Below are 53,022 nucleotides of genomic sequence, written 5' to 3'. Positions count from 1 at the left end.
TTGTATAACAGGATGCAGCCTTCAAGACACGAGATGACTTCCCTCAGTTAACTGAAATGGTCAGGACAGGGATTACCAGCCCATATTCAAAGTGGGAAATTAAGGCTGGTGGCATTCCTGAAAAGTTGAATATGAAAGAGCTGACTGGTGAATGCCGCTTTTGGCATAATTTTGTGAATGCTAATATCCTGCCATCCTCTAATTTGTCAGATGTGAATATAGAGTGGGCTTCTCTGTTATACATCCTTATTGGGGAGGAGAGGTTAAACATTGCTGCAGTATTATCTGACAGGATTTGTCACATGGTGAGAGGGAGTAGAAGAAAAGAGCTTTTGGAATTTGTTTCCTCAATTAATCATTTGTGTACTATGGCATGGGTGTATATTTCTGATGATGAGGAGTTGGATGTTAAGCCTGCATCAGAGATGACTCTTACTACCTACATAGATTACTGCTCTAAATCTGAGGTTAAGTTCAGGAATAGAGCCAATACTGTTGGAATTGGTAGGTCTGCTTCTCCACGTGTACCACGTGTGCCTATTCCACCTCCTGAGCCTGCTGCTCATGCTGATCCTGATGCTCCACAAGGAACTCCTCCTGGATTTGATTTCTATGGACTGCAACAGTAGCTTTCTCGGATATCTATCCAGAATGAAGTGTTTATTATGCAGGGGGAGTATACCACATTCAGATTTATGGAGCAGGCTTATCCTGGCGTACCCTTCAGTACATTTCAGCCTGTGTATCCTGAGATTCCTCCTCCTTATGTCTATCAACAGTAGTATCCTGCTCCGCCACCAGCTGATGTTACTATGCCATCACAGCCATTCATGGATCCACAACTATATCATCCTACTACTGAATTCTCTCGTGCTGCTAGGAGGATGGTCGTCGATGAAAGTGATGACTCGGACGAGTGATATCTCCTTGCTGTTGGAGATTTATTGTATATATTTTTAGTTTACTTTTGTCTTTTATTGTTTTTAGTGGTGACCTTTAGGTTGATGTTAAGGTCACTGAGACTATATTTTGGGTTGTATATGTCCTCATACTCTGATATTGTGCTACTCTTACTATTATGCATCCTATGTTGTTTGTTCCATTGTGCAGTTGTGATAAATCTTGGGTTTAGTTATTGCTGGGGACATCAATTTTCTAAATATGCAAATGGGGAAGCATTGTCATCCAGGATAGTTGCAGGAGTGGAAATGCACTTTATATCAGGGGAGATATTTTAACCTGTTTTTATTTTTATTTTTCTTAGTATTTTGATTAGTTTTGCTCATATAAATCTAAAAAAAAAATTATGAGCAAGTCTCAGGTTTAGATATGCTTTCCCTAGTTAATTTGACTGATTTCACCATAGAAAACATGTTTTGTATGAACTTCTGGCATGATATTGCATGGACATGAGTAGAATTCATGATTGCTCGTTTGTCTGAATTTTGTGCTTGAATGATTAATGATGCCTGATGTTTCTTTTGAGAGTCTAGCTTGATACCATAGCTGGTGAGGTTTTGTGCTTAAACACGTATTTTTATTCTTGAGAGACCATACTGTAATGGCATTCTAGAACTTGTTCTGTTTCTCTGTGATACATGCATTGATTGAAATGATTAAGGCGGTTTTATTCTTATTAGCCATAGACAAATTGCCTACCTGTTTGATTTTTTCATTGTTAACCCCTTTGAGCCTGAGCCTATTTGTTCATGATTCCTGCTGATTGCTTAGCCATATTCATATTGTCTTACCTTTGTTGAGATTAAAATGTTTGATAAGAAAAGAAAATCAATTGAGGTAAGCTCCACTAAAGTTAAGTAGTATTTATCTATAAAAAAAAAATACATCAAGATAGAGAGAAAGTGTATATAGCAATGTGAAAAAGGTTGGAAAATAAAAGGGATGGATTCCTGATCTTAAAGAATAGTGGAGCTTAAATTTGTTTGAGATTTGATTGTTTTGCAAATGTATATCAGTGTTTCAATCTCAACTTATAATTTTAGCTACTTCCCATAAATTCCTACCCCTAAGCCAGGCCAAGTTACATCCATGTGAAGTCCTTTTGATCAACTGTGCATGTGTTAATGTTCTTCATCTTTAGGAACTTGAGAATATGATCAAGCTTATGGTAGTGCTATTGCTGTGATGGATTGAATGATAGTTATTCCCTCAAACACTTGAGTGTTGAGTGTTATATGTTATCTTGGTGAGGGGTGTTCAAGTTAGATTCTGACATTTTCATGAGAATAGAAGGCATTGTTAGGAGTTCTTTGCATTGATTCAGTCATGCTTAGCATAGTGATCTATTTGATTGTCTGTGTGATGTTGTGCTAGATTGTTGTTTTTGGTTTTTCTATGTTTGGATCTTGCCTGCTGCTGGAGACAACAACGTTTAAATCTGGGAATGATTTGATGTGCCTCTGGCATATGTAGTTTTCCAAGCTAGAAATGATAAGGATTAAGTCATAAAAGAGCAGTTTATTTACATATTTGCTTATTATCTTGACTTTTCCATTTCAATGATATTATCACCTATTTGTTATGTTTATATAGGGAGAAAAAAAGGAGAAAACTAAATTTTAAAAGACGGTTGGCGCAAATCTGCACGGGTGTTGATTTTGAGCTGCATCGGTTTCCCCTGAGCCACTTTCCAGAGAAGTGGCGCGGTTTCGCGCCATAGTGGCGAAATTCTGTGCCAATTTGAGAGAAAAATCACCCTGTTCTGAAGGGTAAAAGTGGAAGAAGCACGAGAAGGACTATAAAAAGGATTCTGAAAAGACAGAAAGGGGGGATGCCAACAGGATAGAACCGTCGTGCTTGAGATAGAGAGTTCTTGCGAGGAAATCGTGTTCATTCTTTCTTCTTCCAACTTCTATTTATAGTTTATGTTGAATTTTTGTATGTTAGCCATGACAATGGTTGGCTAGTACTCTTTATTGTAGTTAGGGTCACAAACCCTATGTGAACCCTTGTTACAACGGATTGATTTATAATTACTCTTTTATATATTTATATTTATCTCTATTTTGTGCGTAATTTCTATCTTCTTTGTTAGAATTGATCAATCTAATAGTTGATGATAGATTGAGGGTAAGAACCTAGATAGGAATATTGGGGTTTTTTATCTTGAAAGGGAGTAAGACAACAATTTGTATGCGTGCTAGGAGTAGACGTATATATTATTGCAGATGTTTAATTTATCGTGCTCATTGCTTAATTTCATGAGAAACATTACAAGGAATTGGGGTTTCAATTGGGGTTAAAGGGTTAACCTTGCAAGGAATTGAGGGTTAGCTATTTAATATTTTTAGATGATAAATGTAACATCCCGCATAATTAGGGACTTCTATAAATTATAATTAAGAAGGTGTAGCAAACTTGAAATTCGAATAAAACATAGGTTTAGAGTGGAATTTATTTAAGCCAGGAAATTTATTTGATTTGCATGTACGCGTGAGTGGATATATACATATATACTTTGAGAAATCAAGGCTCTAGTTAAAAGAATAGGATTAATTTAATATAGCCTATGAAAATTCTAGATAATGCTTATAAGGACTATGAAATGATAATTAATAAATGTCAGTGAGCAATGCTCATTAAGAGATGATAGTGGGACCCTTTAGTAACCTCTAACCTATCTTAAAGAAAATCTTGATTACTTGTGTAAGTATCCAAAGAAAAATCAAATCAGCCCTTGTACCATCATATACGCCTAGTAGAGGGCTGGGAAATCAGCATGTATCTGTTTGATTAGATGAAAATAATCACCTTGCATGTAATTCCATTGGTCAATGGCATGTAATCTTATTGATCTATGACAACCCTCATTTATCTTATATATCTTGTTTCCCCTCCATGTGCGCAAAGGGTAAGAAATAATTCTGATCTCCAGGCATTAGAAGCCAATGCATGTCCTTGAGGTGTGAAGCTAAATCTTTCCAATCTCTTACATGAAGGCCACCTTTCGCCCATGGCATTGCATGAATGCCACTTGTCTCATCTTTGGACACTTGGATGATTTCTCCTACATGTTTCGGCCAACTCCCTCTTGACCAAGGGATTTCATTCTATTAGTCTAAAAGTTTGATCCTCATTTAGTTTCCTCTATGCGTATGAGAGATCACCAAAGCCAAACCATCCACACATTCTGAACATAGCTAGCTAATTCCCCATTAAACCGTAAGCATAGAAAACCTACTATTGAGACATACTTCCTTTCTTCTCACTAGTCGGCCATGTACCAAGGAGTCAAGAGGTATAGTGTCCTATCCACTTCCTTGTTCATCTCCTTCTCTCAACGGTTAATAAAGATCTTCCACTGCATGCAGTTACTTTGAGCCACTCTCCATTCCTTCCCTTGTTTCGGCCGAGACCCCTCAAAGAGGTGTGGTATCCCTTCACTGCTTCTTGTTTCTTTTGCGGATCAGTTCCGAGTCAAAGTTCCATTGAATGTACTTGCTTCAGCTGTGAACGAATCAGCTTTTCCCTTGTGTGCCGTTGGAACCGTCCTCCTGAAGCATCGGAAAGGTGCAGGATTGTCTACTGTTCGAGTGGGGATTCGTTATGCACATATGAGTAGGTAAACAATTTCAAACTCTCCTTCCTTTTTCCCTCACTGTTTTGGCCGTGGCATACATATTGAGAAGAGAAAATTTTGTTTTATCATTCCTACACTTTCTGTCCGGTTAGCATAGGTTTCATAGGAGGATAAATTTCCCAACTTCCCTCATCTGTTTCTGTTGTATGAGTGTCCTAGGAAATCAAACTCTGTTATCACTACCTCTTTGTTTCTGCTCACTGTACAGCTTTGATATTAAGGCATACAAGTCTAAAAAAATGAATTATGAACTTGTAAGAGAGCATTTCCGTGCCTTAGGACCGTTTCTTTGGACCAGAATGGTAATATAGACTTGCATGTGATAAATCTGTATGGACCGTAGGTTTAAAGGCCTCCTTCTCACACCCTAGCCTTGAAGAGAAAAATATGTAATTGAAAATGTTTAAGTCACTAGTTAATAACATCAAAAACCGAATATGAATGCTAATGGAACTTTGGATTCTTCGTTGATTATAATGGAATAAATTATGTTTTGGGGAACCTTGATATGTACTAAGTCCTATATAAATTAAATAAACAGCATGATATATAGGCTTTCTTTTGCGCACCATATGAGTGGGAAGTAGAAATTGTATGATTGAAACCTTGAGAATTTTCTGTATGTAAAACTGATGCTGTTTGGGATTGGAAATCTTAGAATTATTCGCTGTTACGCGTCTGAAAAAAATTATTATGGAATCCGAATATGGTTAGGAACAGCATCCTAAAAACCGATTAGGAATTTAAGGAAAAATGGGCTAAAAACATATCCTGTATGTAGGAAATTTGTGACGTACGATTCTGACTTGAAACCTTGTTGCTTAGGTGCGCATAACTCGTGAATAGGGATTACTTCGCTGCTGTTTGGTAAATTGTTGTGGCACGCGAGGTATGTGTAGGCGGTATTACTTAATGTGACTATTGGCTAGTGTATGGAATTGTGATGTGTTGCTCACATTTGTTCTATGTATGTTATGATGATGATGAGCCAATGGTAAGAATATGAAAGAATGATATGATATATGCATGCATTTTACATCATAATACATTTTTCTGTTGGGTGCGATTGCATAACATGGCATGTATACTTGATTCATGACATATTGAATATATATATTTGTATTGAGGACATGTGACTGAGCATGCATCATATAGGCATGCCTGGTACCAGGAGAGGGGACACTTGGCTTCAGTCCGCATAGGTTCCACAGTGGGATTCACCTTCATGGGAGCCATTAGGAATACCCACTGTGATGCTACGCGCACGACGGTGCTATGAGCGTAAAGGAAAAAGGGCGTTATATACGCGTTATGATATATGATGAAAATGATTAAATGTTTGAAGTGACTATTTATGATTTTGTGCCTAGTTAATACTGTTGCATTTGGTTTTGTTGCCACACTACTGGGTTTATTCTCACCCCTTTGGGGCTGCAATTTTTAAATTGCAGGAGGACGTAAAAGCATTTGAGGACTTGAATGTTGAACTCTGTTATATTTTTGCTGCTGTCTGGATTTATTCACTGTTGACTGTTTTAAGCTTGGGATGATTGTATAATGTAGTACTTGATGATTTTTGGATGACTGTAAAACTATGACTTATTTCTGCTTTAAGTCTTTTTATGAACAACGGCTGCTTTAAGAAATCTGAAATGTTTTGCGAAAAGGGACTTTCTTAACGTTTATCAAATGCTGAATTTTTAACGATTTACGGACAACTTACGAGTTATGTTTCGAGGGGCAAATGAACTCCGATTTACTATTATTTTATATGCACGCGAAGCCCCAAGTGTCTACTTTCAGATTCTGGAACACGTACAAAAATATTTTGAAAACTCGATTTGATATTGATTTTGTACACAAACTGTTTTTGGGAAAATTCCAACTTTGCAAACAGCAAGGTTTTTACAAAGTTTTATCAAGAAAATCTTATTAGCTTTCCACTTTCATCACTCAAAGGTATTTTAAAAGAAAAAGTTCGCTACAGAATTCCGTAATTCTAATAACGATTAGCAAACGACTCTCTTGGATGTATACAAGGGAGGGTGTTACAATAAATTATCTGAATATTTATTTAGATGAGTATTGTAAATCAATCCAGAGTAAAAAGCGGGGATCATATGGTGAGTGCACTCTAGTTACAATGCTTTCTTATATTTTATAAAATCAATCTCTGTTTTATTTTTCATAACAAAATTCCAAAAATATGTTTTTATCTTTGTTCTTAATTTTACTCAAATCCACAATATTTTGTCACATCTATTTGAACTCTTTCAGTTTTAAAAGGAACGATTATTTGATATTTGATCATAATCCCTGTGGAGATGATACTTTTCTTATTACTATATTACTTGTGTGATCGGTACACTTGCTGGTGAGCATCAATGAGCACGTGTTTGTGAGACTTTCACCTGTCACCGGTGTTGGTCGGGCTCTCGGAGTGAGGAAGCTAAGCCCGAGATTCATAGGTTCGTACTAGATTCTTGGTAAGGTAGGGCCTGTTGCCTACCAGCTTGCCTTGCCTCCGAACTTGGCCAACATCCATGACGTGTTTAACGTGTCTCAGCTTCGAAGGTATATAACGGATCCTTCGCACGTGGTGCAACCGGATCATGTGGAGGTTTGGGAGAACCTAAAGACTCCCGTCGGACCACTCAAGATTCTCGATCGTGGCGAGAAGAAGCTAGGAGCAAGATCGTTCCTATGGTCAAAGTGCAATGGACAGGAAGAACTCTTTAGAAGTGTACTTGGAGCGAGAGGATGAGCTTCTCCGGCAATACCCCAAGTTTCGGGACAGGTATGTTCCTAATTTTGCGGACAAAATTCTTAAAAGGTGGGGTGAATGTAAAAACCTGCACCGTTAAATTTGATTTTTAAATAATTAATTATGAGTATATGAAATAATTCCATAATTAACGTAGAATAAATATGGAAAGAAAAATTTAGCTTCCGCATTTATTTAGCTGCGCCATTACCATTTGTATGATAATACACCGAGTGCACATGGGGTGTTACACTCCACACCATGAAAATGGTATGTTAGTGAGGAGGAAAGTGAGGGGAGCAAGTTTGGTGAAGGAAGTTTAGTGATTTGGAGAGGTTTTGGAGGTGAAATCTTAGAGAGAAGTGATAGTAAAGTTTGAGTTTCAAATTTTAGAGAGAGAGAGAAAGTGGGAGGCGCTGAAATCTGGTCTGAAATGGGAGGGGAAGGTGTCCTAATTAGGGGTGCCATGTCACTTTAGTGAGACTCGATGTAATTTTTATCTGAACCGTTGTCAAATTTTTACCCGGAAACTCTCAAGACTCTAACTGTAAGTACTTAACATTAATTTGGTCTAATTATCATGTCCATAACTTACAAATTTGATTAATAGATCGTAGATCCACTAACAGTTGTTTAATTGCACTATAGTCTTTACCGGTGTTCTTAACTGTACTCGGATTTCATAATCTTCTTAACTTTAACATTTTTGATCAAATTATGACTTGTTAGGCATATATTGGTCTTTATTTCCATTTTCTCATCTTTTTCTCGTTCCGGGATTCTACTGGCTGCTTCTGCAGCAGTACAGAATACCCGGCAAAAGTGACTTTTCAAAAATATCCCAATATGGGTATCAATCTTCAACAAATCATATACTAACCTCATTCATGATGTCTATGTCATTAGATTATCTCTTTAACTCTATTTTATTAACTTGGAGCTATTCTACTGACTGTTACTGTGTTAGCAGTCAATATTAACAGATGAAAATTCATATGTGCATAATACCCTCAATATGGGTATCAAAATTCTTAGAATTTCATCCTCATTTCATTTGTGACCATAAGGTCCTCATCATAATCCTCTAATATAAAATTCATATAATTAGGGTTATTATAATATGGTTCATCCTCTACACTATCCTATGAATCACTAGACAATCCATTGCCATCTCCAGTATCATATCCATCACCAGAGGTCCTATGATCATCTCCACTATCAAATGAATCACCATACACCTTTTCATCATCACCACTGTCATATTCTAACCCATCATTCCCTTCTACAGGTGCAGGTGCTACAATTTCAGGAATTGCAATGCAATCTTCAAAATATATATCTATCTTGTTCCCATTAGCTAAGACAGCCTTAACTATTTCATTAATATTAGAGTCCCTATAAAGAGGTCTTAAATCTACCTCTAAATCAGCCTCATTTGGCTTAAGCCACAACATCTATCTACATTTTTTATACCCATATACCTTGAACAGAGTTTCAAGGTCACGCAAGTTCATATAATCAGCATCCATCTCAAGTAAATCATCTACCATATCATTTACTTACGCAAGCACCCCTTAACATTTCTCACCAACACACCCCCATGATGATACTTTATCACTATATATTGATCCATCTGTAAAGCAAACAGACCAGATTGCCATTATTTGCACTACCATATAACCAATCAATTTAATTTGACACTATTCACATTATTAATACAACATCGACTTTCTTATATTATTGAACACTTTAAGACAAACGTACACTAAAATGTGGAAACAGACAAAAACATAATGCTTTAGGAAATGGGCATGCAATTGATTTACCCAACACTTGGGTCCACAAAACACTAAAAAATGCAAACACTTTACTCAAACGGGGACCACATACAACAGTTTTTGTAATTTTTAAACCATAACCTTAACTTTAGCAGGGACCAAACATGGGCGACCATATTCAACATAAATTACAGAACCATTGTAAGGGGGGACCACAGATAATAAACAATGTCTCATAACACGTACCTTTTTGGAACGAGTTAACACCCACAACCGTATTCTCATACTACCACCAAAAAAGCAGCCCACTTCCAAGTCACAAGGTTCACTAGTAATGTAGCTCATGAGTAAGCCTAGGGTTTTTCGCAAGTAAGCAGTAATGTGAGTGTGTCACAACAGTAAAGACCAAGGTTGTGGATGAGTAATGTTGCTCAACGACGTCGTCTGCTTGTAATACACCCATTCAAGTCATATTCAAAACGGTGTCGTGCTTTGTCCAGCATGGATTGTCACATTGTGACTCAGCAAACTAATGTTTCCCGTGTGCACCGTTACAAACGCCGTGGATGCCAACTAACAAAAAGACCAACGTGGCCTTTTTTTTTAAAATTACAAGCAACACGAGTAGCCTTTTTTTATTGCTAGGGACCAAATAGGGCATCATGAAATTTGTTAGGAATCAAAAAAGATATTTACTCTTAATAATTTATAGTTTATTATAATTAGGAGCATAATTATTATGTCCTACTACTGTTTGCGTTTATTTGTTATCATATATTGTCCATCTAAAGTCATTTAAATATGCGAAATTTATTCATCAAGATTTGATCTTTCTCTTTACACTCTCATTTTATAATCAGTCATCTCTAATTATATATTATTAGATCTTATAGCTATTTGTTATAGAAAATTTTAAATGCAATATTTAGTGACCAAATTATATTAGAAGTATAATAGCTTGTAATTGTTCAAATATACGATTTAAAAAACACATGCATAAAGAATGTACCAAAAATAAAAAAAACATGCATAAAGAAGCAAAATTTTACTTTATTCTATAATTTATCATAACTTTTATTTTTACCTTACAACTATATCATATTTTATTCCAGTCCCAAATATTTGAAAATTCGCCCAATTTTTTTACAACCACTAGCTTCGAAGTGTAATCAGTTTCTTAAAAAATTGCACATTCAAGTTAACGTGTTTTTTTTTTAAATATTCCAATCGATTCATCATTTCGCGACTAGTCTGAAAAAAATGCAAGATTATGTTGACAGAAATGCGTTACTGCATAATATGCGTCTTAGACGCAGTCCTCCAATGCAGTGGCGGACCTAGAAAAATATTTTTGTGTCTGCACACTTAGGGCAGGGTTTGGGGGGGCGCCCGCGTTTTTTTTTTAAAGATCATGATCCAATTTTTGCTTCCACTTCAAAAGTAAAGATTTGGTGAATCAATCAAAGTATTAAGGAAATAATCGAAATGATAATTAAAAAATAAATAACACCACAAAAAGACATTTGTAAAATATAGTATAATTGTAGGGGTTAATAGATCAAAACCCACATATCTATTTGATCCAAAGTTGACCACTTTTGTTTCACAAAAAATCGTGAAAAATCCTGTGTGATTCTCCTCCACTCTTTACTTTTTTCTTTTCAATCTTCCTATTTTTATTTTATTTTTACTTGGCCTGAATCACACATCTTATGTGAAAAAAAAAATTTCCCAATATTTTATATCTGCAAGTGCAGACAATGACACCTAAATGGGTCCGCCATTGCTCCAGTGTCCATAGCCGTGTTGTTGTTGAAATAAGCGAAGTCATGATGTTTGCAACATAGGCTAGCGACTTTCTCTTTCCTAGAGAAGACTACGTACTTGATGTTGAAAAAAAAAATAAAAAAAAATAAAATGTAAAGAAAATAAAATTAATAAAAACGATCAGGGAACAAGTTTTTAGTGTTTTTTTTTTGTTTGAGTAGACTTAGCAGCCCTTTTTTTGTTTAAGTGTTTTTCATATTACTCGGGTATCTCCTTCCCTATCCGGGTAAATAATTCCAGTATTTTTTCAGATTACGAACAATACTCGGGTACCCCTCCCTACCCGGATAAATAATTCAAGCATTTTTTCATATTACGAACAATACTCGGGTATCCCCTTGACTATCCGGGCAGGGTGAAATTTTCAAATTATACTCGGGTATCCCCTGCCTACCCGGGTATTTTACGTAAACAGGGGCAGATGGGTGATATGTTTTGGTTGAAGGCCGAATTAGTAATTAATTATTAAATTAAGGCTACTATAACACCCCGTGTATACTCGGAATATTAACATTACATCGTATTAAGCGGTGCTTAATTAAAAATGCGGAATATTCTTTTTCTTTTCAATTATGACGTCATTATCAATTACCAACTTGATTACTTAATCAATTTCATAAAATATCGCCTGTATGTAAATTGCAATAAGACATCTACTGAAATACCTCAATATATAGATAAAGTGTGTATCTAAATCACGGCATTACATCAAGTAATCCGGAAAATATCCTGATACATTATTACCACTCCAAAAGACTCAAGACATAATAATACTATGTGTCATGGACAATCCCATGCTCACCAAATAAACATAGTAAACAACAATCTCAACATAAAACTCCAAAATCATAACTGAAGCTATAAGCATATAAACAGCATGCAAATCCAGCATCCAATCATGGCAGCATAATATAACAGCAATCTAACTCAGCTCCGGCCTCCTGCCGCCTGAGGTCTCAACATTACCTGACCCTGAAATAAGCATTCCCCAAACGTGAGGTGAGATCTCTAAACTAGAAATCTCAGTAAGACAAGGGGTCCTCAAGGATCTTCCACTCCAAGCTCACTTACATGTGCAATATAAGTTCAAAAAGCATTTATATCATTATCAGTTCCAAAACTATGTAGTGCAACAGATATCTATGGCATGTGTGTAATCACTATCTATTGGCCAGAGAAATGTAGGAATACGTCTATTCCCTACATGTAGTACAAGGAACACCGCTTGCACCTCACCCACAGCCTCACCCTCTTGTATGTTCTACATACTCAGACTTACCGTATAGGTGGAACAGCTCCATGCATATCATCAAGGCACTAACATATAATAGCTCAACAGCATTTCCAAAACATCAAAAGCATGTAACACAGCATGCATATACCATATCCCCATGGGACATGGTGGAACCACAACATGGCTAAACCGAGGACACGAAAGCTTACCTCCAAGCTAGCTATCCAATGCCACAAGCTCAAAGTCCAATCACAGCATATCACAATCTGGTATGGACCAAATATAAATCAATAACATGTACCACATGCATACAAATTAAAGACAACGCCTTTTCATTATGTTTTCAAGTCTTAAATCTTCTAACAAAGCCACAAGCCCTTAATCCCATGATTCTAGCTTAGACTAATACATACAGAAGTTTAACTTCATCAAACTAGGGTCCACAAACCCCCAATAGCCTACTGTACACACAGCACAGCTACTGTTCTGCGAAATCCTAGAATATCCGGATATTCCTTGGGACCATGTCCGGATATGTAATATCCGGATATCTCACTGTCCATATCCGGATATGCAATATCCGGATATACAGATTCACATATCCGGATATCCAATATCCAAATATCCCAAAACCCCATATCCGGATATCACATATCCGAATATCATATCCGGATATTCCACGGGAAGATATTCAGATATTTCACGACAGAATGCAGTTTCTGCATTTTCGTGAAGATATCCCTTAAAGGTTCCCTTTTTACCGATTTGAAACACCTAATCATGCATTTCTAGGCGTGTTCAACATTACCCAACAACAAGTTATCATCTTTTAGTCAGTAGATGCATCAAGGTATCATTTTTAAGCCTTAAAACTCAAGTCAAAGGTTGGTACAACATACCAAGGCTCAAAACTCAGAATGGAGATGCTCTTGGAGCTCAACACAGCCCCTCAAGTCTGACTCAAGGAAGATGAACGAAAATGGCTTCACAAAGGTTGGTTCTTTAACACAAAGGTCACCACTTGGACCTCCAAAAACCAAAACCAAGCTTCTCTCAACCCAAAACCAACAAGTCAGCAACCAAACCTCCCTCACACAGACTTCACAACTCAGAAACAACACCACAAACCCCTTCCCAAAGTTGACTCTCCCTCACACAAGTGTCTAAGAAGAAGAAACCACAAAGAACAAGGAAGAAATGGCTCCAAGACTCTCAAGGAAGAAGAACACAACAATGGAACAGTGCCAAGGTGCACTCAGCCACCAAGTCACGTATAGAATTCTGATCCTAGGGTTTTGTGCCCATAATGGGAGTATTTATAGCCCAAACACACTTAAACCCACAGTATTAACTTTAATTGCTACGCTTAGCATTTTAATCCCAAACTTTGGATTATGAAACTACATAATTTTCTAAGATTTATCATATTTTTCTTATATTTTTCTGAGCACCTTTCCGGTACGCACTTTTCAAAGCCAGTACCAGTTTCTAGCACCAGTTCTCATTATTTGGACTTGAAACTCGTTTTACAAGTCCTACATATTATTCTAGTAATTATCATGCACTTACTTTAATTTTCCGGGATACTTTTTCGGCACTCATTTGTACCGTCTAGCAGAACCGGTATCTGCACTTTTCTTCCGAAAAGCGACTTTCAGCATTCTTAATCACTTATTATGATTATTAAGCCTCATAAATAATTATTAGGGTCAATTGTGGAATCATTTCCTATTTTTGCATAATTAATTAATTAAATACCTTAATTAACGGTGCGGGTTCTTACATCACCTCACCTTTTTAGGATTTTGACCTCAAATCAGAAATATACCTGGTCGAAACTCGGGGTACTGCCGAAGAAGCTCGTCCTCACGCTCCCAAGTACACTCCTCAGGAGTCCTTCCGATCTACTGCACCTTGACCATCGGAATGATCTTGCTCCTCAGCTGTTTCTCGCCACGATCGAGAATTCTGAGTGGTCCGACGGGAGTCTTTAGGTTCTCCCGAACCTCCACATCATCCGGTTGCACCACATGCGACGGATCTGCTTTGTACTTCCGAAGCTGAGACACGTGAAACACGTCGTGGATGTTAGCCAGGTTCGGAGGCAAGGCAAGCCGGTAGGAAACAAGTCCTACTCTACCAAGGATCTGGTATGGCCCAATATATCGCGGGCTCAGCTTCCTCACTCTGAGTGCCCGACCTACACCGGTGACAGGTGAAAGTTTCACAAACACGTGCTCACCCTCACTGAACTCCAGCGAACGATGCTTGATATTATAATAGATCTTCTGGCGATTCTGCACCTGCTTTAACTTTTCACGGATCATCTGGATCTGCAAGGTGGTATCTTGGACAAAATCCAAGCCAAAAAGCTCCTTGTCCCTAACCTCAGACCAACAAGTAGGAGTCTGACACCTCCTACCATACAGTGCTTCGTAGGGCGCCATGCCCAGGCTAGCATGAAAGCTGTTGTTGTAAGAAAACTCAACCAACGGAAGGTACCTATCCCATGTCGAGCCCTGCTCCAACGTGCAATCTCGCAACATGTCCTCCAAGTTCTGGATGGTTCTCTCAGTCTGTCCATCAGTCTGAGGGTGATATGTGGTTCTCAATCTCAACTGCGTACCAAAAGCCTCCTGTAGCGCCTCCCAGAACCGAGATGTGAACTTCGGGTCCCTATCACTAATGATACTCTTGGGCACCCCATGAAACCTCACAATCTCGCGGACATAAAGCTTGGCTAATTGCTCTGTAGTGAAGCTCACTTTCACTGGAAGAAAATGGGCAGACTTCGTCAGTCTGTCCACAACGACCCAAATAGAGTCACAACCCGCCTGAGTCTTCGGCAATCCCACCACGAAGTCCAGGGACATACCTTCCCACTTCCACTGTGGTACTTCAAGAGGTTGAAGTTCACCAGACGGTCTCTGATGCTCAATCTTCACCTTCTGGCAAACAAAACACTTGGAAACAAAGATAGCAACATCTTTCTTCATGCCCGGCCACCAGAAGTTCTTCTTCAAGTCTTGATACATCTTAGTAGCTTCAGGGTGGATAGAAAACTGACCCTTATGGCCTTCTGCCATAACCTCCTCTGTCAACGGGCCTCGAGGAACTACAATCCTCTGCTGAAACAAAAGCAATCCATCATCATTCCAAGACACACTGTCTTGGCTCTTCACATAATCCAGACACTCTCTCTGAACTTGTGCCTCTTTAATCTTTTCTAGCAGCTCGTTCACAACATCAGATGCATCCAATCCGAGAAGTACACTCTCACACGGAGCGGTCACTGCCAAGTTGCGGAACTTCTCAACTACATCGAAGTTACCAAGTAACAAACTGGATGAACTACTGGATTTCCGACTCAAAGCATCAGCTACCACATTGGCCTTGCCAGGATGATACCTTAGCTCGAAGTCGTAGTCCTTTATGAACTCCATCCATCTCCTCTGCCTCATGTTCAACTCCTTCTGGTCGAACAGGTACTTCAAACTCTTGTGGTTACTGAACACCACAAACCTAAAACCAAAAAGATAATGCCTCCAAATCTTGAAAGGAAACACAATAGCAGCCAACTCCAAGTCATGAGTAGGGTAGTTATCCTCATGAGGTTTCAACTGCCTCAAAGCATAGGCAATCACTTTGCCCAACTGCATCAACACACAACCTAGCCCCGTCCCGGAGGCGTCGGTGTAAAGCTCAATCTCAAGCGCAGGATCAGGAAGGACCAACACAGGAGCAGTAGTCAGTCTCTCCTTCAACCCCTGAAAACAGACCTCACACTCGTGAGTCAACACAAATGGAGTCTCCTTTCGAGTAAGGCGAGTCAATGGCAAAACCATGGTGGAGAATCCCTTGATGAACCTCCGATAGTAACCTGCCAAACCCAGAAAGCTCCTCACTTCCGTAACTGTCTTGGGTCTCTCCTAATCCAGTACGGCCTCAATCTTGTTCGGATCCACTGCAACTCCCTCAGCAGAAATAATATGCCCAAAGAACTTCACAGACTTGAGCCAGAACTCACATTTGGAAGGCTTCGCATACAGCTTCTTCTCCTTTAGCACTTGCAGAACAGTTCTCAAATGCCCCACATGCTCCTCCTCCGTTTTGGAGTAAATCAAAATGTCGTCAATGAAGACGATCACAAACTGATCCAGGTACGGCTGGAAAATCCGGTTCATGTAATCCATGAACACAGCGGGTGCATTGGTGAGACCGAACGGAATCACCAAGTACTCAAAATGACCATATCTCGAGCGAAATGCGGTCTTCGGGACATCCTCCGGCTTCACCCGAATCTGATGGTATCCGGACCAGAGATCAATCTTGGAATATACACAAGCACACACAAAGATAACCGGTGCTCCCAAAGGAGACACACTCGGTCTAATGAAATCTTTCGCTGAAAGATCCTCAATATGCTTCTTCAGCTCTGCCAACTCCGGTGGCAACATCCGGTATGGAGCTAAAGAAATCGGCCCCACACCAGGCAACAGATCTATGGAGAACTCTATCTCCCTCTGTGGCGGAAACTCAAGAATCTCCTCAGGAAACACCTCGAGGAACTCCCTCACCACAGGAATGCCAGTGATATCCTCTTGTGTACCACTCACCAAATCTCCCAACATGACATAACCAAATGCCCCATGCTCTCAAGGCTCTCCTAGCCTGCAACAACGAAATGTATGGCGAGGAACTGGCTGTGGAATCACACGGAGACAACACTACACGCTTGGCACAACAATCAATCATCACACAATTTCTGGACAGCCAATCCATGCCCAGAATAACCTCCAAGTTGGCCATCGGCAATCCTATCAGATCCACCGAGAAATCACGACCATCCCACTGAAACGCCACATCGCGATGAACAGTGGTAGCATCACATCTTTCTCCAGTGGCGGTAGTCACCCGTATCGGTGGAGAAAGCACATCACTGGGCAACTCAAGCCCCACAGCAATCGGGGTAGCAACAAAAGAATGCGTAGCCCCAGAGTCAAACAACACATCAATAGCTGATGAACCAATCGTAATAGTACCTCTGACAAGGTTCGGAGCTCGATCCGACTGCTGACGATCCAGAGTATAAACTCTCCCAGAAGATGGTGGCACAGCCGGTGCCGAAGTAGGTGGAAGGGGAACCATCTGAAGTGGCACTGCCTGCACTGCAGTAGCCCTCGCCGTCGCCGACGGACAGTCTCTAGAGAAGTGGCCCTCATTGCCACACTGAAAGCAAATCAACTGGTCGATAGAGCACGGCCCAAAATGAGTCTTCCCGCATCCCGAACACCTGGGAGTAGGAGGTCTCGCTGCACTCCCTTGAACAGAAGTCCTCTTGAACTGACTCGGCGCCTGCCGAGCTGCCAACTGTTTACCCTTGCCCTTGTTCCCAAACTTCCTGTCTCGCCAAGAAGTGGAACTACCAGCTGCAACCTTCGTCGCCTCAGCAACCTTGGCCTTACTCGAGCTGTAGTAATCTTCAATATCACGACACTGCTGAACCAGTGTCCCAAAATCTCTAGAAGCAGAACCAGCTAGGTAACTAGCAATATCATCACTAAGTCCCCTGCGGAACTTAGCAGCTAGAAATGTAGGAATAGGCCTCGCCATCCTGAAGTGTGCAAACTTCACCAACTGGTTGAACTTGGCCAGGTACTCGTCCACAGACAACGAGCCCTGAACCAATCTGTCAAACTCTCCCTGCTGCCTCTCCTGAGCGTCATATGGAAAGTACTGACCCAAGAAGAAGTCCTCGAACATAGGCCAAGTCATCACATGACCCTGCATCTCGTAGACATGAGAAAGGTTTGTCCACCACTCATGGGCATCGCCCTCCAGCATGTAAGTAGTGAACATCAACTTCTGCGGATCTGTGCACTGCATGATCCGAAAAATCTTGTCCAACGCCTGAAGCCAACGTGTCGTAGCAACAGGATCAAAGGATCCATCAAAGGCAGGTGGCTTATGCTTACGGAAAGCATTCAGCCGGCGATCGATCTCATCACGATCCTCAACAAAAACAGGGACGATCTGCATGGCCCCCGTAAGATGACTGCCATCTCCCATCTAACTCTGAGAGTCATCCTGCAGACTGGGTGGAGGTGGTGGTGGTGGTGGCGGTGGCGGTGGAGCATGACCAACATCGGGGCCATTCCTCATCTCCTCCAACATGACTCTAAACATCGTCATGTTCGCCAGACGGTTGGCCTCCAACACGTCCTCAGTGGCCTTCCTGTTCGCCTCTCTGACGGTGTCCAGCATGGCCTGGTTTGCATTCTCATGGCCTCCTGGTCGGCTAGTCGGGCCGCCTGCATCTCAGCTAATGCAGCCAGGACAGGATCGGGCCGATCCTCCGAAGTCTCGCGGTTTCTTATGAGTCTTACCATGACTCTGCACAAGTTACACAAATTATGAGTTGATCAGGCCCACGCAATGTGGTCACATATGCATTATCATAATAATACTCGACGGAGCAAACACCCAAAACAGACACAACCAAACATCCTAATCATTGCAATACATACATGCTTTTCCCTTGAACCGTTGTCTGATACCATAAAATGCAACACCCCGTGTATACTCGAAATATTAACATTACATCGTATTAAGCGGTGCTTAATTAAAAATACGGAATATTCTTTTTCTTTTCAATTATGACGTCATTATCAATTACCAACTTGATTACTTAATCAATTTCATAAAATATCGCCTGTATGTAAATTTCAATAAGACATCTACTGAAATACCTCAATATATAGATAAAGTGTGTATCTAAATCACTGCATTACATCAAGTAATTGGGACAATATCCTGATACATTATTACAACTCCTAAAGACTCAAGACAAAATAATACTATGTGTCATGGACAATCCCCATGCTCACCAAATAAACATAGTAAACAACAATCTCAACATAAAGCTCCAAAATCATAACTGAAGCTATAAGCATATAAACAACATGCAAATCCAGCATCCAATCATGGCAGCATAATATAACAGCAATCTAACTCAGCTCCGGCCTCCTGCCGCCTGAGGTCTCAACATTACCTGACCCTGAAATAAGCATTCCCCAAACGTGGGGTGAAATCTCTAAACTAGAAATCTCAGTAAGACAAGGGGTCCTCAAGGATCTTCCACCCCAAGCTCACTTACATGTGCAATATAAGTTCAAAAAGCATTTATATCATTATCAGTTCCAAAACTATGTAGTGCAACAGATATCTATGGCATGTGTGTAATCACTATCTACTGGCCAGAGAAATGTAGGAATACGTATATTCCCTACATGTAGTACAAGGAACACCGCTTGCACCTCACCCACAGCCTCACCCTCTTGTATGTTCTACATACTCAAGCTTAGCGTATAGGTGGAACACCTCCACGCATATCAACAAGGCACTAACATATAATAGCTCAACAGCATTTCCAAAACATCAAAAGCATGTAACACTGCATGCATATACCATATCCCCATGGGAAATGGTGGAACCACAACATGGCTAAACCGAGGACACGAAAGCTTACCTCTAAGCTAGCTATCCAATGCCACAAGCTCAAAGTCCAATCACAGCAGATCACAATCTGGTATGGACCAAATATAAATCAATAACATGTACCACATGCATACAAATTAAAGACAACGCCTTTTCATTATGTTTTCAAGTCTTAAAGCTTCTAACAAAGCCACAAGCCCTTAATCCCATGATTCTGGCTTAGACCAATACATACAGAAGTTCAACTTCATCAAACTAGGGTCCACAAACCCCCAATAGCCTACTGTACACACAACACAGCTACTGTTCTGCGAAATCCCAGAATATCCGGATATTCCTCGGGACCATAACCAGATACGCAATATTCGGATATCTCACTGTCCATATCCGGATATGCAATATCCGGATATACAGATTCACATATCCGGATATCCAATATCCAGATATCTCAAAACCCAATATCCGGATATCATATCCGGATATTCCACGGGCAGATATTCGGATATTTCACGACAGAATGCAGTTTCTTCATTTTCGTGAAGATATCCCTTAAAGGTTCCCTTTTTACCGATTTTAAACACTTAATCATGCATTTCTAGGCGTGTTCAACATTATCCAACAACAAGTTATCATCTTTTAGTCATTAGATGCATCAAGGTATCATTTTTAAGCCTTAAAACTCAAGTTAAAGGTTGGTACAACATACCAAGGCTCAAAACTCAGAATGGAGATGCTCTTGGAGCTTAACACAGCCCCTCAAGTCTGACTCAAGGAAGATGCACGAAAATGGCTTCACAAAGGTTGGTTCTTTTACACAAAGGTCACCACTTGGACCTCCAAAAACCAAAACCAAGCTTCTCTCAACCCAAAACCAACAAGTCAGCAACCAAACCTCCCTCACACAGACTTCACAACTCAGAAACAACACCACAAACCCCTTCCCAAAGGTGACTCTCCCTCACACAAGTGTTTAAGAAGAAGAAACCACAAAGAACAAGGAAGAAATGGCTCCAAGACTCTCAAGGAAGAAGAACACAGCAATGGAACAGTGCCAAGGTGCACTCAGCCACCAAGTCACGTATAGAATTCTGATCCTTGGGTTTTGTGCCCATAATGGGAGTATTTATAGCCCAAACACACTTAAACCCACAATATTAACTTTAATTTCTATGCTTAGCATTTTAATCCCAAACTTTGGATTATGAAACTACATAATTTTCTAAGATTTATCATATTTTTCTTATATTTTTCTGAGTACCTTTCCGGTACGCGCTTTTCAAAGCCAGTACCGGTTTCTAGCACCAGTTCTCATTATTTGGACTTGAAACTCGTTTTACAAGTCCTACATATTATTCTAGTAATTATCATGCACTTACTTTAATTTTCCGGGATACTTTTTCGGCACGCATTTATACTAACTTGCAGAACCGGTATCTGCACTTTTCTTCCGAAAAGCGACTTTCAGCATTCTTAATCACTTATTATGATTATTAAGCCTCATAAATAATTATTAGGGTCAATTATGGAATCATTTCCTATTTTTGCATAATTAATTAATTAAATACCTTAATTAACGGTGCAGGTTCTTACAGCTACAGTGGTTAAAAAGCCCTGATTAAGACTTTAAATTCCTCCAAAAAATAGTACTGGAAAAGATAAAAAATATACTTTTGTTCTGTCTGAAAGACAGAGATGTCCAACCGGTGGCTGGTATATTTTATGTAGGATCTAGGTGCCCTCTCTCAAGTATCTATGAATGAGATACCCTTGAGGGTAGGCTGATCATTGTGCACAATAATAATCGATATGATCAAGGCGTGGGGTGTTTGCACAGTGACAAGCTAAGAGAGAGGGTTTTGAGAGTGTCCGTACCATATTGGTTTAACCCTGTATTTATAGATGGGTTACTTGAAGGAGTGTAATTCTGGGCCTCTTAGGAATATTGAGGGCCCAAGTCCAACTGCTTAGCTGTCTGGATAGGATTGTCATCAATAGGAGATTCCCTTCCTTTTGTGCTGTCCTTTATTGGTCCTTCTAGAATACGGGCCTTTGTCAGGTCCATAACAGTTGCCCCCCAGCCCGGTAGTTTGGTTGTCCAGTCTGCCGGGATGTAATAGCAGTGATCTCTTCATTTTATTTCGCAAGTCTTTTTCTTGTCAAAAGTTGGATGTGTTGCTTTCATAGCAATAATTTTGATTTCTTCGCAAGAACTTGAGAATCTAAGGGCGTTCCCCTATCTTCCAAGATTATTTACCTCGGCTAGAACTCACAACCTTACCCGTAGGCAAGAGAGTTCAAGTACCTCGACATTGTTGGCCGGGCTAGAACTTGCAACCTTACCCGTAGGCAAGAGGGTTCAAATACCTCGACGTTGTAGGTCGGGGTAAAACTCGCAATCTTGCTCGTTTTGGCAAGACGGGTTCAAATACCCCTGCATTATTGCGAGGCTAGAACTTTCAATCTCGTCCTGTGGGCGAGACGGGTTCAAATACCCCTACATTGTTGTGAGGCTAGAACTCTCAATCTCGCCCTGTGGGTGAGATGGGTTCAAATACCCCTGCATTGTTGCGAGGCTAGAACTCTCAATCTCGCCCTGTGGGCGAGACGGGTTCAAATACCTCGTGTCTGTTTCCGTGGCTAGAACACTCAATCCTACCCTTTGGGTAGGACGGGTTCAAATTTGACAGATTTTCTTACGGGGCTAGAACACTCTATCCTGCCCTTTGGGCTGGACGGGTTCAAATACCTCGTGTCTATTTCCGCGGCTAGAACACTCAATCCTACCCTTTGGGTAGGACGGGTTCAATTCCGCCGGATTCCCTTACGGGGCTAGAACACTTTATCCTGCCCTTTGGGCTGGACGAGTTCAAATACCCCGGATTCCCTTGCAAGGCTAGAACTCTCGATCCTGCCGTCTTGGCGGGTTAGGTTCAAATACCCCGGATTTATTTTCCGTGGCCAAAACACTTAGTCCTTCCGTTTTGGCAAGACGGGTTCGGACTCCCCAAATTTGCTTTATTTTGGGTCTTTATCCCGGATTGGGGTGTGACCCTTTCTCTAGGATCCCATCTCTCCAAACCCGTCTTCATTTTTTCGCGGATTGGGGTGATTCTCTTTCTAGGACCACATTTCTCCAAACCCGTCTTCATTCTTTATAAATAAACCATTTATATTCCGGTGGGCCGGTCTTCATTTTGACTCTTTCTTCATAATCTACAAAAGTGAAATGTCAACATTTTGAGTTTAAGTTTAGGCCGGCAGTATTTGCCTTTTTTCTCGAGCCCGGCTTCTCTTGCATCGACTCTTCTTTTAGCTTGGCTTCTTTTGCCCAAGTCTTGTATTCATCCAGGTGGATTTTCTTCCTTATTTGAATGGATCTGGATCTCCTTCCTTTTTAGAAGGGATCTCCACACCACCTGTTTAATTATTCCTTACATCACAGTATAAAGAAGATAATTAGCAATAATTTTGGTTCGATCATCAATCAATAATTTTTCAGCTGCAATCAGCAATCAATTCAATTAGCAAATTATATTTGACCATCTTTTATCCTATATGATCTGATTGAGCACCCATCATAAAGCTCCATGCTCCCCCGTTTCCTTGATCTTCTGTGAACATAGGGAACGTAGCCTCATGGTGAAACCTGATGCTCTTTTTTTCATGATAATATTTAAATTATCTATCGACCTGCTTTGCCGACATATAATGCATAACAATGTTGACCATCTTTTCAAAATTATATATTTTGCATATAAGCATCGTATAAGAATTTGGTCCAGTAGGAAGTCATATCAAATCATGATAATAATTTCCGGGATATAAAAGTAAAGAACAGAATATTTCCCTGTTATTTTATAACCACCCTGCTTGCAATAGGGGACGGTTCCTGCAGTGGGAGTAAGATAAACCAGCTCGGGTCTTTTTAATTTAAGCTCATTGGCATGGTTCCAGCATGTTGCGAGGCTAGAACTCTCAATCTCGCCCTGTGGGCGAGACGGGTTCAAATACCTCGTGTCTGTTTCCGTGGCTAGAACACTCAATCCTACCCTTTGGGTAGGACGGGTTCAAATTTGACAGATTTTCTTACGGGGCTAGAACACTCTATCCTGCCCTTTGGGCTGGACGGGTTCAAATACCTCGTGTCTATTTCCGCGGCTAGAACACTCAATCCTACCCTTTGGGTAGGACGGGTTCAATTCCGCCGGATTCCCTTACGGGGCTAGAACACTTTATCCTGCCCTTTGGGCTGGACGAGTTCAAATACCCCGGATTCCCTTGCAAGGCTAGAACTCTCGATCCTGCCGTCTTGGCGGGTTAGGTTCAAATACCCCGGATTTATTTTCCGTGGCCAAAACACTTAGTCCTTCCGTTTTGGCAAGACGGGTTCGGACTCCCCAAATTTGCTTTATTTTGGGTCTTTATCCCGGATTGGGGTGTGACCCTTTCTCTAGGATCCCATCTCTCCAAACCCGTCTTCATTTTTTCGCGGATTGGGGTGATTCTCTTTCTAGGACCACATTTCTCCAAACCCGTCTTCATTCTTTATAAATAAACCATTTATATTCCGGTGGGCCGGTCTTCATTTTGACTCTTTCTTCATAATCTACAAAAGTGAAATGTCAACATTTTGAGTTTAAGTTTAGGCCGGCAGTATTTGCCTTTTTTCTCGAGCCCGGCTTCTCTTGCATCGACTCTTCTTTTAGCTTGGCTTCTTTTGCCCAAGTCTTGTATTCATCCAGGTGGATTTTCTTCCTTATTTGAATGGATCTGGATCTCCTTCCTTTTTAGAAGGGATCTCCACACCACCTGTTTAATTATTCCTTACATCACAGTATAAAGAAGATAATTAGCAATAATTTTGGTTCGATCATCAATCAATAATTTTTCAGCTGCAATCAGCAATCAATTCAATTAGCAAATTATATTTGACCATCTTTTATCCTATATGATCTGATTGAGCACCCATCATAAAGCTCCATGCTCCCCCGTTTCCTTGATCTTCTGTGAACATAGGGAACGTAGCCTCATGGTGAAACCTGATGCTCTTTTTTTCATGATAATATTTAAATTATCTATCGACCTGCTTTGCCGACATATAATGCATAACAATGTTGACCATCTTTTCAAAATTATATATTTTGCATATAAGCATCGTATAAGAATTTGGTCCAGTAGGAAGTCATATCAAATCATGATAATAATTTCCGGGATATAAAAGTAAAGAACAGAATATTTCCCTGTTATTTTATAACCACCCTGCTTGCAATAGGGGACGGTTCCTGCAGTGGGAGTAAGATAAACCAGCTCGGGTCTTTTTAATTTAAGCTCATTGGCATGGTTCCAGCATGTTATTCTTGCCTATTGAAATCTGATCTCGGCTCTGGTCTTGATGCCGAACTGCCATATTTATTGAAGTTTGATCCCAGCTTTGGTAATGACTTGGCTGAGATGTTTATTGTTGAATATTTACCGAGATGCTTATTGGAGCCGGTTTGAATTTCAACCCAACTCCTCTGTATTCTGCATATCAGATACTCATCTTTTGTTTGGGAAAATTGTTAGTGGTTACCAACAATAATATTATCTAGTTGAGTAGATTGTGCAGGTATAATATCTTGACAATTAAAGTTAAAACAAGAGAATTTATCTCCTTATCTGATTTGTGTTTCCTGGTAGACCGTTCACCATTCTGTCATTAGTCTATCACAAATGATGGCCATAGCATACATAATGAACAACTCTGCATTTCTTGCTTTTTCTTATCTTCTCCCGGTGGCTTCATGAACTAGCATGGAGCTTCCCCATGCAATGTTTTGGGTACGGTGGATGCATTGGCTGTGAACATGCTTCCCTAATGGAGGTTGCTGTCAATATTTTGACAGCTTGTTGGGTGGCTTCCCTAATGTCCCTAATGAAGTTTTGTTGTCGAAACCGAGAAGCGTATACCGGAAGCATGTTTCTACACCTACGACTTCTCACCAAAGTGTACCTGCATGCACCACATGTAATATCCCGATGGTGCAATCTCCAAATTCGACTTTGACACCACCATTCTCTAATAGTTAGCCGAATTGGAGATCAAGTAACGATGATAAATATGCCTAAGAAAAAGCTTCCATTCTCTAATAGTTTCTGCCATTTATAATGTAATTTTCTATAGCAACTTGCTTAGCAATAGAAGGATGAATAAAAACAATGAAGCCGAGTTATTGCATAATACGTTAAAGAGTTGTTTTATAGTATGTACCTCAAAGTCGAGTAGGACCGACATTGATATATTCAAATTTGAGTGGGACCGACTTACTACATTTATAGATCCTCGATCATGCATCCATGGTGACTGATCGACAAAAGAGATGGGGATGTCATGCCCACAATGCTTTTTATCTCCAAATTAAACCATGTTGACTTCGCATAGCTCAATCGTGTTTTCGTTGGCCCCAAGCATGTGATTTGTATCTGTATATGTTATACTGAAAATTCACTTGTAATTCACTTGTGGCCGAGATCCTTCACGACCGAGTTGGAAAGAACAGCTCGCGCCTTTTAGTTTCGCAGTGACCGTTTTTATCTGAGCTTGGTTTCATATCTGTGTCTATGGCACCGCGGATCAAATCCTTGGCTAGCTTTGTACTCATATACAAAGAATAATTGTAGACAAGTTATGGGAATTAGTAATATAATAATCAACAAAATAGCTGTGATCAGCAACAAACCCATGGCCAAGAGGCTGACACTACGCATATAAAAATATATTGTGATGCAATGGCCGAACATCATCCTTATTGATGTAAATCATTAAATTGCAAAAGAATTTAAACATCATTTGCTATGTCCCCAAAGTCTTGTCACTCTCTTTTAAAAAGAGCCTTTTATTTGTCAATTGACAAAACGAATTTATTGGCCTAGGCTATTGGGCTCAACATGTGTGGTCTCTGTCAAACACCAATTTACTGGCATCTCTTTGTTGGTATTGGGTTCCTTCATAAACATCCATTCTTCACAAAAATATCATTAATCCAAATAAATTAATTCAGCAAAATATACACTGCATATAGATATTGTACATATCCAAGGATGATGTCAGATATTTTCTTTCAAAGGGATGTTTATGCTTTCTTTTGCAATAAACGAATAGTTTCTCCACAAATAAAAGTCAAATCATATATCAGATTTGAAATTCTTACTTGCATCGATGGAATTTTTAATATAAAAATAATAGCCATAATTCCGGTGCGGACTTCAATTTTGGAGATTGGAAAAAATAAGAGCCATGTGAGCACCCTCTGGCCAATTCTTACAAGAATATTTTTTCAAGCTACTAATCTTTTTTCAAGCTACTGTCGAATCCTCAGCCATGAAACTTTCATTAAAAAAATAAGATGATCTGCAATCTCAAGTTAAATTATTTTATCGAAACATCAGCCATGGGTTCCACTTCCTTATTTTGAAACCTCTTTGGTTAGTTGACGCCGTGGTTCCTAAGGGTCATCTATTTCACCTGCAAAATTCTAGGATGATGAAGACAAGCTGCAGGTGCAAGATATTATACGTCGGCCTCAAAGTCCCTTGCACCTTCTTTCCTGAATTTGGAAACATTGATTAGCATCCAAATAAATGTTCGTCTTTGTGTATCATGAGTAAAAGCAAATTCCTTTGTCATATATTCTCAAAAATATATTTGCTTTGTATTTGAATCCTAGCAAAAGTGTCGGACGCTACTGAGTCATCCACAAAAAGTATATATGGGATTAATAATGCATCCTCCAAAATATAAGGGAATATTACAAATTCTTCGTTTTGTATACCCATGTGAATCAGATACCTATTCAAGATAATTCCCAAATAGTTTATTATTTTAATAATAGACTAGGGTCCACGAAAAGAATAATCAAAGGTTGTAAATTCCTTAAGCCAATAAATATTGTTTGGAAAAATCAAAATATTTCCACACTTTACGATGAATGACACGGTACATTGATGTCATTTTGCTGGTGGTCACACAGATATAATTCAATGAAAAGCAAATTGAATTCATTTTTATGACAATTTAATGAATTGCTTTTTCCTTCGGTAGTCATGTAGATAAATGTTTTGGATCCCGACCACCAAAATTTGAAGGATGTATTAAAATCATTAATTGATTTTATAATCAATTAATAATTTTAATAGTATTAAATAAGACATTATTGTAATTGCTAACATTTTAGCAATCAACAATTAATTTAGTAACTGATGCAATAAATATTATCCGTTTTTGAATTCATCTATCATGAATTCAATCAGGTCCATAACCCCCTTTTTATTTTCTACCATATATAAATCGAATAACATTTGCACCTCGGATAAAAAGTTTTTGTGTACTAGATTATGTTCTTTCAATCATATATCATATTGTAATTCATACTTATAGCCATGGGGCTTTTAAAAAATAATAATAAGGATATTATTTTGTTTCTGTGCACCGAATGATTCTGACTTCCTTGCAAAAAGCATGCTTTCCAATTAAAATCAATTAGCGATTTGGAAACAGGCTGATGCCACACGCTTATAAGATTGATAAAATCAATCAAATATTAAGATAGAAGAAATATTTCCTTATCAGAATCATGTTTTGCAAAGGTGGATCCTTTTCTTAAATAATATTAAAAATTGGATCCTTTTCTCAGATATTGATATAAAATATTAAAAAGGTGGATCATTTTCTCAAATAATATTAAAAAGAATGATCATTTTCTTCCAATATCCAGGTAAAATATTAAAAGGTGGATCCTTTTATCAAATAAGATTAAAAAGATGGATCCTTTTTTTCCTCTTTCACGTAAATTTAGAATTTTAATAGGAAGGAGACTTAGCTTTTGTTCTTTGCTTCATTAGCCCCGATCTAGGCTACGTTCTCAGTCTTGATCTCGATCTCGACCATGATCCCGACAACGGTAGTGGTCATAACTCCGATCTCAGCACCATCTCGGCTTCATCATGCTTGTTGAAACAATTACGAACTGTGATCGGCCTCGAACAGTTGATGAGTCTTATTTTTGTACTTTGCGCTCATCGTATTAGGATTTGGATGTGGCGGCGGCTGTTGCGCTTTCACCACGTGGTCGTGGGTTCGATTCCCACAGACGGGGCCAATGTTCTGTCTGAAAGACAGAGATGTCCAACCAATGTTCTCTCTGAAAGACAGAGATGTCCAACCGGTGGCTGATATATTTTATGTAGGATCTAGGTGCCCTCTCTCAAGTATCTATGAATGAGATACCCTTGAGGGTAGGCTGATCACTGTGCACAATAATAATCGATATGATCAAGGCGTGGGGTGTGTGCACAGTGACAAGCTAAGAGAGAGGGTTTTGAGAGTGTCCGTACCTTATTGGTTTAACCCTGTATTTATAGATGAGTTACTTGAAGGAGTGTAATTCTGGGCCTCTTAGGAATATTGGGGGCCCAAGTCCAACTGCTTAGTTGTCTGGATATGATTGTATCAATAGGATATTCCCTTCCTTTTGTGCTGTCCTTTATTGGTCCTTCTAGAATACGGGCCTTTGTCAGGTCCATAACAACTTTCATCCGCATCTGCTCAGCTCCTTAATATTGCGTATCACTCATATTTCGCATTTCGCATGCTGATGAGGGTCCTTGTTATCGGGATCAGCAGAAAGGCAACTAAGGTTCTGCTCCCAGGTGAGGAGGCGGGGGTCTGGGAGAGCCTTTGATTTATTGTAATTTTTTCTTTTGTTAGTAGTTTGGACTTGGGCCCATGAATAGCTGTTGTTAGGATTTTTCTAATCCTATTTATATTCTCCTTGTATCGAGTGGCGGTAAGGTAAATGTAGTACAGACAAGCTGGGAGTAGCCTAAATTAGATGGAGCAGAATAAATTACTGTGTCAATTCTCTCTTTCTCTTTTTCGTTTTGCGATTTGTATATAATTATTGATTTCCAACATCTAATGCCAATTGAACTACCATTATTTGATAAGTTAAGCTGAATTTAGATATACATAGTGTACCATATTTTCAAATTTTACTTCTCCATTTTTCATTTATACCAAAGATACATTATCATGGATGACCCTTTCAAATTTCTAATAGTAGTTAATGATCCTGCCATTTGCATTATATTCGTCACTGACATGGGTCCGGGATTCCCTAATCATGAAGTGTAATGGCTATGCAGAAGATGCTGGGAACGTTGCTTGTAGTCAAAATTCATCAACTGTACACAGTACAAAAGCAAATTAAATAGACTTCAATAGCATAAATACTTACGAGAAAAGTCTATGGTAGCTGGGATCTACAATAAATCAAAGGCTCATCTCTCAAGTTTTGAGGCCTTATTTATTTCATGCATTAATTTATTCATGTTCAATTTTTTTTTTTGAAACAAATAATTTTTGAAACAATTGCTTATATATATATATATATATATAATCGATGTAAATTCTTTTTATAATATTTTGTCAATAACTATTTAAGATGTATCAACAAATGACTGAATGATAATATAAAAAATTTGCAAGAATTTCATTTAACAAACTTAAACTATCTCTGGATAATTAATGAAATGCACTATTTTTGCTAACCATAAACCCGTCAATGAAATGCAAATTTTGCAACCAAGTTTAAATTAAAAATCAAACTCAATGTTTACCAAAAAAAAATAAAAAAAAATCAAACTCAACACCCCGAACCCACTCTTGATACGAGGAAACGTACACACACAAAAATGAAAAAAAAAATATGAAAAATCATCTTAGAAAATTGTTGTATTTGCAAATTGTTGGTGTGAAGAATCTTGAGATACACCATTCCAAAAGCTAGCTCAAAGGGTGGGAGTGTCCAAGGCCTTATAAAGGCTATATTAGTTGCTCATTCAATCAATGTGGAACTATATATCTCAACACGCCCCCTCACGCAAGAGCTCTTTGGGCTAGAAGGATGGAATTACACAGACCCATTTTTTGGTTTACTTTTTGTGCTTTTTTTATTTTTAATTCTACTTTTTAAAGCGGGGGGCGGTGAGGCTCTGATATCATGTGAAGAACCTTGGGATATACCACTTCAAAAGCTAACTCGAGGAGTGAGAGTGCTCAAGGCCTTATAAAGGCCATATTAATTGTCCATCCAATCAATGTGGACTATATATCTCAACAGCCCCGTCACGGATATATGTTATGGCTGAGTATAAGTACATGACCCACTCTTGATTCCGATTTTCCGAGTCACGAATGAAATAGTTTCCCTTTAGATAATACATATATTTAATATTTTATACTATGTTATCATGTATTTTAATAAATTCAATTATATTAATAAATATATATTTTAATAAATTCAATTATATTAATAAATATATGAGATAATATATTTATTAGATCGATACTCTGCCAAATTGCCAATACTTCATTAAATATTTTTTTTACAATAATAATTTATTAGAATTAAATTTTAATATAAGTTGCTTTATATCATTTCGTGGAGGTTTGTTTCTCCATATAAAGTTTGGAGTTTGATTTTCTCATGTTATATGAGAATTGAATTCTCATATTGTGACTCAATTAATGGTGGGCCCCACATATATTAAAAAAAGAAAAAGAAAAAAAACTTGTGCACACAAATCAAAAGATCACAACATGAGAATTGAATTCTCATGCAACATGAGAAAATATTTTTCCACAAAGTTTAGGAAATATAACTTTTATATTGCTGGAGAAAAAAATAAAAATAAAACTCCCCTGCACATCCATTGAAAAATGTGCCTATCCTATTTTTGGAAAAAACATTGTGGACCCCGTATAAACCCGTCTTCGTAAGAGATAAAACTTTTCTCCTTAGGCCCATAAAGTTTTGACACATTTCTTTTTTAATCTAAAGTTTGACGCTTTATTATATGAATTTTATTAATCTCATGTTAAAAAAGATAAGTTATCTTATGTCATAGAGATAAATTTGTGGACTCCACCGTCCGAAAAAAAAAAAAAAAAAAAGTGACACAGTTATCGAAGGATGTGTAGGAGAGAAAGTTATCACATGTAACATAAGAGTAATTTTTTCCTTATTATATTTATCTTATGTTATATTAGATAAACAAGTTTTTTACATATATAAAGTGGAGATGAGTCTGTTTACCTAAAAAAAAAAGTGAAGATGAGTCTCACATCTATTTTTCTCTCTCTTTTTACATATGGATCCTACTTGTAATTTTATTTCTATAACATGATATAACTATTTTTCTATAACATAAGTTAAATATAACTCTACTTTTATTTATAAAATATACAACAAATCATTTCTGTAACTATATTTTTTCTGCCACATACACAGAATAAAAGTAAACTCTATATTGGTGTCTCTCTCTCTTCTTTAGGCCCGTCTAAATGAGTTTTTTTTTTCAACCTGCTTTAAAACAATAAAGTACTTATCAGAAAAGGTATGTTTGAATGCCTATTTTTTAAAAGAAGCATAACTAAAAAAAAAAGTAAAATATTTTCTTTTTTTAAACTAAAAATTTTAACTTCTAAAAGAACCAAAAGTTAAAAATTTAATATTTTTAAAAATATAAATAACTTTAATTTTTGTTAAAAAAGAACTTCTGAAATAAACAATATATAAAAAAACATTTTTTTAGAAGCTCATTCAAATGGGTCCTTGATGGTTTTTCTCTCTTAGAGCCTGTTTGTATCCTCTATTTTTTAATTTAAAAGTTACTTATAAGTAGGGGTGAAAGTAGGTTGGGCTGGGGCCAAGCTTTGCCCCGAAAAGCTCATGCCTACGCAAAAAAATTTTAATTTGGCCTGACTCAAGCCTAGTACGAGTCTAACTGTTAGCCTGACTTTGCCCGTTTATAAAAAAATAAATGGCTTGGCCTAGCCCGTTAGCCTGTTCATTTTTAACTTCCAAGCAGAACCATAAATCAACTTTATAAAATACTCAAATTTTGTTGTTAAACCAAAAATCATAATTTCAACGTCCAAACAGAATCATGAATCACAACAAAACTCATACAATCTGCATTTAAGCCATTTTCAAAAGCAAAATGCTCAAACTAAATAACATATATTTCATCAGATCCAACAAATAAATCCATACTATGTAAATTAAAATAACTACATTAATCCAACAAACACATTATGATGCTTGTAGTAACTTACTACTAGTAAGTATAACATCTCCAAAAAACCTTTTAATATATTCATATACACAATCTAACATGTTGAGATGTTGGTTCCTCCTACATAAAAAATAAAGTCAGATTTCTATTAAGATATAATCGAATATAATTAAGTTATAAATAATTGTAATTGATTAAATTTATATATTTTATTTTTTCTTCAAGACATACTTACTATATTTTATTTTATTTAAAATAAATAGTACAATATAGGCCGGTATGTAGGCTTATAGGCCAGACTTTGTGAAAATGGGGCCTTTTTATTAAACAAACTTTTTCAAGGCCCAAACCCGGCCTATATTATGAAATATACTAGGTCAGTCTGGCCTGACGTAGGCCGAGCCGTAAGCCCCTGTAGGCAGGCCCGACCCAGTTTCACCCCTACTTATAAGGTAAAACTAAAAAAAAAAAGAGCTTAAAAAAAAGTTAAAAACTATTTGATAATTACATGAATTTTTTAGTTACTTAAAAGCAGTGTTATTAAATCTGGACCGAGCGGCCGGGTCGACCCAGGAACAGGTAAATCGGTCATCTAACCGGTCCGGTTGAAGCAACGGACCGGTCATGCATTAGAACCGGTGTGACCCGGCCGGTTTTCATAAAAACCGGTGACCCGGTCGGTTAACCGGTGACCCGACCCGGTCCCAAAAAAAAATTAATTTTTTTTTTCAAAAAAAAATCATAAGACATCTTTGAATATTTTTTTGTTTATTGACTTACATAAGTTATGTACCTACAACACTAATATTATCTCAATTATGTACTGTGCAGAAAATTTTGAATTAATTTATAGTTAGAGATGTTATTTTCTAAACCTAAAGTCCCGTATCACGATCATTATATTTTTGTTTGATCTTTTATTAGATAATAATATGTGATTTATTACTTTTTACATTAAAATATTTGAAACTTTTATCATTTTCTTTAGATATTTGAGTATGTTTGTAATTTTTTAAGATAAATTATAAAATTACATATAATTACCGGGTCATGCGGTTGAATCAGTGACTCACTGGTTGAACCAGTGACCCAGTATCTCGACCGGGTTAATGACCGGGCCGGTTTTAATAACATTGCTTAAAAGCACATATTTTAATAAAATTATCTCTCTCTATCTCTATAGTTTTTTCTTAAAAAAAAGCACACAATTCAAGAAAAACAAATAAAAATTTAAAAAAAATTCTTAGGAGCTTTTAGCTTTTTTGTATTATAAAAAAAAACTTTTCATTATAATTTTTTTTCTCAAAATCTATTTAGCCTAAGTAACTTCTAGTTTAAAATAAATACATCCACTTAAATATTTGTGTTCTGTGGCACATATCCAAAATGATTTTCTGTATAATATATGTAGACCATTATTATACACATGTGGACAATTTTTAGCCAGAAGCGCATGGGTTTATTATCTGACTTCATGTGGCCATAATATATTTATTTGGTCTGACTGATTGGACCACCAATTAATTGCGTTTTTGAATGTAACGGGGTCAGTCATAAATGTTCGATCAATGTTTTTTAATATGTTATCAATTTAAAATTTTAGATGCGTGACATCAAACTTTATGCTTAAATATATTTTTAACTCCTTTAAATTACATGCTTTTTTGGTTCTAGTGCTATATTTTTTAAACTTTTCAAATCAGTTGTTATAAAGTCTATTTCTTGTTAATATTTTTTTTTATTTCTTTCCGATGAATAGATTACTTAATTAATCCGGTTAGAATAGAGCAAGATTACATGGGAGACAAAGTTCTCCTTACTATGTTTTTAATACAATTGTATATCCAATATTTAAACTGGAAATCATTATTTAACAAAAAAATTATTTATCAGTTAATCCATGTGTTTTGTAATAATTATTTCTTGTTAATATATTCATTCTCTTAAATTTCTCTTGAACAAAAATATTTTCAATATCCCATTAATACTGAAAACTCAGTATATCACTTGTTAAAGTAAAAAAAAAAAATATTTTATGCCATGAATCACACTTTTTTTTTATTTTTTTACATTTAGTAATGAAATATAGTGCTCAAATATGCTCCTCTCCTCTCCAGCAAGATCTCTTTCAAGACACAGGAAAAAATAAAAAGAGCGTGGATAGTTTGAAAAATAGCGGCTAAAAAATAAAGCGTGGAACCATTTGAGTGGCTAAAGTCGTATAGCCTCTGCATTTAAGTATTTGATGCGAACATTGGCTACATGTTTTAAAGGGCTAAGTTAATTGAAAAACATAAGCTTTCAAGTGTAGAGTTGAACTCAACATACGTCTATCCAATTTAGAATCTGGCACCTTATTTGGTCTTCTTTTTTTCTGGAGAACAAAAAAAAATAAAAATAAAAATCAGATTGTTATTTGGTCTTTATTCTTAATTTTTCCTCTGCTTTGCAGTAGTGAGAAAAAATGGAACGCGAAAAGGCAAAGATTCAAGTTGTTATGTTCTTCTTTCAAATATCAATATCAAAAGAATCAGATTGTTATTGTATGGTGTGAGTATGGAGGAATGACTTTTTATATTTTGTTTCCAAACGCTTGAACACATATGATCTTGTCTTATGTATCAAATGTTTACGTAATCATTACCCAATAGTGATTGACCTGTCGGAAAAGGTAATATGGATTAAATTCGGAAAAAAATTAAAATATTATTATTTTAATAAATAATTACGAATATATAACTATTTCGAAAAATTTTACAGATTTATTGTTAGGCGTGACCATTCACGCCGAAGTTAGGCGTACTCACAAGGTATTCACGCCTAATTTAGACGTGGTTCATCTGGTGTTAACACGTTGCACAAAAAAGTCAACTTACGAACCGTAAAACTTTAGAAAGTCATAACTTTTGACCCAGGTATCTAAATCGACACCTCATTTGACATATTTTATCTCTCACAAACACAGTTCAAATTTGCAATAATGATATTATAAGAGCGTTTAAACCCAGAAGCCTCTGACTTCTGGGTTTGTAATTTAATATAAAAAAAATAAATAAAGATTTGGTTTGTGACTTAATTTTTTTTTAAAAAATCAAATTTTTTAATTTTTAATATAAAAATTTAGTTTGTGATTTAATTTAAATTAAAAAAATCTAAAAAAATATTATTAATAACGAAAACAAAATAAAGATTTAATTTGTGATTTAAACTCAAAAATGAATTTGAAAAATCTTACGATTTGATATGATTCACGATACACGTTACAGAGGCTATATGCTATATGCTTCCAACGAATCCATATTTCTGTATATTTTAAATATTTTTTATTACATTTCTGTATCTTACGATTTAATATGATTCATGATATCATATCAACTTTATAGATGGACTAATTCACTTTGATGTCATCTTTAATTTCAGACTATGATTTAAAAGATAAAGTTTCTATTCACGGTGAAATGGTAAGAATACAACTCATGGGATAAGGATGGAGAGGTTCTAGTAGGCAGAAGACTGTTTGGTGTTGATTTGAAAAAAGATCGGAGGCTTCTGGGTTCAAACGCTCTCGTATAGTACCATTGTTGTAAATTTGAATTGTGTTTGTGAGAGATAAAATATATCAAATGATATGTCATTGCGTAGATCTCAAAAAGTTATGTGAAATCAAAAAAAATTTACCTAATTCGGATATTCGAGTCAAAAGTTATGGCCTCCTGAAGTTTTACAGTTAAACTGTTAATTTAATCTGCCACGTGTCAACACCAGACCAGTCACGCCTAAATTAGGCATGAATGCCTTGTGAGTCACGCTCAACTTAGGCGTGAACTATATAGCACCGACATCGACACAGGACACGGGACACGACACGACACTCCGACATGTTAATTCTAAAAAATGTTAAATTTTGACACGTTAGGACACGTTTTGATATTATATGATAATTTTAATTTATGCAGTGTATATTATATTTAATATTCAATAATTGAATAAAAAATAAAGTTAAACTTATAATATCCATCAATTTTGCAAAGAAACATAAGATATTGCAAATATTTATATTAAACTCAATAAAATAGTAATCGTAATCTAACGAATCTAATAGTTGAAACTCAAAATGCAACGCAACGTAACATTTGAACATTTTTTTAAGTCTTTGCAACAAGTATTGGAGTGTCGAAAAGTGTCGGAGTGTCGGTGAGTGTCGAAAAATGTCGGATACGACACGTCAGAGATTTTGAAGTGTCGGTGCTTCATAGGACGTGAATGACTGACTGCAGTATGTTCGTAATTAGTTTCAAAACAACAACTTATTGATAATTATTTATTAAAACAATAATATTTTAATTTTTTTGCCCGTTCCGATTCCTTAAAGTCGTAAGGATTGATTTGAAACGTTTAAAAATATAAAAACCAGGAAAGAAAAAATAACTTAATATTTTTTTCTCTTTTAGTGACTTAAAAACGTATTTACACGCATCTTTTTATTGATAGATGTGCTTTTACAGTGCTGATAAATTTCAACTAAGTATTTTTTTCACCCCTCGAATATATTTAGGATTTTAAACTTTAAAGATGGGACAATCATTTCCTTTTATCTTTTTTTTTTTCTAATAAACCTCAATGATAAGCCAACCATAAAATTTTAAGGAAAATAATTGACAGAAAACCAAAATACAACGAGAAATAAAGGAAGATACATACATAATACAATGAGAGAATAAGAAAACAATTAGTCATTTAAATTAACACCCTTTATAAAATGTTTATGCTAACCTATTTTTCTATGTAAAAAGTAGAATGCCAATGTTAATCACATATCAATGGTGCAGGAGTCATCATTTTGACTTTGTCAAACCAAAGTAGGTGAATTTCTCGAGTCAAGAGAGTTGTTGAAGTTTGGGTAAGTTGTTTGTGGAAAACTTGCTTGTGATTTTCGTGAGTTACCACCAAAGTTTACAACTTGTAGGAGGAAGAAGAAGCAAGGCTTAATGGTCAAACTTAATGAAATTCCACAAAGCCAATGAGAGCTTTGTGAATTCATTGACCATACTTTCAAAGGCAGGTACCCCGGCACTTGCTATTAATCCCATGAACTTGCCTGTTCTTATGTGTGTATAGGCAGCCAATCCTTTTCAGATTTGTGCTGCAAGTACTCTTTCTAATAGTAATGAATGAAACATAAGCCTTTTTCTAAGTGATAGGTTTTTCCCAACACGGTTATTTTATGTTTCATGTTTACGAGATCATAATTAGCACCAAAATGATGATAAATAAAAGAGATTTTTGTTAATTAGTTCTCCAAGATTGTTAAGGAATTTTTTTTTAAAAAAGTACTTTGTAATTTTCTGTTATTTACTACTTAACATCTTTGCTTCTTCTTTTTTCTTCTTTACATTATTTTCATGGAAAATTACTCTTTAAGTTAATTAATTTCGTTTTAGCCTTTTAGGTACTATAACAGAGAAACAAACTATTTAAAAAACAAAAAAGAGGTCATATTTATGTCTGATATTATACAACAATTTAAAAAGTATATAATATAAACATATTAAATTTCATTTACTGTTTTTATCGTATATTTTGTAGTCTCTATTGTGAATATGTGTTTTGAACTCTTTATGTTGCTCACTTCTATTCCAAGACAAAACATCCTTATTTCATGTAAAGCCACCTTCCACAACGGCACATATGTGCTTGTTCCCATGATAGCCTATTGGCCACCATAATCTATACTAGCATAATCGTTTCTTGACTACAAAGTCCTAAATACTCTCACAATTACTCAGATATAAAACATTCATACTATAAGATATGAATTTTCTTGCTTTTACATTACTCCTATTCTTGTAAATATTTATTTGAACATCAAAGTATACGCAGTAAACCACGATCCCTTGTCCCTAGGCTATATTCCTATTCCACCATAACACGGAACAACCACTCATTTAAGCAACTAACTGATTCCATCATGAACTGTACATTAATCACGAGTCCATTTATCTCAAGCCAAAAAGTATCATATTCTAATTTCGCACCTATACAATATTTATGAACACCGATTATAATTTCCCACATTAATAACTCTAGATTCGAACCCCCTTGATTTGTAAACTTCACCAGTACCCCGCCAAAATCGTTTATATCCAATCAATGTTTCTTGCCTTCAGTAATAATATAGTATTATCCCCACACAATACGGCGACCGTTGGGGTGTCACCCAGTGAAACAAAATTTTAGTCCAAAAGTGCACCTTAAGTTTTCAAAAAATTTTGCTTGATGGGTCAAACAAAGAAAGATGTCATTTTCATCATCAATACACTCTGTCCTACAGTCCCATTTTTATTACAGGCAAAACTTTGACCAAAGACCACGTGCTCCATTTATATCAACCACAAATCACTACCATAGTACCATACCGTGCTATATCTAGTGTGTTTACCCTTCTCTCCCATTGTGTGTGATGTGCGAAACAAAAGCAATTGAGACAACACATAAAAACAAAGAAACAATGGCAAGGGTAAGGGAGAAGCTATACGTCACCGTTCCGAGCCCTTTTCGGTGCCCAATCTCAATGGACGTGATGAGGTCCCCTGTAAGCCTGTGCACCGGCGTCACATACGATCGCTCCAGCATCCAGCAGTGGCTTGAATCAGGTCATGACACGTGTCCAGCCACCATGCAGGTCCTTCCCTCTAAGGACTTCATCCCCAACCTCACCCTCCATCGCCTCATCCGTCTCTGGCTCCTCTCCGGCGAACCTTTCTCGCCGGAGTCCCGATCCTCCGGCGACCACCTCCGCGTTCTCCTCCGCGAAATCCAAACCGGAGCCGAAGACCTCGCCGTTTCCCTCTCCAAAATCGCCGAATTCGCCAAAATTTCCGGCGAGAATCGCCGCTTACTTGCGACTTTCCCTGGCTTCGACTCCGCGATCGTTCGTGCTCTAGCCGGAAGCAGTTCCCGGATTGACGCGTCGGAGAATGCGATCTCGATTTTGGATTCGGTTTTCCGAGCAAACGGAGATGCGGCCTCCGGCGCCGGAGAGCGAGTACGACGGTTGATTCTTGATACTCGCGAAGAATGCTTCGCTTCGATCGTTTTCGTTCTGAGAAACGGCTCTCTGAAATCGAAGATCGAAACTGTTAGGGTTTTGGAGTTTCTCGCCGGCGATGATTTCCGATCGAAGCGGTGGATCGCCGAAACGCGAGGTTTGTTGTCGTTGCTCGCGAGCTTTTTCAGCGACGGTGGCAACGAGGAGCTAAACGACGCCGTTTTGTCGCTACTAGTTGTCGTTTCGGTGACTCAGTCAGCGAAGGTGGAACTTGTCCGTTCCGGACTTGTCGAGGCGGTTTCGAAGACGCTGGTGAGCGCAGGTTCGACGACGGCGGAGAGGTGCCTGAGGATGCTGGCGGTGGTGGCGACGTGCGCGGAAGGTAGGGCGGCGATGGCAGCAGAACCGTCGTGTGCGGCGGCGGTGCTGGAGAGGCTGGCGAAGGCGCCTAATGCTGCGGCGGAAGACGCGGTGGCAGTGCTGTGGAGCCTGTGTTGTTTGTGCGGTAACGTGAAGGTGAGGGATGACGTGGCGAAGCGAAACGGCGTCGTGGTGATCCTCTTGGTTATGCAGAGGGGTTACGAGGAGCACGTGAGGAGCATGTGCGTCGATTTGATTAAGGCTCTCAAGGGTGCGTGCAAGGACGGGTTGCAATTAGCACTGGGAAGCTATGACACCAAAACCACTCATATTAAGCCTTGCTAATGTTATATTATTGTAAATGCAGTAGTACCCATTCTTTATTTTGTTGAATAGTTGAACCATCTTTTTGCATGCAACAAAAAATTGTTTCATGTTGATGTATATTTGTAGGGAGAATAATATTTGAATACAATAAAACAGAAGGAGAACACCCATTTAGATCAGTCTGTTTTTTAATTTGGGTTCGGAGTTAGTTTATTTAGAGATAGATCAAATAGCAAGTTCATTCAAATCAAGGTCATATGATTAAGTTACAAGTTTTGCGACTTAAGTATTTCGATGCACTAATTAGCAGGAGGAGAAGGTTTTGGGGTTTTGTGTTGCCTTCATTAATTGGAAATAAGGTCCTATTATTTAAATTTTTCCCGAACACGCTCACTTTGCGAATACGAGTAATGCTATCGTCACCGTTTTCAGATTTGCTTCAATGAAAAAAAAATTGTGTGCAAATGATAACATATCGAGTTTTAATAAGACAAATTTATTTAACTTTTTTTATTTTTGAAATTTCATTTATACCCCCAATCATGTAATATAGGATCCCCATTTTGTTACGTGCGTCTATATTTGAATTCAATTAATTAATTACATTTAAATTTTGGTTATAAAGTTTTTAGAAAAATTGTATGTTCTTATGTGAGTCCATATGACCTTGTTACAATTTTGTAGTTATGTATCTTTTTAATATTCTATTAAAATTTATGAATATTAAAAAAAAAACACAAAAAACATTTAAAATTTTAAAATGAGAGCATTCATTTCTAAATTTTTATGTCAATGACAAATAGTTATGACAACCATTGCTCTTGTAATGTCCTAATTTAATAATTGGATTGTTAACTACATATCGTTATAATATTCGCACAACTAGACTAAAGTAGCGAAACACTTAATAAAACTTAAAATTAACCGATGTGATTTCGCTGCATAACTTTTTTTTTTCCAATTAACTTCTACTATTTATTACAACTATCTGTACAGTCCCATACATGTACAAATTTCAAATTAAATTCCAGAAGATCATAATCAATGACCAATTTCTATCCGGATATGATAATTTATACCATTCCGTATAGAGTCTAACGGACAGCATAACGACTGTAAATCGGACTATACCAGAGATTAAATCCCACTATTTTAACTTGTTCCTGAAATACATAAAAGTCTAACCAATATATATATATATATATATATATATATATATATATATATATATATATATATATACTGGCTCCATGCCAATACAACATCAAACTACATTGCTTCATAATACACACATAGGCAAACATATGCCTCTAAAAAAGATAACAAACTATATAAATGCATGATCATATACTTTATGCACTGCAAAACATATATACACAGACATTTAAAACGGCTAAGCACCCACTTCTTTAGACTCTTTTATCCTCACTAAACTGGTCCTTTGCCCTTTGCAAATTCTCATGTTGTTGCTGTACTTGTAATTTAAATTACAGCACCACGACGGGGTTAAGAAATGAATCCAAATAAGACTCTAGGTTTATGGAGTAGTCTCCACCCAAGAGTTCACTATCTGCACGAAAGGTCAGATATAAAGCATATAATACAACATGTAATTTTATTGGTATATCCTAGTGACTTTATCTCACTGTCTATTTCGGAAGCCTTTATTCTCCCCTATAACCCACTGCATTATTTTACGGAAGATTTATACTTCCCCGCTTTTGTAATACAAAAGCTCATACTTCCATGCTTTTATAATATGAAAGATTTATTCTTCCCTGCCTTTTTATAATATGGAAGATTTATTCTTCCTGCCTTTTTATAATACGAAAGATTTATTCTTCCCTTCCTTTATTACGGAAGATTTATTCTTCCCTGCTTTTTTTACATATATTATATAACTAAGAATCCATTTCTACATCTTAATTACTCAATCACTTTCTACGTCTTAATTACTCAATCACTTCCTACGTCTTGATTTCTTGTGAATCTTAATACTATGGAAGATTTATACTTCCGCTATCCATTTTTATATTTTTACTACGAAAGATATGTAATTCTGCTATCCGTCTTTATATTTGCCTACTTACGTTATATCACATCACAATATCAGTGTACATAAATTAAACACATCATCAATGTATATGTCTATATGAATGCACATGTATGCATATATACCAAGTATCTCACTGTCAATCATATACACAATTTAACCATCATCCTTAATGGACTTTGGCGGAACAACAAAGACGGAGAAAAACTCCTAACCAAGAGCTTACCTGTCAGTGCTTTTATATCACGCTTACTTGGTATACAAGTAATTTTTCCAAAATTCACAGTATCCTGACTTGAAATCATCGTATTACCTGCTACACATTACAATACTTGTTTACTATCTCTATTTGGTAATTTCATGTCATACCACAAGTCATACTTAAATACCCACACCTTGACCTATATTTACATAATTTAAAATCTACTTCATCATATTACCAATTGAAGATTCACCATACCAATTTTACTTGATACATACTTGAAATTCATTTCTAAGTTTCATCATTAAACAACTTGATTTTTAATCCAATAAACCACTAAGTGGCCAAACATATATGTCACATAAATTTCCATTTTTTAAAGCTTAATACTTGTAACTTTAAGTGTCATTTAACTTTAATACAAACCAATAAAATCAAACATCATTTAATTACACAAAACAATCCAAAAAGCTGAATTTTTACAGCATGAATAGTCTGCACTATAAAATACACTAAAAGTAGGGCAGATTTATATGTTAAACTAGACAAGTGCGCCTTTAATTTGCATCAAATCTCACTCAGTTTGGAGTTCTACAACTCCATATATAAATTTTCGAAAATAGGGCAGATTTAAGGCCTATGGTTTTCACGAAAATTATAACTTTTCCAATTATTCAAACTTAATCCAATTAATTCCATACTCATAAAATACCACGAATACATATCAAAACACAAACATATACACATGATTTAACATCATACAAAGTCAGCCCCAATTCAAAAACCCTAAATCAAAATCCATGAAATTAAGCTTAAGAAAGGTAGTTAGTTACCTTAAACCATTCCTTTGTGCCTATTTCCTCAATTTCCCATCAACAAGACATGAAAACACCTCACTTTCCATGGATGGCAGTCATGAGGTCATAAGAAAATAGGAGAAAGGATAAACATGTAAAGCTCCTCTCAAGGATTAAAAGCGATGATTATGTTCTACTAACTACAAGGATGATTTTCTCTCAAAGTATCTATGAATTTTAGTGACTAGAAAAGCAACTTCTCAAGCTCTCAAAGCTTCTATGGAGCCACTGTTATGTAGAGGAAATAAGTACAAAATTTTTGCTCTTTAAGAAGAAGAAGAACCGCCTAGCTTTTGCAAGAGAATATCAAGCCACTTCCGTTGATTTTTAAGGCTATTTTCCTTTAATTTGTTAGCTTCCTATTGGTCCACTTTCTACACACTCTAAATCTTCTTTCCTACCCATCATGCGCTGATTTGAAGACTAAAAGAACAAGATGAGATCAGATCTTTTATTAACTAGTAACTATATAATATAGTTTAATAACTAGTTTAATTTTCAAGACTTATTTTATCTTCTTTTTTTCATTGGCTAATTAAATCCATACTCTGTAAAAATTTTAACAATTAATCTAAACATCATTAAATTAATCTAATTATACCTTGACTCAATGAAATTTATCACACAATTTAATTATATAATCTAATTCAAGTTTAAGACTAGCTTTGCTTACTTTTAAGTCACTTTGATTTATATCCATTCTTATTAGTTGATTTTCCTTAAACTCTGACTAATTTTTAATTATTAATCTAATCATCATTAGACTAATTCAAGATCATATTGAAACACTCTAAAGAATTTAATGATAACATCCAATTCAAGTTTTGACCACATCTAGTCTATTTTCCAAGTAATTCATAACTTTCTCTATAATGACATATATGTCTTGAGTTCTTTTCATACCTATATTTATATACTATATGACTTGCTTGGCATGAAATATATCCCTCTGTATCTCATTATTTCAATTTTATGATCAACAGATCATTACTTGACATAACTGATCACAAATTCTATAAACACCACCTGATCTACTGAACTCTTGCTTAATTTTCTTATTTAACCTTACTTGGTAATGAGGGTTGTTATAGCTCTAATGGGAAAAATAGCAATACTAATAATTGACTTTTTTTTATCATTTACGAGATAACACTGTTTAATCATAACAACCACTGAAAAATAGTCGTACTTTTGACTTGCTAATAATTATTAAGAAAATCATGCACGCACAAACATATTTCTCCTAAAACCTTAAGACCCATATACCTTGCAATCTTACAATTAAACATATTCCTTACAAATTCCATGAACGCTTTTGGATATGTGCCATTGTCAGCAATTGTGTTTCATTCTAACTTAATTTTTAGTCTGTAATAACAATTAGAGTAACAATATAGTTACTAGAGTATGCTAATTGAACTTTTAGTGAGGTGATAAAATCATGTATGAACCACATATGTATCCCCGAGGGGTGAGGTATGTCTCTATAGGGATGTATTTGATAACAATTGTATAGACTAAGGCTATGTAAAATTGTCCCAAACATTATGTATAACAATAGGAGGGAGGTGTTGAATAGCTACAATGGTTCTTTAGGCCAATAGAGTAACAACTCATGTAAACAGTGAATAATGTGTGTTCATGGTGGAGAGAATGGGGATATTTATAGTAAGGTTAAGCTCCACTAATGTGGGAGGGTAAGCCAAGTCAATGGATTTAGGGAGAATCATTGTAGCCTGGCCTCGCTAGGCAAGGCATCTTGCAGTTGCTATCAGTGTTGCAACAACTACTATGCAGGAAAATTGGGGGGGGGGGCATTCCAACGTAAGACATTTAGGGTGTCTTTCGTTGCGATGTTTAATGAGCCAAAACTGAGATGGCAGTGCTATCATGATAACACTAATGTTGTTGGGTTGATATAGCAAAGGTCATATGGGTTTATGATCTTGGGCCAGCGATATTGGGTGGGCCGAAATAGAACTCCCCCAACTTGGTAACAAGTGAAGTCTTGGTCCCAAGATGAATCTGCTGCTTAGTATAGTCGTTACCAATCGACATATAGAGATTGGCCGCGTTGACTGATCCTTTTCGTTGTTGAGCTTATCTTTTCAATAAAGGAGGCTTCATACCAGGTGGAATATACCTGATTGGTTAGTTAAGTAAATTTTTCACAGTCTTCATTTTCTGGGCGACCGGTTAGAGTATCTCAGCTTTACTCGTTCGAAGACTTGACCATTGAGACAATTTGTTTTGTTTAAGGTCTAAAAATTCATGCTTCTCCTGTGTTGTGTTGCGCAGTAACTTTGTTGCTTGGTGGCTGGTCGTGGCCATGTGTAAGCCATTTAATGTAGAACATTATTTACTTCCTAAAATGCATCATAACTACCTGTGGCAATTATTTCCTCATTCGTGCAAGCAATAAATGCAGTGAGATGTCTAGTAATTGTTGTGACTTGGTATTGTAGGTACTGTCTTGTCTTTAATGAGATTACAATATTGCCATTCTTCTGTGTCGTTGATTTAAACGATTACTTTAATCTAACGGCTGTCGGTTTTGACACGATGCTTCCTGATCTCTATTTAAAGGATTTTTCTTCCCTTATTTCAAAAATTTCAAAAGTTTTTTTCTTTATGCTTAGGAATGTCGAGCTTTAGGTGTTTCTTTGAAACTTCAACTTCCCTTCTCTTTCTCTGGATTTCCTTTCTTCTTTGGTGCCTTCTGAGTTATTCATCGTCTTCGAGCTCTCCGCTTCGTTTTCTTCTTTCAGCCACTGCTTTAGAGGGTTGGCTTCCATTCTTAAGAGAGGCTTTCTTCCGAGTATTTCTTTATTCTGTCATCGTCCTCGTAAATAGGTATACTTTTTTACTCTAGTTCTGGTTTTGCTTTTCCTTGGTTTCTTGTTTTTCATTTGCATTCACGTGTGTGATCGAGTTCTGGGTAGAGTTCCTTTGTTGTTTGTAAGTTGCTTGTTTGTTGTTCTAAATAATGAAAATAGAAGAGTTGGATCTAAGCCACTAGGTTTGGTCTAGTGGTGAAGGATTTGGGTAGGTTGTATTAGGTTATATGTTCAATTCTTACTTGTATCCAAAAAAAGAAGAGTTAGATCTTGATGAGGTGAGTGTATTAGGGTGAGGCATAAAGTGTTGACTAAAGGCCTATTGCACCCTGAAGGATTTGTGGGAGTTCCATAAGGAATTTGTTGTCTCGCCCCTTGGCGTTGTGGTTCTTCATGGTGGAAAATTGGTTGTTGTCGAACGACTTCATAGTTTACTGAGTAAGAAGGTGCTGGGTGAACTATATTGGCATTTAGGTGCGATTGGGCAGCCAGAAGAACAAAGGAATGTTGTTGTGGCATGGATGGTTGTTGAATTGGCACTTATTGGACTTATTGAATAGGCACGCCAAGGCCAGGATTTCTGCCTGCTCCAAGTTGTAGAGCTGCGGCAAGCGGGAGGAGGATCTGTGGCAAAATGGTAATCACTATAGGGGTCACATGGGAAAGCTGAAACACGTAAGATGGGTTCACCAAAGCGGATGAGACCATAGGGAGGATGTGAGGGGGTGGTAAGATCTGATGGTAGCTTTGCATAATAGGTTGGTTGCCGATCGGTGCTACCTGGATGACCGACATCACTGTATGGGCAATGGGTGCAGCGAGATTCTGTGGGGATGCTGCATAACGAACTTGGGACAAGGAAGGTTGCACTGGTCCAACACTCTTAGCTTGCACTTCTACATGTGGGGAAGTGGGGGTTTTGTGTAGTCTGACAGATGTACTGGATTTCTCTATGCATTCCCTCGATCAAGGCTTGAGTGGTATGGTCAATGGGCACTAGAGGGGATGTGACTGGTCCTCCTGTCTTCGAGATAGTTCTAGGAGCTGGAGGTGGTGTCAGAACATAGGAAACTGAGGAAGCTGAGTGATGGCTCGTGGTTGGTTTTTTCTCCTGGTTTGAACTATTTTGCAGGTGGCTAAACTGGGAGAAAATGAAGTTTATCTCTTTCTTAGTGTTTTCGGTAAAGAGATAGGAATCAGAGTTTACCGTTTCTCACAGACGGATCCAATGAACTGTTAGTGAGATGAGATAACCACATATGAACCATGTATGTATCCTCGAGGGGTGAGATATGTCACTATAGGGGTGTCCTTGACAGCAATCGTATAGACCAAGGCTATGCAAAAATTTCCCAAACGCTGTGTATACAAATGGGGGGAGGTGTTGAATCACTACAATGGTTCTCTAGGCCAACAGAGTAACAACTCATATAAATAATGGGTTTAGGGAGAACTATTGCAGTTTAGCCTCGCTGAGTTAGACATCTTGCAGTTGTTGTCAGTGTTGCAGCGACTGCTATACAGGAAAAGTGAGGGAGGACATTCCAATGTAAGACATTTGGGGTGTTTCACATTGGGATGTTTGATGAGCCAGCATTCGGATGAAAGTGTTATCATGACAGTATTGAAGTTGTTGGGTTGATATAACAAAGGGCATATTGGCCTGTGATCTCAGGCCAACGATATTAGGTTAGCCAATTAGGCTGGCAAAAACATTAATAATAATAGTTGTTGGAATATGTCTACGAAGTACAATGATAATGAATATGTTATTTTTAAATTTATATTTGAAATTTTAATTTTTAGGATCCAAATCAAGAATTAAAAAATATAAAATGATATATTTTTAATTACATGAAATTAGACTTAGAAATTAAATTCCATTGTACATGTCATACAATATAATTAGGATTATCCAATTCCGCAACTCAATTCTAAGTCCAATTCCATATACGTAATGTTAATTCATCCGAACTATTAGAAAAATTAAATAAAAATAAGTTACATGAGAAAAAATGTTGCATCATTTTCCTTATTGTTATGATTCTATTATTTTGGAGTTGTTCACCGTGTTATTTTATGTCAATTCAACTCTTGTAATTGCATGCAGTCATCCTTGTTTTCAGGATAGTGACCCCACTTTTATGCGTGTTAGCAATATTAATGTTTAACTTTCTATATTGCTCATAATTATGAATAATCCAAATTTACAAAGGCGTTCTCGCATTATTATATAATTAAAGTTTCTTCAGCATACTAATCTTGACCTATACTGAGCAGATAAGGGTCAAACCCATTTACGGCCAAAGAGGTCTAATAATAAAGATTTAAAGAGTAGGAAAATAAGTTCATCCCATATATATGTTATCCCGCAAACATAGAGCTAGGACAATAGCAATTCAAAGCTCATAAGCCTCTGTAACAGTCAATTACTGAAGTACTAACACATTGTTTGAAATCGACACACAAATCGAGAAAACAAAAAACAGAAAGGGAAGAGAAATTCTCATAGAGCTTTACCCTGGTTCACCCAATGTAGGCTACGTCCAGCTTGTCTATACTATATTCATCTCACCACCACTCATTACAAGTCACTCGATTTACAAGGGAATATAAATAGGATTTAGAAAATCCTACAACAGCTATTCATACAAGGGAAGAAAATCACAAAAGTTAGACGCCCACTTTTTGCTGACATCACCAACAAGAGTCCTTATCTGAAAATAAAGTATGAGTTGTTGGGTCAAAAACTTGTTGGGTGGAAAATGTATATATGCTGTAGAACGTTCCTTAGTTCGTTAAGAGAAAACACAGTTGCTCTCTTAGCTCAGCCTAAGTGCGCAACATCAAGTAATAAATAGGAGTATTATGCATAGATTATCGTTCCCACGAGGATAAAACTCTAATTAATGTCTTATACTATTTTATAAAGAATGAAAATGAAAAGAAAAGTTAGTAATTGACCTGTTTGGTCAAACGTTCCCTACTGTCTTGACAACGTTCCTCAAGAGCAGTAGGTTCAATCTGACAGCAAACAATTCATCGCTTCGTTATGTATAATATCCTTGTTGTTGAGAGAAGGATCAGCAATATTCATGATAGGTTTATAGATACTAGATTAAATAAAGAAGAAAAATACAAAAAGTAATTACAGTAATTAAGAGACAACATGGTGGATGGTTTAAAAACAGTAATAACAGAAGGAACGGATCCACTGCTCCATTCGTAAATAGTTATTTTCTTTACTCAAGATTCAACACTTTTGTATTTGTTCCAGTCTCTTTACTGCCAACTCTGATTCCTCAGCTCATGGACTAGATGGCTCACAAGTTTCCATATTCCTATAGCTCCCTTGACTCCAACAGGTACTGGGTACAGGACCTTCAAGTTAACGAGGTGGTCCCTTATTCCTAAGGCAACCAGCAGTCTTGTTTCCACAAGACTACCTTCCCCCTCTGGTTAAGCTGTCTGAAATCCCTTCCTTATGGAAGTTCCTTTCTCAGTATATGTTCAATTTCCATTGATACACAATGAATATAGCTCACTTAACCAGAGAAACACAAAAGCTGTAATACAAGAGTTTTGAAAATAATTCTTTAAGAACTTTGCAGTTTTTCCATTCCACATATAGTTTAGCCCATGGCTACTGGTTTAAACGTAATTATTCCAAACTGAAGTCCTATAGACCCGAGATTTAGTTCAGAGATAACGAATAGAAAAGAGAGAAATAACACTTGTATTTAAATGAAAACAATTTGATTACAACAAAATGAAAAGTGGAGAAGATGATTGCTGCTTGTGAGGAGTCTCAAGTGGATGATACAGAATTAAGAAGAAGTGTTGTCACTTAACTAAAGTTAAAACTATACAAATAAAAACTACAAAAATAAACTAAATGATCTCTTCTTAAGGAATTCGATGATTGTCTTCGTGCTAGAACGTCCTATTTATAGCAGAAGAGCGGATGGCAAAGTCTGTAATTCTCTTGGATTTGTTTTCTTGTCTGCGTGATAGAGGCGGTGTGAACAGTTCTTCGAAGGGTGCAAGTGGCTGGATGGGACAATTATTGTTGAGATTTTTCTTTCCTTCTGACCACCCCATGCCTTGCTTTCCTCTTTAGCCAATAGGAACCCTTTATTCTCTGTTGCACACGTTTTCTCTTGCTGAATTGCTACACCGTTTATGCTTTATGGAAACTTCTTTTCAATGTTTCCTGAAAATTGGTCAGAGAGATTGAGTGAGTGAAGCAAGTGTATTTAATGTTCTCAATCTGTTCCCTTTTTTATTTATTTTCCAAAGGATTACGTCATCATCTGTTCCCCACTGTGTTTTTGTCATAAAGATATTAAACATGTGCTTTTAGTGCTAAAGTTGCTCATCAGTGGAAGGAACGGATGGCATTTTTCCATCAAAATGAGCTTAGATGGGAACAAAATTCTGTCCCATCAATCACCCTAAAACTAAACTGTTGGTTGTCCTCAAACAACTCAGAAATAGTGGCTTAGGTTGCTCAATTTCAAAGAATAGCTCAACTTCAGAATCTTGAGCCAGTAAGTAATCATAAACTTTTCAAAGACTGGACTACTTTCCATAGGTGACAATTAAACAGAATTTGTTCCCACGTAAGTGAAGGTTGCTGATCTTTTGTCTCACTATCACTCAAGGCTTAGTGTTTCTCTGTCCATTCCTGAATGTGATTCTTCAAACTTGCTTATCTGCTACTTTCCTAAGAAGTGCAGGTGTCTTCCATATCAAGGATCTGTGTGAAAATGATTGATTGAAGTTTTAGAAATGAAATGGTTTACAGGTATTGAGTCAAGGAACAGTTCTTTCTGTTTCAGAGCTGGACTTTTCTGTTTAAGGGAACACCTTGTCTTTTTGTACCTTCTTTTCTTCCTTTGGAGGAATCTTTTCTAGTATCCTCTTATAAATTCTTTTAAATGGTTGTTCCCATTTTTCTTTGTTTTCTTTCTTCTTGTCCTTTTTGCTCGGTTTGGATTTGTTCTTGCTCCTTTTAGTTGACCTGGGAATGAGTGTGAATGCGTAGGGTTGAGTTATGGTGTGAATGGGAATATAAGTGTTTGGTTGATTGTGAGGGGGTGAGTGTTTGGAGGTTGATCCTTGTTAGTGAAATTCACCTATTCTTCAGCAGTGCTTACAACATCAAGGCAAGTTTAGAAGTTTCATTGTGGTGACACCTCAGAAACGCTCTCATGAGTGAGTGTTTTGCATTTTTCTTTCCTCACCAGCTTTAGCTCTCACAGATCAGTATCCTTCAAAAATCTGAAGATTAAATTCATTTCACCCTTCCTATCTCAAGCATTCAGAGTAAGAATATGAATAATTATTTATTAACTTTGTGCTTCATGCCATTGGTTATTCAAATTTTCACAGCCACAGTACTATTATAAATGAGATGTATGCTCCAAACAGTTTGAACAAAAAGATTTTTCTATTTCAAAAAGAAAAAGTACACTAAGGAACGGAAAAGAAAACAAAAGGGAAATAAAAGAAAGCAATAAAAGGGAAATAAACAAAAGTAAGAGGGTCTTTCTCCTTTTCAATGTGGACATCTCTTGTTCAACTCAAAATTCTTTTCAGCTTCTAGTTCCTCCTGTGTGGGTGGTCTCCTGCTGAGCTGTTCTCTTAATCTTCTTACTTCAGCTTTAGGGAGCCACTTCTCAGCATCCTTCAGTAGATACATGATCACAGCAGTGAGGTGCACAATGGTGGATCTCATCATTATCCTACCATTATGAATGTGCACAAGCTGCCCTTCAACATCCAACATTCTCATCTCCAGCTGATAAATTCTCCCCTCCAGGTACGTTCCAAAGGCCTTGAGAGATTCCTTGGTTTCTTTTCATTCCTCAAAACTTTTGAGGAGGAGTTTCTTAAGTTGTAGTTTAGTTCTAGCATTATGTAGGGAGTGAGCAAGTGTCAGGGAATAAGATGTTTTTCTGATTTTGTCCCTGACAGCTTGCAAAGTTGGTGCAGAAGGGGCAGCACTGATGTCTTTGATGCTGGCTTTGATAGTGATGAGAAGTTGTTCTCTTTCTGTTTTCTGTTGTTCCTGGAAGGTGGTGAAGGTAGAAGAGATTTGCTCCATTCCGTTCCTTAGAGCCTTTAGCTCTTCATTTGTGCTGGCCATGTCCAGATAAGGATCGGATGGGGTTTCAGGTAACAGTTTCTCCATCTTCTTCCCCATCATTTCAAAAATCTCAACAATCCCCATCTGAGATTTTCTTCTTGATCCAATGAGGATTGCTGGAATGGGGGAAGTTGGTTTCTTTGTTTTCTGGTTGTTGTTGCTGCCAGAAGCTGGAGGTCCTTTAGGTGTTTGCCTGACTGCAACCTCCTGTATTTTTTAGGAAGAGGGGGTTGTTGTAGTTTGTTCCTTCATCAGAGGAGGAACTTTCAAGCCCTCATCTTTTGCCAGAGCCCTAGCAATAGCCTCGTCCCCAGAAGTATCGGGACAGAATATGGGGTAAGAGAGGGGCCCTCCCAGATTGATTTGCCTGG

The 53,022-nt window shown here is 37.2% G+C and overlaps 1 protein-coding gene across 1 annotated transcript; it reads left to right on the top strand.

The window, feature by feature from the left end:
- Positions 1–39,161: 39,161 nt before the first annotated feature.
- Positions 39,162–40,676, top strand: LOC133316101 (U-box domain-containing protein 28-like). The gene has a single exon (XM_061517799.1). The coding sequence runs from the start codon at positions 39,277–39,279 to the stop codon at positions 40,567–40,569; it is 1,293 nt and encodes a 430-aa protein (XP_061373783.1). The 5' UTR covers positions 39,162–39,276; the 3' UTR covers positions 40,570–40,676.
- Positions 40,677–53,022: the final 12,346 nt, after the last annotated feature.

The sequence above is a fragment of the Gastrolobium bilobum genome, unplaced genomic scaffold, assembly GCF_033153095.1.
Source record: "Gastrolobium bilobum isolate Gb01-03AN ecotype WA unplaced genomic scaffold, APGP_CSIRO_Gbil_v1 utg177724, whole genome shotgun sequence".
In the NCBI taxonomy this organism is placed as follows: domain Eukaryota; kingdom Viridiplantae; phylum Streptophyta; class Magnoliopsida; order Fabales; family Fabaceae; genus Gastrolobium; species Gastrolobium bilobum.
This window is presented reverse-complemented; position numbering and strand designations above follow the sequence as displayed.

Excerpts from the sequence above, each read along its gene's own strand:
- LOC133316101 (XM_061517799.1), top strand. The coding sequence starts at position 39,277 with ATGTGCGAAACAAAAGCAATTGAGACAACACATAAAAACAAAGAAACA.